General features: G+C 40.2%; 1 protein-coding gene across 2 annotated transcripts; it reads left to right on the top strand.

The window, feature by feature from the left end:
* Positions 1-2,513: 2,513 nt before the first annotated feature.
* On the top strand, positions 2,514-33,740 carry QPCT (glutaminyl-peptide cyclotransferase). Of its 2 annotated transcripts, XM_082356092.1 has the most exons (8): positions 2,514-2,730; positions 10,635-10,781; positions 17,183-17,461; positions 18,326-18,367; positions 22,484-22,660; positions 24,639-24,738; positions 28,032-28,148; positions 29,645-33,740. In XM_082356092.1, exons 1-8 carry the CDS (start codon positions 2,611-2,613, stop codon positions 29,788-29,790), a joined length of 1,128 nt encoding a protein of 375 aa, XP_082212218.1. In that variant the 5' UTR covers positions 2,514-2,610; the 3' UTR covers positions 29,791-33,740. The 2 variants fall into 2 exon arrangements, with proteins under 2 accessions (XP_082212218.1, XP_082212219.1); XM_082356093.1 differs by lacking the exon at positions 18,326-18,367 and having other exon boundaries at positions 2,515-2,730.
* Positions 33,741-62,885: the final 29,145 nt, after the last annotated feature.

The raw sequence follows: 62,885 nt of genomic DNA, 5'->3' as shown, positions 1-62,885 counted from the left end.
ATAGTGTCTCTTTAAAGGTAAGACTAGGTATATGAAAATCCTGCCACCAAAACTGCATGGGTAAGACCTTTATTAGCAGTTGAGTCCTTAATGTGCTTCAAATCACAGTATAGAATCTATACCATAATAAAGATGATAACCATTCCACCTGTGACTAATGCTATCACTGCATACACAAATTATTTTTTTCCATGATGAAAAAATGGGGCCTGCGGTTGTTTAGTTAAATGTAATAGTCATGGGTTATCTTCCATATGAAGAGTTTGAAGACAGAAAAAGTTGTAGTAGGGAAAAAAATAGCAGATAGAAGGCATTTCTGAAAGTCTCCAGAATGAAGGAGGAGAGAAAAGAAGAATGAATGAAGAAAAGGGGAAGGGTATATTTAGGGTATAAAGCATAAGAAAAGATAAAAATAAAGAAGGAAGGGACACATAAATAGAGAATTGTATTGGATTTGCAGATTTACGGAAAGTTGTCAGAAAAGCCCGCCTGTGTAAAAAACAATTTACTAAAATCAGTTTCACGTACTATGCAAAATGTTTTAGATGTATGGGATACATTACACGGATATATGAGTGGTGGATACAGAGATGTACTGTTCATATTCCCTTCAGCGAAGGACTCTGCTCCAGCTGTTGGAGTGTCGCTGGCAGACAGCCTCTAGCTGTCAGCTCCTTTGGCTGCAGAGAACTGCTTATAGGAAGTCACCCCACTGAGGTGAGGGTACAAAGCTTCAGCCATTTGGGGTCACTGTGGGACAAGTCTGACAGGCGCTTTCAGCTCCAGCGCGCTCCATGGGGCTGGGTGAAGGTGTGGAGGAGGAGGCCGCTTCCCGGCTGACTCTTCCCTCTGCCCAGTCTGGTTCCTCCTTCTCCCTCCCACAGGGGTTTGTCCCGAGGGCACTCCCTCATACACATCCTGAATGCTAAGCTCTGTTTCAGAGTCTACTTCCTATAGATCTCAAACTGCAACAGCATCTTACTGACTTAAATATAATCAAAATTGGAGAAGACTGGGGAACTGTAGGCAATGGAAACTAATTATCAAAATTACGTGTTAACCTTTTAACTCAATCATTTCTGTATTTCTCGTTTTGAATTGCTTATACTTAGCATACTATCTTTAACATTTTGTTTCATGTAGGTTTGCTATTTCCACCTTCCCTTTCTTATAGAAATCACACTGTGGAAAGATAAAAAGCTAATAGGATAAGAAAAACAATTATGCTGTTTCTTACCCAGCCACTCAGGAAACCCACAATTTCAAGGTTGGCCTAAGCAACAAAAGACGAAAAATATATTGGAAGATGTGATAATGGTTTTGTTCTGAATACATACCAATGGAAAATTCTGAGGTGGTCCGATGATCAGAACTGACCATGGATGTACTAAAGAAGCTATTTAATTTTGTTTGAGCCGGAAGATTTGAATTGTTACTCAAAATTCTCAGACATGAATAGGATTAGCAATTTTGAACATCAGGGAAGTGTGTATTTCCATCCTGTCTTCCTCCATAGCTCCAGAGGAGGGCAGACAGTATTCTCAGGTCAGCCCTCTCCCTTTTAAAATTTACTCTTATAGCCAAGCCTAAGGTGAGCCTTCGGGCTGACTGCATTACCTTCAGACTTTTGCTGTCTGGCAAATAGGTCTGTTTCAGGGTCCTTGTTTTTTTTCGGGGATCTATATGTTACTAGATGACTCATGGCAAGCCACACCCTGATCCTTAGTGTGGAAGAAAAAGAGGATGGTGAAGTAATTGTCCAGACAACTTAGACAAGAAAGGTACAGACCAAACTGAGATAGCGTTTTGTTTCTAGGATTATCTTGATAACAGTGATCTTTGATGTTACAAAGTAAATACAGTTGTATTTAGCTTTTCCTTTGGAGGGCATGGATTCCACTGTGAACATTTTAGATTTCATTTATATCAGATAGTTACTTCAACCATACTTCTCAGCTTGGGAGTATAATAGTCTGTCTCCTATAAGGCAAGGTAACTATCTGTGAGAAAAAAAAGAGAAAAGATATGATGGACTGTTATAAAGGAAATATTTTGAGGGTTCCAGTTCAGGCTCTGTTTCCTCATCTGTTAAATGGGATTAATACCTACCTCACATGGTTAGGAAGGGTTAATATGGGAACATAGGAAAAGCACCTAGGACAGGGGCTGGTACAGAAGTATCCGGTAAATATCGATCCCTAGCCACCCCTTCTTAATGAGCTGTAGGAAAAGAATTCTTAACCTCACAGGGTTTGATGAACCCTCCCTCCCCTTTCTATTCCCAGTCATGGCAGTGGAGATCATAAAAATGCTTCTTCTATGTCTCTTCCCTCCTTCCTTTCTTCCTCTCCTAGACAAGGAAGTGGCCGTCTCTGTTCCCATGGATTCGGAAGCTTGTGCCTCTCCGGACAGCCCAGACCCCGGGTTGCTAAGGTGGTGGGTGGTGGTGGAGAGCTGCGGCTTCGGCCTGCGCAGCGCAGTGGGGCGGCGACGGGGAGGCGATGGGGAGGCGGGCGCAGTCGACCCAAGGGTGGAGAAGGGGGAAGGCGAAGGACGCGCGTTCCCGGGCTCGTGACCGCCGGCGGCTCGGGAACCCAGAGCCCAGGAGAGATGGCAGGCGGCGGGGACCTGCGCGTCGTGGACACCCTCCGCCTGCTGCTGCTGGTGGCCGCCCTGCCCCTGGTGTCCCGGGGGGTCAGTCGGGGAGCGGCAGACTGGACCCAGGAGAAGGTGAGGGGCTGCTGCTGGGCGATTGTACCTGGGAGGCTCTTGCGGGTGCGGGGACTCAAGAGTCCCGCGACCCCCACCTAGGTAGGATGGGAGGCGGGGCAGAGCCGAGGTCCCCGGCCCCTGCGCCCCGAGGAGTCGGGGCTCTGCGTCCTCGCTGGCCACGGGGCTGCTTTGGAGATGCCACGGGAGCTGGGTGATGTCACCGGCCTCCGCTCGGCTGCGGTCGGATGCGGTACTGATAGGCACAGGAAGTGTGATTCGCCTGCGGTGGCGGAGCCGGGAGGTGAGGGCGCATCGCCGCGCCGCCGCCCGCTCGGGACACGCGAGGCCAGCGGTCTCTGCGCTCCCGGCCGCCGGGGTGCTGGGCGCGTCTGGCGGTGTACCCACCGCTCCCTCGCCGCGGCATCCAAGGAAGCCCTCCCGACGCTGACGTTTCCATGCGGTCTCAGCACGGTCCTGTGTCACTGTCGGTCTGCTGTAGATTTTTACGCGGATCAGCTCCGAACGAAGGAGCTTAACCGGAGACATGCTTTAATTTACATATATGTATATATTTCTCAAAAGACAGTAAAATGCAATTGCCAGAGAAATGTATAGAGTTGGAGATTTCACATAAGGAACTTAGGATAAAAGTGATTGGCATGTTCCCTTTGTGTGAAGTATATAGGTTCACAATTATTTCCCTTTCTTGTGTAACAGTTTTGAAACCCTGAAATTGCTAGGGACTTAAGCAAAGGTTAATGGTATTGGAGTAAATGGTATACTTTTAAAGATACTAAGAAAAGCAGCAACGTAAAGGGATATAAACTTTGACAGTGTTGTTGAACAGATCTTTTAAATGCTTACAGTCTGCCAGTATTGATTCACAGCTTGGAAATACAGGACATAAGGTGAATGCATAGGCCCTCTCATGGTCCACATGCCCCTCCTGCCCAGCCACAGGCGATGTGTATGAATAGCCCACTTCAGCTCTCTGGGTGATACTTACAGCTTCACCATTCGAGGGCCACAACATGCCCCACTCACACATGGACACCACTAGCCACAGGGAACCTGGGGAGGATGAGGGTAGTCAACCCAAGAATAACTTCATTATAAGAAAAGCTTCCTTTGCTGTGCAAAAGCTTTTTAGTTTAATTGGGTCCCATTTGTTTATTTTTGTTTTTATTTCCATCACTGTGGAGAACAGTATGGAGGTTCCTTAAAAAACTAAAAATAGAACTACCATATGACCCAGCAATCCCACTACTGGGCACATACCCTGAGAAAAACCGTAATTCAAAAAGGGACATGTACCACAATGTTCATTGCAGCATTGTTTACAATAGCCAGGACATGAAAGCAACCTAAGTGTCCATCGACAGATGAATGGATAAAGAAGATGTGGCACATATATACAATGGAATATTACTCAGCCATAAAAAGGAACGAAACTGAGTTATTTGTAGTGAGGTGGATGAACCTAGAGTCTGTCATACAGAGTGAAGTAAGTCAGAAAGAGAAAAACAAATACCGTATGCTAACGCATATATATGGATTAAAAAAAAAAAAGATACTGTTGAACCTAGTGGCAGGACAGGAATAAAGACACAGATGTAGAGAATGGACTTGAGGACATGGGGTTGGGGGGGCGGAGGGGGGGAAGCTGGGACGAAGTGAGAGTAGCATCGACATATATACACTACCTAATGTAAAACAGTTAGCTAGTGGGAAGCAGCCGCATAGCACAGGGAGATGAGCTCCGTGCTTTGCGATGACCTAGAGGGGTGGGATAGGGAGGGTGGGAGGGAGGCTCAAGAGGGAGGAGATATGGGGACATATGTACGCATATGGCTGATTCACTTTGTTGTAGAACAGAAACTAACACAGTATTGTGAAGCAATTATACTACAATAAAAATCTATTTAAAAAAAATCAGCAAAATCTTAGCAAAAGAGAAAAGAAAGAAAAGCTTCCCATGGGGATTCAGCACAGACTTAAATCTTCTCCTTCCTGACCAGAAATTGGGAAGGGGCATTAACTACTGGAATGTGGAGCCACCAAATGTGTCTATGATACATGGAAATGAACGGGACTAAATGAGGTGGGGACTGTTTGAAGGAGCTGCTCTGAAGGGATCATTTACAGGCAGGATGTATTTGTGGGTGCGAGAAGGTGCTGGATTCTTACAATGTTTTAAATGAATGAGAGTCTAACTTTTGAGAAATGTCTTTTAAAGAACGAATCCCTTTTATATTTAAGAAACTTCTGATCGCTTTTCTATTGGGAAATTGTTTCCTTTAAAGTGGTACAAGCTAATGAAGCAAATGACAAAATCAACCATGACAGTTCCTGATTTCTGGTTCCCCCTGCCCTCCCTTACTCTCCAGGCTTTCATAAAGTCTTCCGGATGTCACGTACAGTTTGCAGCCTGGGGAATGAATTAATCCACACTAAAATATACATGCCTTCCTGCTCTGAATGGCATTTAGCTATTTTATTCATGTGGGGTGTGCCCTTGGCACACTGGTCTGCCGAAAGGTGAGGTGTGGTAAAGGAGGCATTGATTTTGAAATCCATTTTCTTTGCTTTGAAATAAAGGTGTGTCTCTAACAGTGGGATCTAATATGTAAAAACAGTTCAACCCTAATTTTTGGTTGTGTTTAGAAGACTGTGATTTGCTTATTTGAAACTTGTAAACATTGTTTTCCATAGAAGTAATATTATAAGTTGTTAGATTCACAGGTGGGCCCACAGGTGTATATTTAGGGGCATTGGCATCTGGGTACCAGGATTCTATATATAAGCATCTGACTTGAATCTCACTGTGCCCCTGTGAGGAGGGTACATTCATCCCCAATTTACAGATGAGGAAACTTGACCACCATTACAGCAGCGAACTGAAGAGCCTTCATCTTTCCTTAGTTTAACTATCCCTTTATTATTGGATAGTTAGGTTGTTTCCAAACTTTATCGTAAAGTTGGGACCCAACATATTTTAATTGGTAGAATTTTCCTTTATTATTCGAGTCATATTGAGGGTGGAGGGACAGATTTTTTGAACAGAGGAACCTTGAACAGGAAAGTTGGCCTCACCTAAAAGTCCTCCTCCAGGGTAGTTCTGGAGGACAATTACTGCTCTCACAGCATTTCACATTCTTCTGCTTCTGGAGCCACATATATTCTAAAAAATCTTAGGGTTCCCCTCCTCCATGGTTCTAAAAGTTCTTAGCCATCTACCCCTCTACCCATCATGATTCTTATGAATCATGAAGCAGCAATGGAGACTCCAAGGAAGGGACAGGGGGTCAGTGGTAGCCTGGGTATTGGTGGTAGAGGGAGAAAGAAAATGTGCCATTTTTGAGCTTCTACCATCTGGCAGGTAAGTACTATGACATCCATTATACAGATAAGGAAACTTTTCCTAGTCACAGCTAGTAAGTGAGGGAGCTGCGATTTGGCCCTAAATTGTTGTTTTCAAAGCCTGCACTACTTTGCTTTTAGATAGAGGGCTGGTAGCCTTTAAAGAAGACAGAGCTTTATCTTATTCACTTCCCAGCTGTTCCACAACTGCATTTGTAATATCAGTGGCATCTGACACAGAAAGAGTTCAGTAAATGCTGGCTGGGTTGAATTTGCAGTAGACACAGGTGTTAATCTGAGTGCTGTCTGGGAGACGCTCATATGGGATGGAAACTAGAATTGAATTGGCTATGCTTCTGTAATGTTCTCCCTTTAATTCAATGGTTTGGGACCTCAAATTCCTCTGCAAGCTGGGCCAGCTCTACAAATTATGTAATTAAACTCCTCTTTGGCCTGGCACCATGTGATTAGTCCAGAGGAGATGCTGTAGGATATCTGGGTCACACTTTTTTAGCTGAAAGATTCTTGTCACCCAGAGCAGACTTATTGTCCTTTCTGCCTGGATGAAAGACAAGGCAGGGGCTGTAATAGAGACTCATTCCTCTGAGAATGCCTGTACCAATAGAAAATTGTCTACATGCCTTTTAACTGAAATAAACCTAGAATAATTTGGGGTTGGCATTTAACATTGGGCTCAACATAGTTTTGCCTCATTTGTTTACTCTCCTCATGCCCAGCCCACACTTTCTTTCCAGGTTTCCCCTCTTCCTCCTTCCTCTCAGCTCCACATAGATTTTTAGACTTATTGGATTCTGAGAGTCAGCCGCCATAAAAATAGAATGGATGCCATTTAGTTTGGAAAAAGCGAATGCTTTTCCATTCAGGGCTTTAATAAATATCAATAGAAAGGCTTAAGTAATTAACTGAGTGTGACTGTTTCCCCTTCTCTATCCATCACTGATTGGGAAGCTTATAATCTCTGTGATTTCACAGGGGCATCTTTATTCCCAGGGAGGCAGGGTGAAGGAGGGCACTTTACTGAAGTATGTTCATTAAGTGGGTGAGCCCAGGAGATTGAGGATCAACACAGGTAAGTATCTGTATCCAGGAGCACTGATGGGCCTGTCTGCTGAGCTTACCCTTTATTCATCCATTAAGCATTTTTTGGTGCTATTTGTCAACTATGTTTCATCCACGATATCTGTTACAGGTAGAGATGCTGGAGGGTTATTTATTTTGTTCCCATTTTTTCTTAAATCTCTTATGAACTCTTTCAAGCCTCCATAAATCACCTATTTATATATCTATCTTCTTCCTCCCCGTCCTTATTTCCCAACATCTCGGGGCTCACGGGAATTTCCTTGGCCTCCTGTTTGGCTCACCAATTGTTGGACTGTACCCCGCAGGCCTGCAAGCCTTGTAGTTGCCTAGTTTCAAGGCCAGAGAAAGAGCCCGGTGACAGTGACAGAGACATTGATGATTTATTGGACAGGGGAATCTTACACGTCCAAAACAAAGGGTCCTGGAGTGACACTCCACCCCACTGGGCAGGTGGCCAGTGAGGGGGAGGTCATGGCAGCAATCTTTAATATAAATTACCCATTTACACATCAGCTGGATTTCCTTTCACTTTGGACATGGAGTGAAGGACCACAGTGACCAGGTAGGTTCTGGGATGGAGTAATAGATAGTAAATAGAACAGGAGCCCCTGGCCAAACAGCCTTTGACACAACAGTTCTCGATTGTCACAAGGACTACTGGGCCAACTCAACTCTAAATCATCACAAGCATCGACTCTCAGAAATTCAAAAAGAACAAAGCCCACCAACATTGACCCACAGCACTTCCTGGCCCTTTGCAGCAGGCAGCTACTTGTCTTTCCTGACTTTATAATTTCTGTTCATTCAACTGATTTGGTATATATGATGGCAAACATGCCCATTTTACTTTATTATTATGTAAACATAATCTTAGTGAAGTTGAACTATTTTAGAAAAATAGTTCATCTGTCGATTCCGCATTTGATGAATTCATCCAGTGTTTATTGAGCGTGCCACGTGAGCTGGGTACTGTGTAGTTCTGGGGAGAGAGTGGAAAATAAGAGAGCTAGTTCCTGTCCTCCTGGAGATGACCTCTTGCATGAAATCAGACATTAAACAAGTAAACACACAAGGCCTCTGAGCTACAACCTGATATGAGCAGGAGTTAGCCAGGTGAAGAGGAAGGGGAAAGCCTTCAAGGTAGAAGGCACCACAATGCAAAGGCCCCAGAAGGCCTGAGCCTCATAATGCTTTGGGTCCTGGTAGGATGCCAGGTGACTGAAGCATGGTGAGCGGGGGCGAGTGGCCCTGCATGGGGCTTGTGAGGCAGCAGGAGAGACCGGAGGCTCTTGTTGGCCCGTGTTAAGTAATAATTAACCATGTAAGTTTCCGACTTCTTGCCTCTATTCTCTTTTCACTTCTCACATTTCTATTGTTGTCTTTTAGCTCCTTCTTTCTTCTCAAAGTGCTGTTTGAGAGTTAACAGGAGGACTTAGATCTGAGGTACCAAGGAGTTTAAAGGCTGCAGCAACAAATTTACTAAGGAAATATATTTAAAAATGTATTACCAGTAAATAAACACAAACCTTAAGATGTTCCAGATACAGCATCGATACACTGTGTTTTACAGTGGAAGTTCACAGACAGCGTAGGAAGGCAGAGCAGAACTAGCACGGGATGGGGAATCTACAGGACCAGGATCCTTTCTCTTGAACTTACCTGTAACTCTCCTACAACCTTGGGAAAATCAGCTGGTTTCTCTGACTCAGTTTCCACTGACGGAAAGCAAAGAGATTGGATGATAATCATCTCTCAGCGGCCTTTCCAGCTTGGAATTCTATCCCTCTTAATCTTTGATAGACGGTAATAGAACTAATAAAACTTTCCGAATAGTTACTGAGGCAGTTTACATGTATTAGCTCACTTAATTATAATTACCCTAAGAAGTAGGTGTTATTACCTCCCTTTTACAGATGAGAATGTTAAGCCTTAATGAGGTTAAGTAACCTGGCCAGCTAGTAAGTGGTGGGGAGTTGAGTTGAGAGGCTGAGTTGAAGGGGGGCTGCCTGGACCCACAGCCCACGCTCTTTGCATGATAATACCTGAGAGTGACGCTGAAGCATAGCAAAGTGTAGATGGGTATAAGTAATTAGGCAACAAGCACTCTCTAATTCCACAGTTTCCCATGGAGTGAAAATAGCCATGTGATAACTTAGACATAGTCAATTTACACTGGTCTCGGAAAAAGCTGTAAAGTAGACAGGGCTCCCCTGAGCTTTGTTTTGCGTTCCAAAGAATTTATGTTACCTTCATCATTCCCCTTAGGGAAGAAATCCTCTGATCAATGAATCACATTGATCCCTATGGGGAGGAGTAACACATTCTGTCATTGAGTGCCTGATACACATGTAATGAATGAATGATTCATCATTACTCGTATCACATGTAAAGTAATATCCAAAATACAAATTTGAATGTTATGTTTGTTCAGCTGCTTAAATTAAGGTTCACTTAATTAAGATATAAGTGTACCAAAGAGTGTGAGCATTAATAGAAGATTAAAATAATTTTAACTGAAGGCAAAGAGTGTACTATTTAGTGGGTTATAGAATCATCAAGCTCTGGCTGAAAAGAATTGCAGCAATCATCTAGGTTAGTGCTATTCAATAGCAATATATAATGTGAAGTACATATGTAATTTAAAATTTTCTAGTAGCTCTATTAAAAAAGTAAAAGGCAATAGGTGAAACCAATTTTAATACTATATTTTATTTAACTCAATATATCAAAAATTTTCTTTTCAACGTGTAATCACTATAACAATTATTAGCGAGATATTTTACATTTTTTTCATGCTAGGTCTTTGAAATTCAATATGTGTATTACACATATTGACTGTCTACATTTCAAGAGCTTAATGGGCACATGTGGCTTGTGGCTACCACATTGGACAGTGCAGATTTAGCTCAAATTCCTTTATTGGTATTTTGAGGGGAATGAGAATTTAAGGGACCTGCCCAAGGTCATACAACCTATAAATGGCAGCCAGAAACTTTGAATCTAGTTTCACTCACTCCAAGAATATACTTATTCTGTAACACCTCACTGGCTTTTATAAAGCAATTATGCTAACAAATTATATTGTTTTTTTTGGCTGTAGTTTTTGAAATATTAAGTTTTCTTAAGACTAGGATATCAATTGTTATTTGTAAACCTTAGTTTTGCAAAGCAATTGTACAAAAATTATTAAAATTACACAGGCTATAAGTGTTAAATATTAATTCTCAGGTTCAAAGCATTATATTAATTCTGTTTTAAAAACAAGCTGCCAAAACAGTTTAAGTTCTAGATCTAAGGGGCCAATTTTAAAGTTGAGTAGTTTAATTTACTTTGTATAACGTAAGAGCTATCCCTTTATTTTGAGGTTCAAAGCTAATATTTTACAATTGCAAGTGTCTCAGGATAAGTCTTAAACATATTATGAAATGATAGCCAGTTAAATAATTTTATTTGATCCTCAGAATTATCACCAACCAGCCCTTTTGAATTTATCATCTCTTCGACAAGCTGCAGAAGGCACCAGTATTTCTGAAATGTGGCAAAATGACTTACGACCGTTGCTGATTGAGCGATATCCCGGATCCCCTGGAAGCTATGCTGCTCGCCAGGTGAGAAAACAGCACACAAACCTGAAGGTTGTCGAACACTTTGCTTTCACATGAGAGATAACATTATGCCTGAAATGCTGAGTTGTCTGATATTCAGATTTGTCATCTCATCTTATTCACTAAAATAAGCACCTAGAAAACCAAACAACTGAGAGCAAATATCTGTTCTGAATTAAAACATGCATGTTAACCTAAATCAATTTATGTGTGAAATCTCTGTCTGGAGTGCAGCATTAGACAGGGTACTAAGTACTCAACTCTTGATCATTTCTATAACACAACCCCAGGTACCCAACCGAGTTTTCTTGGACCCTAAACACCCAATATCAACAGCCTTGGACATTTCTTTCTTAACCGCTCTGGGTCAAGAGTGAGTTATTGTCCTAACAAGCCTTTATTCCCCTTTGGGAAATTGTATTCTCCCAGGAGGGAGAGTCAAGATCAGTGATAAGCTACTCTGTCCAGTACAATGCTTCTCAGGCTTCTGACTCTGACCCATGGTAAACAAATATATATATTTTACATTTTATACACACAAACATAGAGTTAACTGATACAAAAGTTTCATGAAAAATACTCCTATTACCTGCAATCTACCCTGGTATTAATTCTATTTTACTATTTATTATTATTATTTTTTAAAAGCTGGTCATGACCCACTAATCTGTTTTCAAGGCACACTGATTTGCACACTGCGGTTTGAAAGACACTGCTATAGAGGGTAGATTAAGCCATAAGGTGGGCTAGACCTGAATGTCTCTCTGTCTCCTTAGTGTCAGTCCTCTTAAGCAATCTGAAACCCCAGCTCTGAATGACTATCTTTTCAAAGTAGCCCCATTTTAAGGGGCAGCTTGGGAAGGAATGGGGTGAGGCTGGCCTCTCGTATCCTCCTCTGAGAGTAGCCCACCTGCCCTAACACTTGAGGCAAACACCTTGGCACTCTGCTGCTGTGACAGAGTGACACCTGCAAGGCCTGGCAGCACAGCTGGTGGGCTCTCCCTTTCTATCCTGTATACGGCTTCTGCTTTTCAAGTTGAGCCCAGATGCCATTGTCTGTTGCCCCGTTAGCCTCTTGTCTTCTCTCCAAACAGCTCTTGCTTCCCCTAAGGACTTAGGTGGCAGAGACCCAAAGAGCACCTTAGTTCCTTGTAAGCTCTAGGCAGAGTGAGGAGTAATGCTGATGATGGCTGATGTTCACCTGGCACTTTTTTCAGGTCAGGCACTTTACAGAGGTCTTTGCATGCATCATCTCATTCCGTCCACACAATAATTGTGGGTACAATTATTCTCCCAGTGCTACAGATTAAAAAAGACCTGAGGGGGCTTCCGTGGTGGCGCAGTGGTTAGGAATCCGCCTGCCAATGCAGGGGACACGGGTTCGAGCCCTGGTCTGGGAAGATCCCACATGCCACAGAGCAACTAAGCCCGTGCTCCACAACTACTGAGCCTGAGCTCTAGAGCCCACGAGCCACAACTACTGAAGCCCGTGCACCTAGAGCCCGTGCTCCACAACAAGAGAAGCCACGACAATAAGCCTGCGCACCACAACGTAGAGTAGCCCCTGCTTGCCGCAACCAGAGAAAAGCCCGCGTGCAGCAACGAAGACCCAATGCAGCCAAAAATAAATAAAATTAAAAAAAAAAAAAAAAAAAAAAAAGACCTGAGGCTTAAGTATGCAAATTAACTCGCTCAAGGTTGTACACGTAGCAGTGATGAGGCCAGAACCTGGACTGGTGTCTGCTTGACCTCTCCATCCAATCCCTGGAGAGTGGTAGCAGGGAGGGACCAGCTCTGTGGTGTGTGCTTACAAATGTGTCCACCTCTGTATCTTCTCAGGCCCGGGTCGGAGAGTGAGGCGCATACCACTCATTTCAGTGACCTCCCCTGGGCCTCGTCTCCCAAGCATTTTCTAAAAGAAGTTCAGGGCACTTACTGGGTCTTCCCAAAATCCTCAGTTCCTCATTAGAAAAAATCTAGGTCTGTAGCGCTCACTTATCTCCACTTTTTTCATTTCCCCATACCATTTGCTCAGAAGGCCAAGTATATACCGAGAAACGTATGTGCATACTTCAGACCTGAGGTTCCTTGCCTGTGACCTCTAGAAAGCCATAAAGACAACAAATATTGCTATTTGATCTTTAACTTCAACAGAATAGATTGCACAAATAATACACATAGGTTCTGTCGTGGTTTTAAAAATTCATATTCATTTAAAAGTGTTACGGAATCCATAATAACATCTTCCATGTCATGTGGGGTGGAGGCAAGTGAGAAATTTATTGACGGTGCCTTGGAATGTGCTGGGAATAGCTGCTGGACTGCCTGCGCATGGGCTGGCTGACAAAGTAGTAGTCCTAACAGGATGGTCGTGTTAGGAATCTCACTTAAGAGATTTGATTTTATAATTTTGGGGAAAGAAAATTACCATGAGTTTTAGAAAAGCTGTCCCCTAAGCTGTGGAAGATAAATGGTTCCCTCTTTTGAGGATGAGGTAGATGACACTGAGTTATTATGAGGGAACTACACTTAATGGCTTTAATTTGACTAGGATTAGTACCTTTTACCCTGAACTACATTTTGACAAGAATGGTGGAAAATTATTTTTTTCTCCTAAGGCATTTTTGAGCACTAGATCAGACGTTTTATAATTTATAGAGTTTCAGGGTTATCACTAAAGAAGACTCTAAAATCTAAAAAAAGTGTGGACTTGATATAAAATTGGTTAGTGATTTAACTTTTATCAGTTATCAATAAAGATGTGCATTGCTATGAATTCCCTTTCAGAAGATAATATGGGAACAATATCCCATGGTCTGCATTTTTATTGTCTCTGATCAATGGGCCTAAAGCTGCCTGTTGGGTTTTTTGGAATATTTTTATTTGAGAAGATACTTTATTTGTAAATTTAATACTTTGAAAGTATTAAATTTTGGAGGATTTCAGTGATTTCTAGCTAAGAGAGGAATAAAAAATAAATTTAAAAAATCAGGGTGATAAAGTCTCACTAAGGAGCAAGCCAGAAACTTTGTCTGAAAGAGGCAAGCTAGAAACTTGGTGGTTAAAATCCCCTATGTATGTCCAGTGCATCTGAGTAGCTAAAGCTAGGCTTCTTCATTGAAAGGTATGTGTATCCCTGAATGGAGGGCTCTGGGTGGAGGGACTTCAGCTTGGAGCCTGAGAGACTAATATATGGTCCACCCAAGAGGGAAGAGGAACCTGAAGTCCCCAGTGGCAGGGTTCAGCATCCAGACAATGGTCTGTTTGCAGACTTAATGCAAATATCACAGGATCTGCTTCCTCCAAACAAATCTGGTCTACTAATGACAGTGTTTCTCAGAACTTGGAAATGAGAATGTAAGTTTAATTAATTTGACCCAGGATCATTCATCAGTGTTAACCTAAAATCCCCTGGGGCCTTCCTCCCCAGGAAGTAGAATGCCATGTTTACTTTATCTTTCTCTCTCTTCCTCTCTGTCTCTCCACTCCCACTCTTGGCCTCTCTCTGTCTCTCTCTCCTTGTCTCCCCCTCTATTTTCATATCCTTTTCTTTGTCTCTCTTTTCAATCTCCATCTCTCTCTGTCTCAATCTATCCATCTCTCTTTGTCTCTCTTCTCCCTTCCCTATTTAAAAAGATAGATGTATAGAAATCCAAAATACAGTCTGTATTCTAAATTGCATTTTAGCATGCCTGGTAGGCAGAGGCTTTTGCTACCTGTAGTTAGAGAAGCACAGCTGCTTTAGATGCCCTCTCATAGCCAAGCACTCCCTGTTTAGGGGCACTCTAGTGAGAAGAGCAGTAGCTTTTGGAACCTACTCTAGAGAATTATAGTGGGAACTTGCAGACTAAGTCTGCAAGCCAAAAGCTCAACAGTAAGGGATATTGGTGACCTAATTAGATTATGCAGCCAATTTGATTGTTTATAAAGAAATTAGTTGCTAAGATAAATAAAAATATTTATACTGAATAAAAAATGTTAGTTCAGGCAGAACTCTTTTAGGGGCATTTGCTGATGCTTTTGTGGATTTTAGTGTCAACACAGATATCAGAAATTATGGCCCAAACCTGTTCACTGGATGAGGAATGAGTTTGTGTGTGAGACTTCAGCTGAGCAAAGCTAACAGATATATTTTTTAAAATCCCAATTCATTTTGTAAGCATGCAGGCAGCTATTGGTATTGAACACATTTTATGGAGCAGTTCATCATCTGGATACCAGATGTTCTGGAGGATGTGCTTTTTATTTTTTTTTAAGATTGACCCCTTTTATGGAAAAATTTCTTTTCGCCAAAGTCTGAGGATAACTTATTTTCAATTCTCTGGAAAACTTGTCTTAGATGCAGTGATTTCTCTAGTCAAACTATTAATGTTCCATATCATATAATTTTATATAATCTCATTGAGAATAACTTATTTGTTATAATCAACTCATACTTACTGATAGCCTACTGTGTACAAAGCTCAGCACTAAGAATTGTGGAGAATAACAAAATAAATGAGATATGAGTGATAATTTCAAAAAGGTTATAAAGTTTTAAAAATTATTTTTATATGAAAAGACAGCCTGTAAATGTGTAATAGAAAAGGTAAGGTACTGTGTATACATGCTCTTTAGGCCAAAGTCCACCTCCTGACAGAGAGCAAGGAGTGAATATCTGGGAAACTGTTTGTTTATTTGGCTTTTGCAGGACTGACTGTAGAATCACTGTCCTCCCTCTGGCTTAGTTTTCCTCTTCCTGGAAGCTTCCTGCCACAGTTGTTCCAAGGCCCTTGCCTACGTGTCATGTCACATTAGTTAGGGCAGGTCACACAAGACTTGGCTAGGCTAGAAAGTCGTGTGTGGAGGGGAATCTCCCATTCTTTTCCAGTCATTATAAGTTATGTGTTTATCACCTCAAGGTCCATCCCTACTGGATGTTCATTGTGGAACAAACTGCCGGATGTGTTGATGGTTAGTTTGTTGTGTGACTTAAAAACAATTTTTTAAGGCAACTTACAAAAATCTGTATAATATTTCAAAACGAAATGAATGGAACATAGTGAGGAAAATAAAGCAAAGGGAAAATAAAGATAGGAAAGGGCAAATGGAACAGCAATGAACTCACCTGTAGCTTTTCACACCACAAACTCTAGATTCTTTTTATTTTTTAAATAAATTTATCTATTTTATTTATTTTTGGCTGCACTGGGTCTTTTTTGCTGTGTGCGGGCATTCTCTAGTTGTGGCGAGAGGGGGCTACTCTTCACTGCGGTGCGTGGGCTTCTCATTGCAGTGGCTTCTCTTGTTGCGGAGCACGGGCTCTAGGCGCGCGGGCTTCAGGAGTTGTGGCTCACGGGCTCTAGAGCGCAGGCTCAGTAGTTGTGGCACACAGGCTCAGCTGATCTGCAGCATGTGGGATCTTCCCGGACCAGGGCTTGAACCCGTGTCCCCTGCATTGGCAGGCGGATGCTTAGCCACTGTGCCACCAGGGAAGCACTAGATTCTTTAAGAAGACAACTCCAGTCCCTGAAGTGGTGTTTCTTTTCCATCTGCTGCTTTTCCCTGTCGGTCACCATGTTGCTCACAAAGCCTAAGATGACCAGGAGAGATGGGAAAATAGATTCTTTCTTATTTTCACCAGCGTTTGCAGTGGGTCTGGACCTGCCTTGAATGCAAAGGGAAAACTGCTTGATATGTCATTACGGTTCAGAGTTGCTTATTGATTCTTAGAGCGGGCAGAACCTCACATATCCCCCAACCGTCCCCTTGTAACGGGACTCTCTGTGAATTATCCTTAACAGGTGAGCATTAGTAGTTTTTTGCTAGTGTTTGTTTGTTACATTATGAAATATTTGCTGACTGGGGAGCACATACTAAGTGCTTCGGACAAAAAGAGCTGCCATGTGCAGTTCTCACCCTCAAAGAGCTTAGAGTAGAAGTTATGACCTGTACGACCCACCTAGTATATCTAATTTCTCAAACCTGTCTTGTTATCCTCCTAGAAATATTAAAAGTGGGCTTTAATATACGCTGAACTGGAGCTTTCTCTCCTGATGTGCAGAGATGTCCATGATACACTGCTGAGTGAGAGGAGCAAGGAGCAGAGCAAATATAGAGTAGGATTCTATCCCTATAAGAATATACATCCCTCAGCCAAATATACGTGTTTGAGTGCTAGTACATGTTTGTATAAACAAGAAGAAAGGTGTGGAAAGATATACATCAGACTCTTAACATTGGTAATATTAACAGTTGGTTGAGTTGGATTGGCAGGGGGAGGTTAAGGGAGACGGAGAGGATTAGCTTTTCCTTTAAACATCCTTGCTATTCATATAATAAGCATGGATTGCATTTTTAACTTGAAAGGCATTACATAAAATTTAATCGTCTAGAGCTGAAATTTTGTTTTTTGTTTTGATCAGCACATCATGCAGAGAATTCAGAGACTTCAAGCTGACTGGGTCTTGGAAGTGGATACCTTCTTGAGTCAGACACCCTATGGGTACCGGTCTTTCTCAAATATTATCAGCACCCTCAATCCCACTGCTAAACGACACTTGGTCCTCGCCTGTCACTATGACTCCAAGTATTTTCCTCATTGGGACAACAGAGTGTTTGTGGGAGCCACTGATTCAGCTGTGCCATGTGCGATGATACTGGAACTTGCCCGGGCCGTAGACAAGCAACTCCTTTCGTTGAAGGTATCTGTTTCCCTCTTGTAGATTCCTGAGATAAAACATGTTAGCAGTAATTCAGAGTGAATTCTAGAATCCTTGGGTGAGTGAGAAAGCCATTTAGAAGTGTAGACTTTCTGTACATTTTGTACTAATTTGCTGCAAAGTGAAATGAAGTTGAAATAATATTAATTGGAAGATTATATTATTTAAAATGTCCACCATGGGCAATAAGTACATGACAGTGTATTCATTGATTGGCACTTGATTTCTTAGTTATGAATACACATCAAATTTTAAAAAAACTTTTTTTTTTTTTTTTTTTTGCAAAAGTTGAAGAAGGTGGAAGGTTGGTATAGGCATGTGTAGGAGAATTATGTTTATTTCTTCTTGTTTATATAGTCATGGAACATCACAGCCTTCTATACTGAGATGTGGCGGCCTTGAGTCAGGGAGGGAGTTTCTCCTAGTGGTTCTGAAGTAGACAGTGGGTAATTCAGACACATCAAGATGAAAAGCATGAAGCAGAAATGCATTATTGTTATTATCTGTGAATCTTGGTTCAATTTTATGCAGCATAGCAAAGCTTTTGTTACATTCTCAGCTCAGAATACTTCTGGGACTCTCAGATGTTATTTCAGTCTCTGTGTTCTTAAGTGTATATTGAAAAAAAATGCTAAGCTAGATGAAGACATTTTGTTCAGATATCACTCATAACCAAGTAAACACAACAAAGCAGAAACAAAAAACTTTGTTCGCAGGCAACAAATACCTTTTTTTCCCCTCAAAGCTTTATGAAGGGGCCAGCTTTTGATACAAGGGGGGTAAAGAAGTAGAAGATTTATCTTGTAATGGAAGTAATAGAGATATTTGGTTCTATTTTTGCTTTAGATGCTGAACTTGAAGAAAGCAAGAATTGTTTATAACCTCTCAGTATCCTTTTCACTGTTTTTTCATTTTGTTTTGTTTTCTGAACCTTCTATAATGTCTTTGTCCCATGCTCTGTCCTGCTTTTAACTAGCATCCTTTCCCAGCAATTGGGTGAGAGAGTTCAGAAGCTGATGTAAAAGGTTAATTTTTCGTATTTGCATTTCTAGTGTAAGGACATGAAGTGAGGCGAAGTATGACTTAAAGATACAATCTGTGTGGTGGGCGTGTTTTCTCTTGGTGAGCTCCTTTACCTTTCTCCATGTAATTCACACCTGCTTTTGGTGACCAGAAATAGAAAGGACTGAATGAGTTGTTGAGTGGGGATCTCCATTAACAAAATACACATACATTCTTTTAATTATCTTTTCTAATAGAGGTAAGCAGTGATGTGGACAATTAAAAATAAAGACTGGTTTTGAATGCAAACTTTGAGAGTATCAGTTTTATTCTTCCAGTTGTACTTTAACTAGATTTGTATTAAGGAGATATTTTATGTCCTTCAGCTGTCATGGGTTGCGTAAGGGGTGGAAGAATGTGACCTGGGAGAAGACCGGATAGGAGACTGGATGATGGTTCCAATTCTTTGCAGTCTTCCTCCTCTAGCAATAGATTGTAATTATACATTCACCTCTTTTGTCTTGTAACTTTGCTGTGCCCTCCCACTTTAGCAGGTGGTACTTCCTCATTCCTTGTCTCTGGAGTCGGTTATTTGACTTGCCTTGGCCAATGGGATGCTAGTAGATGACATAAGCAGAGGCTGGAAATGTGCTTGTGCAATTGGACTTGCTCTGTCATGTCTTTGCCATCGTCATGGGGAGAGCGTGCCTTGGCTGGCCTGCCAGTCGCAGGAGGAGGCTAAGAGGCTTGTGAAGCAGAGCCAAGCTAGATGACTGCAGGGTGAAGCAGAGCTTCTCCAGCCTGGACCAGTTGTCCCCGGTTGACCTGCAGACCCCGCAGGACTCATGATTGTTGTTTTAAGCCTCTGAGTTTGGGGTGGTTTTTACACCTTAGTGTTGTGGCATTAGCTGATACAGCCTTGGTTGGGGAAAGACTGCAGGTAACATACTGACCCTGTTAACACTGGTTACTAGGCGTTTGTCTATTGCCAGGAAGAATGACGAGAAGAAAATCTAGCCATGCAGATTTTCTAGCTCCGAGATACTAGGCTGAGTTACTAGAAGTTGAAGGCCACAGTTATTTTTCTGCCAATCCTAAAAAGAAGTAAAAAGAGCACGTTGCCTCACAGGACTCAGAGTAATTCTCCAAAACGGTCTCTGCCTATCTAAATGAAATGGTGCTACGAGAAGAGAATGAAAGGAAGTCATTGCACTGAACACTGGAGTCGCCAAGCGGTTGACATTTCTGAGGCACCTGAACCTTCAAGCTTGCAGAATATGAAGACTGCCTCCTTTTGCTTCTGCCCTGGGCATGAACAGAATGTCTCTGGTCCCAAGCAGTCTTATTCTGCCCTGGTGTTCTGTTTGATTTGGAGTTAGAACTTTGGAACCAGTCAAGGCCCTTTAAACAACTGGAAATTTAGACTGTCTCCACTAATGTATGCACTATACACCTGTTGCCAGTGAGACAATCTGTTTCATTACTGAGTTCTTATTAAACCCTGAGTGCATATATAGTATACAGATAGACACATGCTGTGCTTAGTACTGTCAGGAGTTATGAGAGACTCAAAATACAATAAACTGTTCTTTTCTTGGGGCCTAATTACGGAGTAATATGACGACAATTGAAATGATTACCATACAAAGATAACTTACTTTTCACTTGATAAAGACATTTTCCTCCTTCTGATGAAATCACCCTAAAACAATCAAGAAAAATTCCATCTTTGAAGAATCCAGTGAACATCTGGAAACCACCATATGAAGACAGAAGGTGAATGGAGAAAAGGCAGATGACATATCAGAGTAGAGAGACGTCACATTCCCCAGAGGGGAAAAAGGAAGCCAGTGGTCCCCTGAAAAATCCTGACTGGCTCAGGGATGGGAGGGGACAGTAAGGAAGGCAGAAGTGAGGCAGAGGGCAGAGGAGGAGATTGTTTTAAGTCTGTATAAGGAGCACTTAGGTATATAAGATTTCTACCCCACAGCTGGCAGGTAGGTGAGTATTCCACCTGTACCCTGGTAGGAGATGACAGGATATTTTTCTGGAGAAATTGAACCAGGGAGGTTCTGGATGTTGGGACACCAGATATAAAGGAGGGCAGTAATGAGGTGCCTCATGGAAATCAATGAGATTAGGGGAAAGACTACACACTGAGCAGTGAGATTCCCTAGCCTTCCCTCACTTCCAGCACGAGAAAGACAGCAGCTAGCTCACACCCATCAGACAAGAACCTGGAGGACCCTTCTCTGGAGAATGTGAACCACCTCATAGAAAAGACCCAGTGACAGTGACATTTGGGGATCCTCAGTGAAAACACTCACTGGGCATCAAATTGCCCTGCAGTGGAGACAACCAATCTGTGTCTCTAATCAGTGTTTCAGTATCTTATTGTTTAATGCAAATGAACACAAAGGATGATCAGATATTTGAGGACCATCTCCAGCATGAAAGAAAGAAAGCAAAACAAATAATACAAGTTGAAAAATGAACTCAGAGGAAATAGTGTACAGGAGCAGAAAATAACTTAAAGAACACTATTTTAATATCCTTAGAGAGATAAGAGGAGAAGTGTTATCCATAACAGATTAAGGAAACGTCAGATTCAGTTCCGTCCAACGGGAGCACATTCCCCAGTACTGCACAGGGGCAGAGAGAGCAAATGGTGGTGTATTTTTCTTCATCTATGTTCAGCTGCCTGAGTGCAGGCACAAAGCAGGCAGAGAGTTGGACTTAACGTTATGTTTTTGCCATGAGAGTTTGACCAAGGCAGAGAGAGGCACAGGAGTTGAGTGTGTACGCAGGGAGCAATTAGAATGATTGATTCTGGAATTTAAGCTGAATATACAGTGAAGTGAGGACATCATAAGGGTAAAGGAAAGACTGGGAAAAGGTGAACATTTCAAAAGATTATGGATTCCAATGCGCTTGAAGGACTCTGGGGATAGGGTACCAGAAGGACTAATCTGAAGGGTGAGAGTTGTTGTCAGACAGTGGAAAGTATAAAATCAATCCGAATCCTACTCACCCTTCTAAGTTCCACTCAAATACTGTCTCTTTCATGAAGTCTTCCTTGACACTCCAAGGATTCCACTTCTCAATCTATCCAATTTCCAGAGGAGTTCTGTGTTACATTTGTGACCCTTGGTACATTTTGCCATACCCGTGTATTTGTTTCATCTTTCCCTAACCCAACTAAAGTGTAGGTTCCTCTGAGGGAGAGACTGTAATTACCATTCTTTGTGTCTCTGTTGCGTTCCAAGGGCAGATTCTTGAACCTAGATGCAGTACAACATTGCAGACTTACATAAGGGGAGAAGCAAGAAAGATTTGTGTTGTTTCAGGTTGGATTCGCTGGGAGGCGCACTCTGACGTGGGGGTTAGCGTTTCAATCATGTAGTAGGGAGTGGCCTTGGCTCAACACCTGTGGCAGGGAGGGGAAAGCAATGGGAGTAGGCAGAGGGAGAAGGCGGGCTGCCATGCAGGTTCAACAACAGCCTCAGTCAACCCCTGGGGAGCTCTGGAGGTAGCATGGCCCTTTAGAGAGCCCCCAGCACCTGCTTAGGCCAGTCATTGCATGTAGGACCCCCCATGGCTGAGCCAATCCTTAAAGGGACTAACAACTGAAGGCCTTCTGCGGACACCTCTACTGGCAACAGGGGCAACACACCCTTCTGAAAGGGACCTGGGCGTTGTGTCACAGTGGCCACCACTGCAGTTCCATAGTTCCAGAGTTCTCTAAGGAGTAAGAAAAAAGTGTAAGACTTCTATTTTCAGAGGGAGTGAAGAAGGTGAGATTTCTGTGGCTGAAGACTGTGGGACCCGTGATGATTTTCAGAGAGGAAATGGTGCAAAATAAATTTTGGCATATTTTCACTTGCTTTGGCTTCTTCCTTTTCTTCACAGCACATCTGTCTTTTTGTCCAGTTAATAGGAAAGCATGCTATTTTTCAGTTCTCATATTTTTGCTCTTTTTCTACTGTTTTTTTTTAAAATCAGAATATTTCAGACTCGAAGCCAGATCTCTCACTCCAGCTAATTTTCTTTGATGGAGAAGAGGCTTTTCTTCACTGGTCTCCTCAAGATTCTCTGTATGGGTCTCGGCACTTAGCTTCCAAGATGGCATCAACTGCACATCCACCCAGAGCGAGGGACACCAACCAATTGCACGGCATGGTGAGTCCAGGTAATTTTCACGGTGCTGCAGCTACAGACTCTGCTTCAAAGGAAGCCTGTGGCAGGGAGGGGAAGCCAACTAAAGACCCAAAAATGCCACAGCATTCTTGGAACAGAGCGTTTATAATAGAACATTTTTTTGGCAGGCGTTGGGATTTTGAGGAATCCCAGAGCTAAAAAAGAATGATTCTAGGTTAGAAGTTATGTTTGACTGAGCTCAATTAAGATGATGTAAAAATTCAGAATAAGGAAACATCAGATTCATTTCAGTCCCACGGGAGCACATTCCCCCAGTAGGTATAGAGGTGGAGAGAGCAAATCCCATCTTTGAGGCCTCTGTCAAGACAGAGGAGGCTGGGGTCTTGGGAAATGGAGTAAGAGTGGAACATAGTATGGGGATGAGAGGGAAGAATTTCCTCGGTGGCTTCAAAGCATTATAGTGACTCCAAGTGTGTATAGGACATTTTGATGTGTCAGTTTTTACATGGTGTTTTTGACATGGTGGTGGAGACATTTCAGTGCTGCCTTAAAACCCTGCTCCTATACCAAGTAATGGGTGCAACTTATGGCCCCCTCCTCATCCCCCATTCTGACCCCACAGCCCATACCTAGTCCCTTACTCCACCTTTGAATTTCCTTCCTATTCTGGCTCTCTTCCCATATTTGACTTTCACTCAGTACTTGAGTCCTCACTAACCGCAGCATGGAACCCCTGAGACTTCATAATTCCCTGTGGCTCCATCCATCCCTGGCCCTCACCCTATCTGTGAACTGATAGCCTGTTTCTAACCCCCTCCGTTCATCCCTGTCCTTTGCCCTATCACTGACCTTCACCCTATGAGTCCAAATGGCCACATTCAATGTCCTCTGTGAATCCAGCACATCTCATGTTGGCTTCCTCTCTGTCCCATTGCCCACTGGCAGCTCATAAGGGGTTAGGAGAACACAACTGGTACCTCATTTAATCACTTTTGCTCAAGTGGCTAAAAAGGGTTCAGAGGAGAAGAGACCTGATTGATCGGCAAGAGGAACAAAGTTATTTGTTTACCAGTCCAAATATATGAATCCACAGTGATAGTTAGACCATTTTTTCCCTCAGAAACAAACTCTTAGGAGTTTATCCAACCTTGTGAATATACTCCTATTTCAAACAAGCCTATTTTTTCCCAGTGAATATATTTAATCATCATTCATGTGTTAGTAGATACTATGTCTTTAGAGTCATAGACTCTGAAAATATTTATCTATTACATGTCAGGATCAGTGCTAGATATTTACCCATACCTTACCTCACTTATATAAATCAGGAGTTCTTAATGTGAGGTTAGTCTTCAGGGAGTCCTCAAGCCTGCTGATGTTTTATGGCTCAAATAAGTTAAGAAACACTGGCTTATTATAGAGGCTTATAGCCAGAAAGGACCTTTAGAGATCAGCATGCTTGAGCTTCTTGTTTGATAGAAAAGGAAATGGAGATCCAGGGACTAAGCTCATAGAGCTTCTAGTCAAGGAAATTTTCTTATATGCTGCTTTAAGGAATAAATAGTTACTATCCAAATGCTCTCCTTTGGCAGTTGTGTTATTGTAGACTGGGGATAAAATGGGTAATTAGAATGGAATAGAAGATGAGACAGGCTTGCATGCCCACCTGAAAATAAAGCAAATGTATTCTTTTTTTTTTTTCCCTATGAAATATTTATCCAAATGTCCTCCTTCTAATTTATCCTTAGTGATATCCTTCTGGGGTTACAGACAAAAAGAATCTACAATTTGCCATTTGTCCACATTGCATAAGCAAGATTTAAAAATTTCCCCCAAAGGATTCACTTACAATGTTATTAAAACTTTTGTTCATTTATACAGCTCCCCATTTTATTCTCAGTTATTAAAGTGCAGTTAGTTTTGACTGATTTTTTTTTCCATTGATGAGTATGAAATGTGTTTTGGCGACAGTAATTATACAATATTTTTTCTCCCTTAGGACTTATTGATCTTACTGGATTTAATTGGAGCTCCAAACCCAACATTTCCCAACTTTTTCCCAAACACTGCCAGATGGTTTCATAGACTTCAAGCAATTGGTAGGTACCACTGTTATTAAAGAGTCAAACCTGGTTTCTTCCCACTGACAAATACTGAGTTTTAAAATTCAGAATTTATGATGTGTGTGATTTGAGTATACGATATACTTTACTGGCTTTTTTTCTTGCTTTATTGATTAGTTTATTATTCCTATTCATCTCTTTTAGAAGGCCCACTTTATTTTCCTGCATGAAACTGCATTTTGAAATGGAAACCTAAAATACTACATTTCATATTTGCATATCCTTAGAAATGGCTTGGAAATATTTTCTCAGAGTCCTGTTTGAAGCATATGGAATGCATTTTTAGGGAAAACTCAGCAAAGCATGTTGGATAATGATGAATGTTATGTCCTCATAATGATACCAAAAGATACTCTTTAATGTTTCTTTCTTTTCCATCTCTGTCTTTGCCATCTTCTATTTTCTGCTTTATGCAGATGTGATTTTCTTTTAAATCTAGTACAATCTCTGCTTATTTTCCAAAGGAGTAAGAGATGGCGATGCAAGAGCAAGCCAAAATCCTTCAAGAGTCATTTAAGAGAAGGTTCAGTGTCACATAAATGAGAGTGGAAGAGACCAGATAAGGTTAGGCCAGACCGGCCAAGGAAACAAAGATATCTATGGCTCAGGAGAGAGGCTTGGGGCTTGCAGAAGGAAAAGGAGAATAACTTCTTTCTCTCGTACCTCCACTCCATACACCCCTCCCTCTCCACACACATACACACAAACACCCCAAAACAGAACACAACAAAACACAGAAAATTGGCATCAGGGAGAGGTGAACATGCGATAGAATTTTATTATAGTATCCAGGCCAGGAGCCCTGCTTTGAGGCAAGAACATCAGGCTAAGAATTCCTTTCTAGCCACACAAACTTCTTGGAGCAGGATAGAGTTGTACTTTCTTCTCAGCAGTGGGGAAAATGCTGCCATCTCAACTCATGCTTTGCCACGAGTTCAGAACGTGCTTATATCCAGATCTAGAATATTATGAAAGAAACTTTTACCTGAACCTCAGATGCTTATCTTTGGCAAGTTTAAATTTCTAGTTTGAAAGAATTGCTATTATGGTATTATTAATGTAAGCTTCTTGGGGGCACTTCCTTACAGCATGTTTTCCTTACTTTGAGTAGCATCGAGAAATTGGGTTTGGCCTTCTGTCAAGGATTTGATTCCCTTCTCTTATTTCCTCCACTGGAATGAATTTATATCAGCAACTCACATCTTAATACAATTTTAACCCATTGTATAACCCACCGAGTGATACTTACACTTCAAACCATATCTCTAATTGTATAAGGAAAAGTTGTATCCTAAGGTAAAGGAATTATAATTATCAATAAACAGATGGGAATATTGTTTTGGTCATAGTAAGGGCTTTCTTGATGTTCCTAAAATCACATTACATCTGAATGCTTACCACTCGGTCTAATTTTACCCTTTAAATTTAGTAATTAAAATAACCAGTCCTGGAAAGTTTCATTCAGTTGTCTTAAACTCTTCTTGTGATCTCTTATCATCTTGTAACATAGGCTCATGTTATATGTAATCCTGTAATACATGGGTTCTATGTTGCAAGATGACAGGACTGATGGAATGTAGGCCAATGGTTCTCAAATTTTAGTGTGCATTAGAATCACCCGGAGGGCTTGTTACGCCACAGATCACTGGACCCCACCCCCAGAATTTCTAATTCAGTTGGTTTGAGGTGGGACCAGATAATTTGCATTTCTAACAAGTTCCCAGGTGGTGCTGATGCAGCTGATTAGCGACCACTTTGAGAACCACTGATGCAAGTCATAACAGGTATCCCTTTCCCAAAGAGTGGTCACTCAGTATAGTACTTCATACCTATTCTCTCTAAGGATTCCCCTTTCAAGCTCTGCATCTCCTCATAAGGCATTCTTCATGCAGGATTGAGTATCTGTAAGTATCTACACCTGTGTTTTTTCTCTCCATTTTCCTCTAGCTTTCTCATTCTCCATTTCTCCATTGTTCTGTTGAGTTTCTGATTCTAAAGAGGTTCTCACCTGTAAAGCTAGAATCATGTGTGACTCTTAGAAGGACTCCAAAATGTCCACACCCAAGTTCAGCTCAGAGGTTTTTTTTTTTCTTTTTTTACCAAGAACAGGTTTATTAAGATCCATGGTCAGTTACAAGTTTGGTTTGGTTTTTGGTCACTGGCCCCAAATGTCACTATTCTGAGTTTACATCAAAATACAAAGCCCAACATTTACAGTTTGAACACTTAAAAAAACAGACGCCAAAGACAAAGGCTTTTAAAAATCTCGGTTGAAATGTTCTCGCTGCTGCGTCATCTGTAGAATGAAAGGCATGTGAGGTGCTGTGAGGGTTTCTGACAGTGAACTCGTATTCATCACGTACTTTGAATATTTAAATGTTACCAAAATATTACTGTGTCTTTGAGTGCTTGATTTGATTGAAGATACAAATGATGCTTTTGACCATCTTTGGTTGTAAACGAGAAGCCGGCAGCCTGCCCTCAGGGAACAAGGTGGTGACGGCCCTGACGACCTGCTGTGTGGCCTGGGGGTGTCTTTGCTCCCGTAGGGTCTCTCCTCCTCAAAAGCAGGCGTGTGGCCCAGACTTGGAACTGCTGGGAGAACAGAGTGGCCCTTGCTTTGCCAAACATGGCAGCAAAATCAGCTTTAAAATCACGAACCAGAGGAGAAGCATTGTCTAATTTTGTTAGGGCTCTCTCTTAGGGCCTGATTCTTCTTTGGAGCCAGAGGCTGGGTTCCTGTCCTGGGGTCTCACCGCCCACCTCCAGGGCAGTGAGGGCAGAGGCCGCGGGCCCTCCGGGGAGGCCTGACTCCTGCAGCTCAGAGGTTTTTGTCATGGGTATACTACTGCATAATGTTTTTTTTTTTTTTTAATTATTTATTTATTTATTTATTTTTGGCTGTGTTCAGTCTTCGTTTCTGTGCGAGGGCTTCCTCTAGTTGAGGTGAGCGGGGGCCACTCTTCATTGCGGTGCGCGGGCCTCTCACTATCGCGGCCTCTCTCGTTGCGGAGCACAGGCTCCAGACGCGCAGGCTCAGTAGTTGTGGCTCACGGGCCCAGTTGCTCCGCGGCATGTGGGATCTTCCCAGACCAGGGCTCGAACCCGTGTCCCCTGCATTGGCAGGCAGATTCTCAACCACTGCGCCACCAGGGAAACCCCCTGCATAACGTTTTAAAACCAAATGTCAAGATTTCAAACTCCTTATGCATCTGACTGTTGATCAGATAAAAATATATGTTCATCTGCTGTCTAATTATCATCTGCAGAACATGAACTCCACGAATTAGGTTTGCTCAAGGATCACTCTTGGGAGAGGCAGTATTTCCAGAATTATGGTTATGGAGGTGTGATTCAGGATGACCATATTCCATTTTTAAGAAAAGGTAATGTATGAGTGTATATATGTATGCATGCCTGCACATGTGTGTTTTTTACCTATTATATTTATTGTATTGTATGTGCATTTGCAACAGTCTAGAAGTGTGAAGAACCATTAAATTTAATAACTGATTAAATCATTCACCAATCATCTCATGGCTTCTATTTTTTTTTATGAAAGGCATTCCAAATCCCTGAGGACACTTTTATATTTTTTCCTACACATAGAATATTTATCAAATCTCATATACCTCTGACATCCTGCCTTCCCTTTCATAGAGCTAGATTGTATTCTTACAGTTTGTGTAACTCTGGTGTTTTCCTGCTAATAAAGAAGCAATATTCTTTTTCTTTTTTCTTTTTCAAAATTTATTTATTTTTGGCTGCGTTGGGTCTTCGTTGATGCGCACGGGCTTTCTCTAGTTGTGGCGAGCAGGGCCCACTCTTGGTTGCGGTGCGTGGGCTTCTCATTGCGGTGGCTTCTCATTATGGAGCACAGGCTCTAGAGCGCAGGCTCAGTAGTTGAAGGGCACGGGCTTAGTTGCAGCGCACAGGCTTAGTTGCTTTGCGGCACGTGGGATGTTCCCGAACCAGGGCTCGAACCCATGCCCCCTGCATTGGCAGGCGGATTCTTTACCACTGCACCACTAGAGAAGTTCCACCTCCCTATTCTTTACGTAGGAGCAAGAGTTATCTTTAAAAAATGTCAATCAAATTATGTTACTTCCCTACTCTAAAGCTCTGGTAGCTTGCCATCAAGTAGAAAAAGACCCAAAGTCTTTATCATGACCTACAAGGGTCTCCATTTTATAACTCTTTTCTCCCTCGCCATCACCTCCTACCTCTCTATTTATTGCTCTGATCCAGCCACATTGCTTGAGGAACACATTGCCGTTCCTCAAGCAGGCCAAGCACACTCCTACCTCAGGACCTTTGCACTTGCTAACACTGCTGCCTGGAATGCTCATCCCCAGATCTTCACACAACTTGCTTTCTCCTTTGATACATCTATTTAAATGTTAGCTTCTCAAAGAGGCCTTCCCTGATTTTAAATACCTCTTTATTGGCCCTACTCTCTGCCTCTCATTCTCTATTCCCTTACCTTGTTTTACTATTCTTTATAAGCCTTCTCACTTTCTAAAATTATTTTTTGTATTTGTTTATTTGTTTCTTTCTCTAGTAGAATGTAAGCTCCATATGAGCAGGGCTTTTCCTTTTCACTGATGAACGCTCAATTCCTAGAATAGGGGCTGGTACATAGTAAGTGCTTTATAATTATTTACTGAATTACATAACATTTGTTTAATGAATGAGTGACTTTGGAGTATAAGGGTAAGGTACAGGGAAGTACACAGAAGATGATGAACTATCAGCTGTGTTTATATAGTATAGTATAGTACAGTATATAGTATAGTCCTACTCAGATTTCCTTGAAGAATGATAGTTTCTAGTTTACTCATGGGAAATATGCACTTAATTACAAGTTGTTTCTTCTTGTTAGGTGTTCCAGTTTTGCATCTGATACCATCTCCTTTCCCTGAAGTCTGGCACACCATGGATGACAATGAAGAAAATTTGGATAGAACAACCATTGATAATCTAAACAAAATCCTAAAAGTCTTTGTGTTAGAATATCTTCATTTGTAATATTCTGGTTTAGTTTATGCTAATTGCATCTAGTATTATATTCAAAAGTCAAGGCACCCTTTAAAATAATCTGACTCCAGATGCTGTGTGGAAACTTCTGTGTGGAAACTTCTATCCTATAGATTGATTCTGTAAGTATCTTTGAATATCCTAGATTTATGTCATGTCCAAATCGCTTATTCATTTTCATCTAGTGATAAAGAAAGGGAAATATAAGAAAAACTGAAGGTAAATATCTTTTAAAAACTTCTTTAGATAAGAAACTATGAAGCTAAATCAGATGTGTAGAGTCAGTATCACGTTTTTCTAAATAGTACTTAAATATGATGGTCATGTGCAAAGTGCAGCCTTAGTTTTATGATTTTCTTATACTTGGGAATCTTGCATATAATACAAAACAGAGATGCAGTTTGAAGACTCAATCTCTTTGAGAAATCTTTGTACGGTTTATTTCATGGAAGTTAAATCAGAATTAAATGCCATGTTGTGAATGTCTTTTTAAATATATGAATGAAAAATTGTATAACTTAAAGTATAGCTCAATTTTTATAGAGTTTTACAAATTTAACATTTTTATTGTAAAATAATAGTCAGTACCAAAAATCTAGAAAATGGAGAAAAGAAAAAAACCCTATAATTTCATTATATTAGCAGAGTCACCATTTACTCTAGTTTTCCCTCACATATTTTCAATGCAGTTTTTATGTCATTATAATCAAACTCTACCTACAAGTTTTGGGCCTTTTTTTCTGTTAAATGATATAATTACCAGACATTTATTTGCTGTTTTGATCTTGGGTTGAGATGAAGACAGAGACTGTTGAGTGTGTCCTCCAGAGTCAATATGAAGGTAACACAGTGGGAGGACAGAAATTAGGATCATTTTTGTGTAGGTAAATTATATGGTATTCAAGTTTGTTTAATTACTTATAGCCTATTTCTTTCAGGAGATTCATGGAAGCAAAATTGTTTGGGTTGGAAACACATAGGAATTCATGGATTTTTCTTTGGCTATAGGAAACAGTTATCTAAAAATACAAACTTGATCAGTTAAACAATTAGGAAATTGATCCTGCCATATAGATGAAGTTAGCTGGGGGCTGTTGTTTTTCATGTGCTATCTGTTCTGAGCAGACATTTAATAAACCTCACTGAATTAATGTGCTGAGGCTGGGTAGGGAGTGAGATAGACAAGCTGAGTGGGAAAGCAATGGCAACCTTAAGTTCAATAACAAAGAAAGTCATTGGAAAAGGAATTTACTTATGAAAACAAACTTTCCAGGTTAAAAAAAGGGATCAATATAATTTTATCTATATGAATTGATACAATTTTATAAAAGAATAGCCAGAGTTATAGACAATTATATCTAACAATATCTGTCTATAATCTCATGTTGGTAAATTTTATAGAACTGGATTTTTATAGGTTTCTTTTTATTTCACAAATCTACTTCTAAAATTATATAAAGGGAAGTCGTGCCCTTGTAAGTAATATTAACAGCTAACACTTATTGAGTACTAACTCAGTGTCAGTGTCATAAGTGCTTTATATGTTTTTACCAACTTAATCCTCACAACAATCCTAAGGGGTAAGGGGTATTATTAACCCCATTTTATGATGCTCAGAATGGTTAAGTCTCTTCTTCAAGATCATGAAGCTAGTAAGTGGCAGTGCTGGGTTTAGAACCCAACCAGTCTGGTTCTAAAGCTCATCCTCTGAAGCACTTTAGAGTACTGCCTCTTTACATGAAAAGACCTTTGCAGAAAGTTCTTAATGCCAAGTGCAAAGCAACAATTGTGTCTTGAAATTTTTATAGGTCATTCACTCGGTCTGGGAGAGCATTCTTAAATCACTGCTGCCAGGGTTCACCTGACAATGTTAGGCTTCTGAGGCACGTCATTTGTAATAGAATTATTTCTCTGCCATATCAAAGGCTATTTTTACATAAACATGCATATAACAGAAATCAACATGAATGGTTCCAGGGCTAAAGAATCTAAGCCACAAAGCAGGATTAAAAGAGGCTCAGTTTTCTGGATTAATTTTCAGATGAGTGAAAACATTTGAAAGGAGTTCAGGGAAAACATTTTTTTTAAACACCAGAAAAGAAATGATTTAACTGATGATATTAAAACAGAATGAAAAGAAGTTTTAATAAGGAACCTAAAAATTAGTTGACAGTACTACATATATAATTATAAGCCTAAATAATAAATTCTTTTTGAGGCAGAATGAAATAAATAGATCTGCTATAATCTGTTGGGTTGACATTAGTTGAATTATCTTTAGAGGAGGAAGTTGGAGGATATGTTGAAATGAGATAAAAGGAAAAATAAAAACATAAGCAGATTAACTCAATGAAAATTTTCTTCCTTCTAAGTGGCACATTCTAAAATTCTACTCACTAAGTGTTTGTACTAATATGGGAAAAGCAATCATGATACTGGAAAGGGAGACATTTTAAGGCATTAATCTTGATATTAATCCCTGAAATATGTTCTGTATAAAAATGCCAGTCAGAAATATTAATTTAAAAATTATAGCTACAAAGGCAGGGTTCCATAAACATTATGCTGTATTTGGAATTTTTCTATATGCATTTTGGAGCATTTTACTGCCCCTAAGAGAACAATTTGTATGTTTTGTCTATTACTGTCAACCCTGCAACACACAGGGCTATTTTTCTTCTTCAAAGAAATGAGTTCAAAGGAAAATATTCATAAAAGAGTGTTCATAACCTTGGCATCTAAAAAAATCATGAGTCTGTTATTGTAGCTTGAGGGTTGTGGCTGGGAAAGACAGATCCTTCAAACTGGAGAAATTTTTTAGATGGTGAAGCAGTTGTCATAAGAACAAAGCAGCCCATGTTTTCAGCTTCAACTCCAAATCCTTAAATTGTTTTTTCCATGCAGCTTCTTTCTTCCATCAAAGAGGTGCATTCATTATGATGCTGTAGCAAAATCATGTGAAAACTGAGCATTTGCTCAACTTGGCTCAGCTGGAGGTGATTACTTCTTATAAAGGAGGGAAGGACAAGCCGCAAGACACTTCTATTTCTCTGATGGACAGCCCCACGTGAGGCTTGGTCATGATATATTCTGCTGAAAATGAAATCCCAGTTTCTTTGTAAGCCTTAAATCTGAGGAATGAAGGTGTGGGGATAAAGGATATAAAGAGAAGATGAAGGAGACTATTTATGGCAGCCATAGTAATTTAAAGCAAAGCTAACATAGGAAATTTGGGGAAATTACTTAAATTTGCTGTTTATGAAAGTATGGGGCTTGCTTTCATAGCCTGTCTTTTCACCAACTTTCGGCTTCAAAGATGAATGTACGAAAGATTGAGGTTTCACTCTGAGTTTCAGAGCCACTTTCTACACAGTCTGAAACTCTAAAAGTCATTTTGAAGTGGTTTAATGGCCTCCCCTTACTTCTCCCTTCAGTTCTCCCTTCTCTGTCGTCTATGCTACATCTTTCTCAGCCTTCAAATAGCTAACCTACTGCTCTGTTGCGAGGAGCAAGTCCCATTGTGGAAAGTCACCGCCATGTTTCACGGAAGGACTGAGGCGGAGAGGAGACGTCATTAGCTAGTTGAGCCAGTAGGGTGGTATGGGACACCCCTCAAATCCTCTTAAACATGAAAATGGGCCCCAGGATCCTGGCACTACATCCAGCAGCAATAATTTACGGCAGTTTTGAAGACGGCTGAGATGAAAGGACTGTGTCATGGCTGTAGCCCTCAGCCTGAATTTGGCTGGTGTGCTCACACGACGTGAAGTCATCTTACTGTGATCATATTTCAAAGGCAACACATGGAACGTAGCCCACTCTTCCAACACATCCAAATTTGCCAGAGAGAATTTAGACCATTTGTTTGAGAATTAATGTTAAGAGCACAGAATTGTCAAGAAGAGAAAAAAAAAAAAAGACTTAAAGCAAAAAACAGACAAGCAAGCAAACAAACAAACAAAAAACCCAGCCAACCAACCAACCAAACAAATTAAAACCCTACAAAGATCACAAAGGTAACATTAAAAATAGATTTTAAAGCTGATAAATTATAAATAGCACTGAAAACTTTGTACTATTACATTTACAGATTACTACAGGGTACAAGAGGTCCTTGGCAGTCAAGGATTTAACATTTGTGGTTTTGGTGAACAAAGAATGACATGCAGTAAATTATTTGAGCTAAGAGATTAGCATGGAGAAGTGGATGAGCCTAGCTGCCTTCCAGCCATCAATTTCATTGTTATTCTCTAGTCATCCTTGCAGTAACACTTGGGAAGTAGTAAAACTCATTTGTTTGTAAAAAATGAATGCACACCACCCCCATCTCCTAAGCCAATTGCTCTTACTGGAGATGTAATTAAAGAGGTCTAGAAAAATAATGGTGCTGTACAGATAAGAGCAACAAGTGTTCACCATGGTGAGCAAATGAGTTAGGTGACTTATGCACAATGCTGCCTTTCTCTTGTCTTACAAAGGATGTGGCATTATAATGTTCCCCTAGAATGAAGATGTACTTGATCCTCCATCAAAGTTCTTAAAATATAGGGTGAAAATCTTGGAAGAGGAGCACAGGTGTTATAAGAGTATCTTATGGTTCTGTTATCAAACCAGCTCCATTTGCCTGATGCACAGCAAGCCAAATGCTGAGATGCTGCGGTTTACAGCTGAGAAAGTGTTTATTCACAAAGCAGCCAATCGGGAGACTGATGAATAAGTCTCAGATCTGCCTCCCAGAAGGCAAGGGTGTTGGGATATTTATTGGATAAGCAGTGTCTTAGGCACGGGGAAAGGTGATTGGAGGTCGGGGAAAGGTGATTGGAGGTCGGGGAAAGGTGATTGGAGATCAGGAAAAGGTGAGGTAATCGGTGTTTTGTGCAGGTGCATCTGGGTTACATGCTTTTGCATGTTCAAAATAGAGGCACTTAGCTTGATGGGAGGGTGGAGTTTTCCAGCCCGCTGATGTCTGACAGGACACCTGGGCAGGCCCTGCTTTAGGGTCGGTGGTCCCAACCAGTTCCAACTGCCTTGCACTGGATAAGAGTTGACTCCAAGTTCCTGTAAAACAACTGAGCTGTGTGAAGCTGGGAAGGTATGTAATTAAAGAGAAAAGAAAGAAAGAAAGAAAGGAAAATAACTAAAGCGAGCTTAATCAATGAAGGCACTTTATAAGCCAAGGGGTTTTAACAAACTGTTCCTTTATCTGTTGTTCTGTAAGGCAAGCTCAAGAATTTCTATAGTTATCAGCTTCTGTTAACACTATGCAGCATGCTTTCACCTCAGGCTTTGAACATCTGGATTTAGAAGATTCCTAAATCCAGCTGCTCATGCTTCATTTCTTTGCAGTTGGACCCTAGTGTTGGAAATGAGAGTTTGTCGTAGGAAAACAAAGTTGCTTTCCCTAAAATCAGATTTTCTTCAAGATCATTGTGTTTCTTCCCCAGACCTATACTGCAGGTTGGTAGAGCTTAGAAAGTTACATTCAAGGGAAGAGCATCTTTGGATACCTAAATTTGTTAACACTTCCTCTGGGCAAAAGACAGAGAAATGACATTATCTGAGGAACCAAGAAAAATTGAGAGTACCGAGAAATTGACCAGGAAAGGTAAACTTCTCTGCTGTAGGAGGCTGGCAGTCATGGATGAGACCTTGTGCAGACACTGCCTGAGGCCCTAACGACTGTGAAACTGATGAAGATCAGGGGCGGCAGAAGGAAGGGTTTGTTAACTCACAGTGAATGTTTCGGTCCAGCAGTTCTCAAAATCAAAAGGCTCAAGGCACTTTGATCAAATAGATGTTCCTTATATCCCTCCTCAAAGGCCCGTAAATGTTATCAGACCCATGTACTAGGGCTAGCCAGGTCATATGTCTCCATCAAAGTCATTATCAGACCAGGGCATGAGTGGAGTCTGAACTGAGATTGTTGTTCAGGGGTTGGGAATAACAGAGTAGAATTCAAATCTTTTAGAGCTGAAAAGGCCATAGAAATCATCTACTCTCTGGTTTTTTGCCCTCAGCTTTAGATTTTTCCCTGCAGGTGGTGCTGCAGAAAGAGCTCCTCTCCACATACTTGCCCCGTCTCAGTGGTAGAATGGGCTCCAACAGATTTTAAAGTTTGTGTATGAAATAGTAGAACACTTTCTTCAGAGGAGATCTCACATGGAACCCCAAAGCTAAAAGAGCAGGTGTGACTGAAGCAGGGAGAGAGTCCTGGAGCCTTGTCGGCTAAGCCTTGTTCAATAACCACCTGCCTCCCCCAACATCTCTACTTAACCCCACAGGGACTCCATGAAACCTAGGTTTCTGCAGAACATAGCTTGGAATTCTGACTTCATTCTCAGTCTTCTTTGACTCAGTTCTCAGAAATAATGACTTGGCTGATCACTTACTATTTGGGATTCTGGACCCAATTCCAATGTGCAGGGGTGAAAGGGGAGCTTCCCACACAACCAAGCAATGCTCTGCACACCAGCTGAGTATCTTACAATTCAACTCAATTCTGACACGATATTCCTGGAGGTAGCATCAAATCAAGGGTTCATTCTCACAAACTGGCCCCTTTTCTCCCCACTTCAGATGCCAGTCTAAAGCCCATATCATCACCTGTGTTTCTGACCCCCTGGCAGTAGATTGGAAGTTCCAATGACACCCTCTAACTCAGAATGCCAATCACAAGTCCGGGTTGTTACCTGGACTTCTGACCAGCTGGCTCTATATCAAAGGATCCCACTACCCCCTCCTTGGGTTCTATTGATTTGCTGGAGCAGCTCACAGAACTCAGAAACATTTCACTTAGTAGATTACAAGTATATTCTAAAAAGATATAGCTCAGGACAGCCAGATGGGAGAGGTGCATAGAGCAAGGCATGTAGGAAGGAGTGCGGGGCTTCCATACCCTCTCTGAGCATGCTGCTCTCTCCAGATCCCCATGTGTTCATCACCAACCAGAAAGCTCTCGAATGCTGTCCTTTAGGGGTTTCATTACATAGGCATGATTGATTAAAACATTGGCCACTGGCGATTGATTCAACTCAGTAAATGGAAAATTTTGACCCATTTACTGACTCCTCTTTCTCTCAGTTCAGCACGTTAGCAAATCCTGTTGACTCTCTTTCTACCATGTCCCAAATCTGTCCATTTTTGAGTACTGCTCCCACTCTGGGTCAGGCCACCATCATCCCTCTCTCACCTGGCCTCCCTGCTCCATCCTTGTTTCCTTTTTCACTTCTCCGCCCAGGAGCCAGAGCCATCCTTTCAAATTACAGTCATGTCACGTTACTGCTCTACTCAAAACTCTCCAATGGCTTCTCCTTTCACTTGAAAGAGAATCCAGTGCCTTCTTGTGGGGCTGTCCAGGCCCCACATGACCTGACCTCTTTTACCTTTTTGATCTCACCTCCTACCACTTTCTTCCTCACTCATTTCGCCCTGGTCACACTGACTTCCTGGCTTTTCCTAAACAAGCTGGGCGTATTCCTGAATCACCTGGGGAGCAGATGTAGCAATAAATGAAGTCTCACCAGCTAGGAGCCTGAAGCTGGGTTGTGAGCGGTCTGCACCTGGTCTTTTTTCCCAGGGCCAACTGAAGAGGTTCTGGGCTCAATGCTGGGCTCTGGCCATTAGTTTCCAGCAGGTTCTGAGAGTGCTGCCCTTAGAGATGAGGCTGACTTAGAAACAGAACAGCAACAAGTTTCAATGTGTCCAGAGAACTCTCAGTGGGTCCAGAGAATTCTCAATGGGTCCAGAAAAATCCCTAGGTCTGTCTCTTGCCTCCCTTCCCTTCTCTCCTTCAAAAGATGGATATTTTAAGAAAGCCCAGGGAAGAGATATGAGAAATATGGGGTATAAATAAAGTGGAATGAAGAATCACAGTATTGTGTATTTTTCAGCATTGGGTCATATTTTTTGGATGATACTTGGGTGGGGAGCCAAAGGTCAGAAGAGGATAGAGGGGAAAAGAGAGGAAGGGACAGTTGAGGTTCCTTTAGGCTTTAAGTGAGAAACCTGTCCTCAGATCCTCAGAATAACCATACTCCATCTCCGTTAGGCTTCTGTGTACTAGCAAGGCCTCCGGGACTAGGTTGTTCCTTTGTGGTAGTAAAGAAGGCCCAAGAAAATTTGCATAGGCAACACTAAAGCATCAACTAAAAAGTTTCTGACTTATCCCTGTGACTCCCTCCTACATCTGTCAACAGGGAAAACTCCAGGGATGAGGTTGTTTCCTACCTCCCTGCTCTAGACAATGTTCCTCCCTGGGAGGTGGGGTGGAAGTGGAGGGGGCTTTCTCCATCCGCATGATCCCATGCCCTCTCCCTTCTTCCCATTCCTCTCTACCAAACTCTGTTTCCATTTTGAGCTGAGAGTGATGGATAGCAGTGTTTATTGAAAACATTTTTAAATCAAGAGATTAAACTCTGATAAGAGTAGAATTTCATACATGAGTCAGTGTATAAATCAGATTGTAGAGTTGATGCTTTAAAGATATTTCCATGTTCTCAGAACTCCAGACGTGAATTCCTAGACATTGTTTCCTCTTTAGGGCAACTTCAGCATGTTACCCACAAAGATAAAAGGCAGGATCCTTGCAGAGGCAATAGGCTACAAGGCTCAAGTTGTAGGATGCTCTGGGCCCCTGAGCCTATCTGTCTCCTTCCCCGAATTCAGTGCCTCACCTTCTATATGAGGTTGAGCTCTCACAAGCTGCGTGACACCCTGACAGTTTGCCCCAGGCAGGCTGGCTTGAGTTTCTCTCATGCTGTGTTTTGACAGCATTGGTTAGGGCACAATCCGTGGGGTCTGTTTGGATTGGCGGTTCTGCCTCTGGACACGGGTCGTATCAAAGCAGCAGACAGGCTGCCTGTCTGAGCCATTTTTCTGACATCAGGGCTACTGCTCTGGCTGCTTTCAGACCTACACAGTAATCATGCGGAGAGGGCTTGAAATGGTTGGGCATCAAGTGCAAAAGAAAAAGCACTCAGAGGTGTGGAATTTATTTGCATTGGTTCAGGGAACTAAAGAAAAAAGTTATTGGGGAAAAATATTCCTGGCCTGTGTGCCCATTGAAACTGGAATTTGTCTTACTGTGCTTTCTTGGTTCTCCTCCAACCCAGCTGGATCTTTCCCAGGTTCTTTTGCTGGTTCCTCTTCATCTCCAGCCTGGTTAATATTGAAGGGCCCAGGGTTCAGTTGCTGGTCCCCTTTTCTTCTCTAGCTCTCTTCATCCATTCTTGACCTCATCCAGCTCCAAGTCTTTATCTACTTATTGATGACTTCCAGGGCTCTCACTTGCCTTCCAGTCTCATGTATCCAGCTGCCTATTGAACAGCTCCTTTTGGAGGGCATACTCAACATGCCTTCAATGAGCTCCTGGTCTTCTCCCCACATACCTGCTCCACCTATGGCCTTCTTCCAGTAGCCTCATTCTTCCTGTGGCTGAGGCAAAACCATTGGTGTCACTCTTGATTTCTCACCTTCTTTCACATACCACATCCAATTAGTCAGGAAATAGCCAGATCAAATCTACTTTCAAAGTCATCCAGAATCCAATCACCTTTTACCACCTCCATTTTTGCCGCACTGGTCCAAGTCATCATTACCCCTTGTCTCGATGACTGTAAGATGCTCTCATCAAGTCGTCCTGCCTCTACCCTAGCCCCTACAATCTATTCTCAATGTAGCAGCAAGAGTGATCCTTTAAGGAAGTAGGTCAGATCGTGTCACTTTTCTGCTCAAAACTCTACAACAGTTTCTTATTTCACTCAAAAGTTAATGTCAGCATCCTTACGGTGGCCTGCTTGACCCCCTGTGATCTGTCCCCTAACATCACTCTGACCTCATCTCTGACCAGTCTTCCCCTTTGCTCACTTTGCTTCAATAACACTGGTCTCCTTGATGTTTCTGGAACATGTCAGACTGGATTCTATCTCAGGACTTGTACACAGGCTGTTCCCTCTGCCTGGAGTACTTTTCCCCCAGATACCTTCATGGCTAATTTCTTTATGTTCTTCCAAGCTTTGCTAAAATGTAACTTTTCAGTGAAGTCTTCTTTGACCCCTCTATTTAAAATTTTAATCTTGTTCTGTTCTATATTTTCTTTGATCACCCTCTAACATACTGTACAATTTATATAATATGTTTGCTTTTCATTGTCTGCTTTCCTCTTTTAAAATGTAAGCTCCTCAAAGGCAGGGATCTTTGTTCATTTGAACAGTACCTGGCATATGGTGGGTTTGTTAAATGAATGAATGAATGAAATGCAGTGGAAACAAGAAGAGCCTTACAAGGCAGCCAAATGAAAAGTGAGCAGTAGAGGCCACAGAACACAGGAGTTTAAGTTGTGGCCGGGTATGGTTGAGGACCAGAAAGATTCAAGGTTGTAACTGGAGACAATGCTATGGGCTAGAATGGTCAATTCAGGAACCCTCTGGGGTCTGCTGCATGGTCATTGATAATAAGCCAATTGACTAAAAGCAAAATCAGTCACCCTACTAGTTAGTCCCCATGTAGAGACATGACTTGTAAATTAGTCTTTCTCCTCACCTTGGTTATTGGAAAGCTGCATCATACTTCATGATGCAAAATAATCTAATACGGTTCTTGATTAGGATATGGAAATGGATACTTGTTATATATTCTCACTTTCACACAGACATACAAGATGGAAGGGAAAGTGAAGGTTTCAGAGGGAAATGCTGCATTCATAGAATTGGAGCTGGAGTAAACTAAATGGAAATTTTTTTGTGGTGAATTTGATTCCCACATGTACTTGGTGTGTAAGTTGACTTCTAAGTTGTTCGTGATCTCTGCATATACTACAGTCACTTCTGTCACAGCCTATGGGCTAGGGCATAGCACCAGAGAAGTGACAGTGATGTATCGATGAAGAGCAAATCATCTGATTGTTTCAGGACAACTTAGAGGGATGCCCAAACCCAGCTTCATCTTTCTGCCTCTAGTCTCAGACCCTTTGATTTCTGGTATTCTGCCCCTTGCTAGCTTCTCCTTCAACTCAGTGCTGCTTTACCCTGTGGATATGGTCACTGTAATTATCAGTAGCATCCCCTTCCACTCTCAAGGGATCTACTTAAGATGATAATTTGGGGGAACATCCTACGTCCAGAGGTCAGATTGCCTGGTAACCTTGGAGCCTCCACTGGTGGCGTCTCTGCCCCTTGCCCCTCCGGCCCCTCCCATTGGCTTTGGGTGTGGTGAAAACTTGATTGTGTGGAAGTTCACTTTCTCCAGAAATTCAAAATTTCACTCAGTTCAGAATATGTAATTTGGCCGTTGAATAACAGGGTGGATCCAAAAGTTTCCAGTTACCAGCAATAGAGAAGCAGGGCTAACTGAGAACAGAAGCCTCAGCCCACTCCTTGGGCTTGGGTGACCAGGAACCACATTGGCTCGCAGATTGTGCAGAGGATCTTGGTGTTCTGTGAAGTTTGTGGCGTTTTTGTTGGCCGTATGGGCAAGTCATGCCCCCTCTCTGGGCCTTGGTGTCCTCATCTGTAAACTATAGGGATTTAACCTAATGATCTGTTGGGTCCCTTCGAATGCTAAGATTCTATGCAGTAGTACAGCATAGTGTTTAAGAGCCCGGCCTTTGGAGATGGAATTGAATCCAAATCCTGGCTCTGCAATGTAAAAGGCATTCGATTTTGAGCAGGTTATAAACTCAGTTTTCTTGTGGGTAAAATGGGTTTCACACTTACTGAAGCTTTTTATGATGACTGAATGAAACAGGTGATAAAACAACTTGTGGGGTGTCTGACACATGATCACTCAGTGGGGGATGTTGGCTACTACGATCTTGGTTGTGATTTGCATGGGATTGCTTTCAAAACACATGATCTCATGCAAAGCTCACAGCTGTGGGACATTAGCAAGGTGGCTATTGTCATCTGTATTTTATCAATGAGAGGAGTGAAGTGCTGAGAAGTCAGGTGATTTCACAGAGCTGGTGTGTGACAGCACCAGGGCCTTGCCAGGTATGGTGGGGAAGCAAGAAGTTCATCGGTCAGGCATTCATCGAGGAGGCGGAGCTGTACTCACCTACCCAGCAGGACAGATCTTCAATCACAGTCATTTATGTAAGAAAATTCCCCAGAGATTATATCAAAGGAGAGCCAGCTGTAAAAAGCCTGAAGATGAGGTCAGGGAGAACAAAACATTTTCTACTTTTCAGACAATGAAATAGCTCCGTTCTCTCCTTCTGTTGTTCCACTGTCCTGGCACATTGCAGTATCGGATGTTGCTAATGTCATCATGGGGATCAGACTGTTTCTCATCAGCCTCTCTGATCATAGTTCCTGAGTTCTGAGACTCAACTCTTCACCTCTGATCTTCACCACTTTTCCATCTGTGTCTCTTCTGGGGCCCCTCTTCTCTCTTAAAATGGCATTGAGAGTCTTTTTCTTTTTAAAAAAATACTTTTAAAAGAGAGTAGATCTTTAATGTTCTCACAACATACACACACACACACAAATTGCAATTATGTGAGGTGATGGAAGTGTTAACTAACCTTATTGTGGTAATCATTTTGCAATATATGTGTATAAAATCATCAAGTTATACACCTTAAACCTACACAATGTTTTAGGTCAATTATATCTCTATAAAGCTGGAAAAATTAAAAAATAATTTTTATTCCTTTGCTTTCTATTCACTAAGGTAATACATGCTTATTACAGAAATGTTGAAAAATACATAAATATATAAAGAAGAAAATACTAACCTCAGAAACGACTGCTATTAACATTTTTACATTTCAAGCTAGATTTCTCCTATGAGCATATATCAATACATCAATTTTACTTAATCAATATTCTATATATGTTTGTTTTATAATCTTACTTTTGCATTTAAAATCTTTATGTGGGCATTTCCTCATGTCATTAAAATGGTTTGAAAACAGCTTAAAATGGATGATTAATGGCCCATTATATGCATATACCAAAATGTATTTAACCCATTTCCCAAATGTTGGACTCTTTCCAACATTTCTTTTTATAAATAATACCTGATGAAAACTTTTGAATGTAAACCTTTGTCCACATCTCTGTTTATTTCATTGACAACGCTTCCTATGTAAGAGGGCAGCAGGATGAATAGCAAGGATTAATCCTTGTTGGAAGAAGCTGAGCAACAGAAATGGCTTTTGCAGGGGCCTGGCTCTGCCAGTAGGTGTCACCTTTGCCTCATGGTTTCTGCTCTTACCTATTTTTCTCAGGATTGTTTTTGAAGGCCAGGAATAGAATACATTTGTGAGTCAATGGAGTTCAACTCCAAGTATTAAAGTCTCCCACAAGAGACACAAATCAACAGTGCCTTCAGGGCTGCAGGCCTGGTTATTTTGTTTTCTCTGTTGGGTTCATTTCATCCAACCCAGCAGCATGTTTGCTTCTGACCTGATTCTAAGAAAAAGCTTGCAATCTGGATTGTTGGCAAAATGCCACCCTTTTAGACTCTCTAGGGAAAAGAACACACAAAAGTGTGGAAAAAAAGCTACTGCCTATTGACTGCTTTCTAAAAGCATGGGGTTAATTAAAAATTCACAACAATTTAAAAAGATAATGATTATCAACACCCTATTTTAGATATGGAAACTGAGGCTCAGAGATGCTACCTTGGCCAAGGGGCCATGACTATTTAATGGCCTAAGGCAGCATTCAAACCCAGGTACATTTATTTCTGAAGCCTGTAATTTTAACAATTTTCCTATTCCAGTTAAAAAATATAGATTCTAAGCCCTGTCCCCAGCTTATTGGACCAGACTATCTGGGCCCAGGGGCTTAGACTTTGCATTTAAATGACCTCCTTGGGAGATTTGTATGGGCAGTAAAGGGAAATGTCCATTTCATTTGTTCAGTGACCAACTGAACCAACTAGAAGCCATGACTAGAGAGGCTGGGTTGACCTTGGGTGGTCTGAGTCTTGAGTCATTTGTGCAGTCCCCATTTTATGTCAGCAGCAAAGGTCTTGAAATACTCTAGGGTGGCTTGGCTCAGAGCATATGATATGTTTTGAAATTGAGAACTTTATTGCTTGGGCAACCACTCTTCTTTCTTTTGCTAAAAAGATTCTTTGAAACTCTTTTCATTCCTTAGCAGATCAGCAGCGTGGCTTATGGACTGGGCCTGTGCATCTAAGTCAGACAGGTTAAGATTTGCATTCTAGCTCTGCTACTGATTATCTGTCTGATCCTGGCCAAGTGACTTAAGCTTGAAGTCTGAAAAATGAGTGTATTTACACCAACTTCATAGAGTTGAAGTGAATATTAAATGTTGCTAACAGTAGAGGTGAGATAACTAGCACTGTCTCATAATAGGTGACCAGAAAATAACAGGGGAAAAAATATAACCATTTGATTAAATAACAGGGAGAGGAAAAAAAAAGTTATTTTAAACACAGATAGCTGACTTTTTTTTCTAGCTATTTAAAAACAGCTTTATTGAGGTATATTTACATCCTACCAGAGAATTCACCCATTGTTAAGTGTACAATTTGATAATTTTTAGTAAATTTATTGAGTTGTGCAACCATTGCCATAACCCAGATTTTGACTGCTTCCATCACCCCAAAGCATTCCCTCACACCTGTTTGCTGTTTCCATCAGTTACCCCTGGCCTCAGGCAACTACTCATCTGCTTTCTGTCTCCATAGGTTTTCCATTTCTGGACATTTCATATAAATGGGATCATATCACATGTAGTGCTTACTGTCTGGCTTCTTAGCATAATGTTTTTGAGGTTCATCCATGTTGTAGTGTGTGTCAGTAGTTCTTTACTTTTTACTGGTGGATAAAATTCCATTATATGGATATTCTACATTTTGCTTATACATTCGTGACTCCAGTATTTTCTCCAAAATCTCACCAATATTTGTTATTGTCTTTTTTTTTTTTTTGGATTATAGCTATTCTAGTGGGTTTATACAGGTATTATATTCTGGTTTTAATTTTCATTCCTCTAATGACTAACAATATTGATTATCTTTTCATGTGCTTTTTAGCAATTTGTATATTTTCTTTAACAAAATGTCCACTGAAATCTTTTCCCCATTTAAAAATTGAGCTGTTTGTCTTATTATTGAGTTCTACGAATTCTCTATATATCCTAGACACAAATCCTTTACCAGATATTTGCAAATATTTCCCCTCCTAATTTGTGGCTTTATTAATAAAGTTTTTTGAAGGAGCAAATGTTTATAACTTTTAAATGCTGAGAAACTTTATTCATATAAATAAATAGAAGAGTGGATCAAGTATTGTTATATGCAAGTCACTCAATTTCTTGGAACCCTTCCCAATGTATAGGCTATTATTTTTCCTCCTCTTTCACTGATGGTTTGGCTATGGAAGATCAGCAAACTTGGGCTCTTGCCTATAACTAAGAATGTAAAGGCCTTACACAGAAAATGTTGAAGTGTATAAAAATCTTCAATATATACTATTTTCAGATTGCATATCAACATAAGACTTAGAATTCAAGTTCCCTGTCTTTATCTAGATGCTATGCAAAAGCTACCCCCTTCTTATGCATAAATGTGTGGAAATGGTCCACTTTCATTTCCAGGACTTTGTTCCTTTTATCTACTTCAACCAATAATATTAAAATATTTTAGATATTATTAAAAATATTTTGAATTTTTTAGCAACTGACAGCTTGATTAGGTTCTCTTTTATCTTTTTAAATAACAGTTTTATTGAGATATGGTGCACATACTACAAATTCATCCTTTTAAAGTGTACAATTCAGTGGTTTTTATAGGGTTGTGTAACCATCACCACTATACAAATTAAGAACATTTTCATCAGCACAAAAGGAAATCCCATACCCATCAGGATCATTTCCCATTCCCTCCTTCTCTAGTCCTTGACAAACACAAATCTATTTTTTGACTTTACAGACTTGCCTATTCTGGACATTTCCTATAAATGGAATCATACAATATGTGGCTTTTCATGACTAGCTCCTTTCACTTACTATAATGTTTTCAATGTTCATTCATGTTGTAGCATATATCAGTACTTTATTCCTTTTTATGACTAAATAATATTCCATTGTATGAATATTCAATTTTTTGTTTATCCATTCATCAACTGATGGACATTTCAGTTGTTTCTACTTTTTGTCTATTATTAATAATGCTGTTATGAAAATTTGGGAATAAGACTTTGTGTGGACATAAGTTTTGAGTTCTGCTGGGTACCTATTTTTAATTTTTTGAGGAACTGCCATACTGTTTTCCATAGTGGCTGCACCAACTTATATTCCTACCAACAACAAAAGGGTTCCCTTTTCTCTGCATACTTGCCAGCATTAATTTTCTCTTGCCTTTTAGATAATAGCCATTTTATCTTCCAGGCTACCTAATCGTTTTTTTTTTTTTACTTTATCATAATTTCAGAATTGTTTATTTCATTAACCATATTTAACATAATTTATATTTTATATTTGATAATTACAATACCTATGTTAATTGTAGGTATGAATCAGTGGTTTGTTTTTCTATCAACTCTCATTTTCATTGGCTTGTTTTCTTGGTTTTTTTATTTTTTGGTGATTTGTATATATGAACTTGTATTCCTGAGAACTTTCATCTGTGAAAATTCTTTGAGGACTAGCTTATGTTGCATTCCTTCAGAGAGGATTGGTACTTGGTTCTTTTATGTCACTTGTGGCCCTACCAATATGGGACAACTTTAAACTAAATTTTTAACTTGGGAGTTTTTTGGTCACACGCATATTATAAATACAAGTCCTAGACCTAACTTGGAATCAGTTTATGGATATGAATTCTCAGAGAATATGCCTTTTCCCTCTAGTTCCATTACTAAGAGTCAAGGTTCGTTATGGTCTATCTCTGTGAGTTATTGCTGTTTTTCTCTGAGGATATCATCCTATGGGTGTCCAGCCTTTATTAGGAGTCCTTCATCTGGCATCTTACTTCCTCAGGACATAAGCCTTGTTGCATATGGTTCATTGAAACTTACGTTCTAGGTTACCAGAAATCAGTAGGGCCTTGGGGGCAGCTGTTTGCTTCAATGTTTAGTTATCTTGCTGAATTTGTGCATTTTTTTTTTTTTTTAAACAGCCCTGACCATGAAGGATTTCCATTACTTTCTTGCCAATTCAGCTGCTAGGCATCTAAAGAAGTGCTTTGTGAAGATATACAGATTGCTAACAAACACATGAAAGGATGCTCAACATCACTAATCATTAGAGAAATGCAAATCAAAACTACAATGAGGTATCACCTGACACCAGTTAGAATGGGCATCACCAGAAAATCTACAAACAATAAATGCTAGAGAGGGTGTGGAGAAAAGGGAACCCTCTTGCACTGTTGGTGGGAATGTAAATTGATACAGCCACTATGGAGAACAGTATGGAGGTTCCTTTAAAAGCTAAAAATAGAACTACCATACGACCCAGCAATCCCACTACTGGGCATATACCCTGAGAAAACCATAATTCAGAAAGAGTCATGTACCACAATGTTCATTACTGCACTATTTACAATAGCCAGGACATGGAAGCAACCTAAGTGTTCATTGACAGATGAATGGATAAAGAAGATGTGGCACATATATACAATGGAATATTACTCAGGCATAAAAAGAAATGAAATTGAGTTATTTGTAGTGAGGTGGATGGACCTAGAGTCTGTCATACAGAGTGAAGTAAGTCAGAAAGAGAAAAACAAATACCGTATACTAACACATATATATGGAACCTAGAAAAAAAAAATGGTTCTGATGAACCTAGGAGCAGGGCAGGAATAAAGACGCAGATGTAGAGAATGGACTTAAGGACACGGGGAAGGGTAAGGGTAAGTGAGAGAGTGGCATTGACATATATACACTACCAAATGTAAAATAGATAGCTAGTGGGAAGCAGCCGCATAGCACAGGGAGATAAGCTCGGTACTTTGTGACCACCCAGAGGGGTGGGATAGGGAGGGTGGGAGGGAAACGCAAGAGGTAGGGGTTATGGGGATATAAGTATACGTATAGCTGATTCACATTGTTATACAGGAGAAACTAGCACAGCATTGTAAAGCAACTATACTCCAGTAAAGATGTTAAAAAAAAAAAGTGTTTTGTATATTTTTTTCAGCATTAGTAAGTGTCTTTTATTAGGAGAAATTTTCATTATACTTAGTCAGCTATATTGCCAGAAAGAGAAGTTTTAAAGGGTTTCTTTAAATTTTTTTTAAATTAATTTTTATTGGAGTATAGTTGATTTAAAATGTGCTAGTTTCTGCTGTACAGCAAAGTGAATCAGTTATACATATATATATATCCACTCTTTTAGATTCTATTCTCATCTAGGTCATTACAGAGAATTGAGTAAAGTTCCCTGTGCTATACAGAAGGTACTTTTGATTAATTAATGAATTAATTTTTTATACAGCACGTTCTTATTAGTTATCTATTTTATACATATTAGTGTATATATGTCAATCCCAATCTCCCAATTCACCCACCACCATCACTTCCCCCCTTCCGCCGTCACTTTCCTCCTTGGTGTCCATACATTTGCTCTCTACATCTGTGTCTCTATTTCTGCTTTGCAAACCAGTTCATCTGTGCCATTTTTCTAGATTCCACATATATGTGTTAATATATGATATTCGTTTTTCTCTTTCTGACTTACTTCACTCTGTATGACAGTCTCTAGGTCCATCCATGTCTCTACAAATGACCCACTTTTATTCCTTTTTATGGCTGAATAATATTCCATTGTATATATGTGCCACATCTTCTTTATCCATTCATCTGTCGATGGACACTTAGGTTGCTTCCATGTCCTGGCTATTGTAAATAGAGCTGCAGTGAACATTGTGGTACATGACTCTTTTGAATTACGGTTTTCTCAGGGTATATGCCCAGTAGTGGGATTGCTGGGTCATACGGTAGTTCTATTTTTAGTTTTTTAAGGAACCTCCATACTGTTCTCCATAGTGGCTGTATCAATTTACATTCCCACCAACAGTGCAAGAGGGTTCCCTTTTCTCCACACCCTCTCTAGCATTTATTGTTTGTAGATTTTCTGGTGATGCCCATTCTAACTGGTGTCAGGTGATACCTCATTGTAGTTTTGATTTGCATTTCTCTAATAATTAGTGATGTTGAGCAGCTTTTCATGTGGTTCTTGGCCAAATGTATGTCTTCTTTGGAGAAATGTCTATTTAGGTCTTCTGCCCATTTTTAGATTGGGTGGTTTGATTTTTTAATATTGAGCTGCATGAGCTGTTTATATATTTTGGAGATTAATCCTTTGTCCATTGATTCATTTGCAAATATTTTCTCCCATTCTGAGGGTTGTCTTTTCATCTTGTTTATAGTTTCCTTTGCTGTGCAAAAGCTTTTAAGTTTCATTAGGTCCCATTTGTTTATTTTTGCTTTTATTTCCATTCCTCTAGAAGGTGCATCAAAAAAGATCTTGCTGTGATTTATGTCAAAGAATGTTCTTCCTATGTTTTCCTCTAAGAGTTTTAGAGTGTCCGGTCTTACATTTAGGTCTTTAATCCATTTTGAGTTTATTTTTATGTATGGTGTTAGGGAGTGTTCTAATTTCATTCTTTTACATGTAGCTGTCCAGTTTTCCCAACACCACTTATTGAAGAGACTGTCTTTTCTCCATTGTATATCCTTGCCTCCTGTGTCATAGATTAGTTGACTGTAGGTGTGTGGGTTTATGTCTGGGCTTTCTATCCTGTTCCATTGATCTATCTTTCTGTTTTTGTGCCAGTACCATATTATCTTGATTGCTGTAGCTTTGTAGTATAGTCTGAAGTCAGGGAGTCTGATTCCTCCAGCTCCGTTTTTTTCCCTCAAGACTGTTTTGGTTATTAGGGTCTTTTGTGTCTCCATACAAATTTTAAGATTTTTTGTTCTAGTTCTGTAAAAAATGCGATTGGTAATTTGATAGGGATTGCATTGACTCTGTAGATTGCTTTGGGTAGTAGAGTCATTTTCACAATGTTGACTCTTCCAATCCAAGAACATGGTGTATCTCTCCAACTGTTTGTGTCATCTTTGATTTCTTTCATCAGTGTCTTATAGTTTTCTGAGTACAGGTCTTTCACCTCCTTAGGTAGGTTTATTCCTAGGTACTTTATTCTTTTTGTTGCAATGGTGAATGGGATTGTTTCCTTAATTTCTCCTTCTGATCTTTCATTGTTAGTGTATAGGAATGCAAGAGATTTCTGTGTATTAATTTTGTATCCTGCAACTTTATCAAATTCATTGATTAGCTCTAGTAATTTTCTGGTGGCATCTTAAGGATTATGTATGTATAGTATCATGTCATCAGCAAACAGTGACAGTTTTACTTCTTCTTTTCCAGTCTGTATTCCTTTTATTCTTTTTCTTCTCTGATTGCCGTGGCTAGGACTTCCAAAACGATGTTCAATAATAGTGGCAAGAGTGGACATCCTTGTCTTGTTCCTGATCTTAGAGGAAATGCTTTCAGTTTTTCACCATTGAGAATGATGTTTGCTGTGGGTTTGTCGTATATGGCCTTTATTATGTTGACGTAGGTTCCCTCTATGCCCACTTTCTGGAGAGTTTTTATCATAAATGGGTGTTGAATTTTGTCAAAACTTTTTCTGCATCTGTTGAGATGATCATATGGTTTTTATTCTTCAATTTGTTAATATGGTGTATCACATTGATTGATTTGTGTATATTGAAGAATCCTTGCATCCCTGGGATAAATCCCACTTGATCATGGTGTATGATCCTTTTAATGTGTTGGATTCTGTTTGCTAGTATTTTGTTGAGGATTTTTACATCTATATTCATCAGTGATATTGATCTGTAATTTTCTTTTTTTGTAGTATCTTTGTGTGGTTTTGGTATCAGGGTGATGGTGGCCTCATAGAGTGAGTTTGGGTGTGTTACTTGTGCTGCAATTTTTTGTTAAGAGTTTGAGAAGGATGGGTGTTAGCTCTTCTCTAAATGTTTGATAGAATTCACCTGTGAAGCCATCTGGTCCTGGACTTTTGTTTCTTGGAAGATTTTTAATTACAGTTTCAATTTCATTATTTGTGATTGGCCTGTTCATGTTTTGTATTTCTTCCTGGTTCAGTCTAGGAAGGTTGTGTTTTTCTAAGAATTTGTCCATTTCTTCCAGGTTGTCCATTTTATTGGCGTAGAGTTGCTTGTAGTAGTCTCTTTTGATGCTTGGTATTTCTGCAGTGTCTGTTGTAACTTCTCCTTTTTCATTTCTAATTTTATTGATTTGAGTCCCCTTCTTCTTTTTCTTGATGAGTTTGGCTAAAGGTTTATCAATTTTGTTTATCTTCTCAAACAACCAGCTTTTAGTTTTATTGATCTCTGCTATTGTTTTCTTTGTTTTTGTTTCATTTATTTCTGCTCTGATCTTTATGACCTCTTTCCTTATATTAACTTTGGGTTTTGTTTGTTCTTCTTTCTCTAGTTCCTTTAGGTGTAAGGTTAGATTTTTTATTTGAGGTTTTCCTTGTTTCTTGAGGTAGGATTGTATTGCTGTAATCCTTAGAACTGCTTTTGCTGCATCCCATAGGTTTTAGATCGTCGTGTTTTCATTGTCACTTGTCTCTAAGTATTTTTTGATTTCTTCTTTGATTTTTCAGTGATTTCTTGGTTATTTAGTAACGTATTGTTTAGCCTCCTTGTGTTTGTGTTTTTAATGTTGTTTTCCCTGTAATTTATTTCTAATATCATAGCGTTGTGGTCAGAAAAGATGCTTGATATGATTTCAATTGTCTTAAATTTACCAAGGCTTGATTTGTGACTCAAGATGTGATCTATCCTGGAGAATGTTCCGTGTGCACTTGAGAAGTGTAATCTGCTGTTTTTGGATGGAATGTCCTATAAATATCAATTAAATCTATCTGGTCTATTGTGTCATTTAAAGCTTGTGTTTCCTTATTAATTTTCTGTCTGGATGATCTGTCCATTAGTGTAAGTGAGGTGTTAAAGTCCCCCACTATTATTGTGTTATTGTCAATTTCCTCTTTTACAGCTGTTAACATTTGCCTATGTACTGAGGTGCTCCTATGTTGGGTGCATAAATATTTACAATTGTTATATCTTCTTCTTGGATTGATGCCTTGATCATTATGTAGTGTCCTTCCTCCTCTCTTGTAATACTCTTTATTTTAAAGTTTATTTTATCCGATATGAGTATTGCTACTCCAGCTTTCTTTTAATTTCCATTTGCATGGAATATCTTTTTCCCTCCCCTCACTTTCAGTCTGTATGTGTCCCTAGGTCTGAAGTGGGTCTCTTGTAGACAGCATATATATGGATCTTGTTTTTGTATCCATTCAGCAAGCCTGTGTCTTTTGGTTGGAGCATTTAATCCATTCACATTTAAGGTGATTTTTGATATGTATGTTCCTATTACCATTCTCTTAATTGTTTTGGGTTAGTTTTTGTAGGTCCTTTTCTTCTCTTGTGTTTCCCACTTAGAGAACTTCCTTTCACATTTGTTGTAGAGCTGGTTTAGTGGTGCTGAATTCTCTTAGCTTTTGCTTGTCTGTAAAGCTTTTGATTTCTCCATCGAATCTGAATGAGATCCTTGCCAGGTAGAATAATCTTGGTTGTACCTTCTTCCCTTTCATCACTTTAAATATACCATGCCACTCCCTTCTGGCTTGTAGAGTTTCTGCTGAGAAATCAGCTTTTAACCTTATGGGAGTTCCCTTGTATGTTATTTGTCATTTTTCCCCTTGTTGCTTTTAATAATTTTTCTTTGTCTTTAATTTTTGTCAATTTGATTACTATGTGTCTCAGTGTGTTTCTCCTTGGGTTTATCCTGCCTGGGACTCTCTGTGCTTCCTGGACATGGGTGGCTATTTCCTGTCCCATGTTAGGGAAGTTTTTGAATATAACCTCTTCAAATATTTTCTTGGGTCCTTTCTCTCTCTCTTATCCTTCTGGGACCCCTATAATGTGAATGTTGGTGCATTTAATGTTGTCCCAGAGGTCTCTTAGGCAGTCTTCATTTCTTTTCATTCTTTTTTCTTTATTCTGTTCTGCAGCAGTGAATTCTACCATTCTGTCTTCCAGGTCACTTATCCGTTCTTCTGCCTCAGTTATTCTGCTATTGATTCCTTCTAGTGTAGTTTTCATTTCAGTTATTGTATTGTTCATCTCTGTTTGTTTGTTCTTTAATTGTTCTAGGTGTTTGTTCTTTAATTCTTCTAAGTCTTTGTTAAACATTTCTTGCATCTTCTCGATATTTGTCTCCATTCTTATTCCGAGGTCCTGGATCATCTTCACTATCATTATTCTGAATTCTTTTTCTGGAAGGTTGCCTATCTCCACTTCATTCAATTGTTTTTCTGGGGTTTTATCTTGTTCCTTCGTCTGGTATGTAGCCCTCTGCCTTTTCATTTTGTCTGTCTTTCTGTGAATGTGGTTTTCGTTCCACAGGCTGCAGGATTGTACTTCTCCTTGCTTCTGCTGTCTGCCCTCTGGTGGATGAGGCTATCTAAGAGGCTTGTGCAAGCTTCCTGATGGGAGGGACTGGTGGTGGGTAGAGCTGTTTGTTGCTCTGGCAGGAAGAGCTCAGTAAAACTTTAATGTGCTTGTCTGCTGATGGGTGGGGCAAAGTTCCCTCTCTGTTGGTTGTTTGGCCTGAGGTGACCCACCACTGGAGCCCACAGGCTATTTGGTGGGGCTAATGGTGGACTCGGGGAGGGCTCATGCCAAGGAGTACTTCCCAGAAGTTCTGCTGCCAGTGTCCTTGCCCCCGTGGTGAGCCACAGTCACCCCTCCCTCTTCAGGAGACCCTCCAACACTAGCAGGTAGGTCTGGTTCAGTCTCCTATGGAGTCACTGTTCCTTCCCCCTGTGTCCTGATGTGCACACTACTTTTTGTGTGCACTCTAAGAGTGGAGTCAAAGGACAAAGTCCTGCATTCAAATCCTGTTAGCCTTCAAAGTCAGATTCTCTGGGAATTCCTCCTCCTGTTGCCGGACCCCCAGGTTGGGAAGCCTGACGTGGGGCTCAGAATGTTCACTCCAGTGGGTGGACTTCTGTGGTATAATTGTTCTCCAGTTTGAGTCATCCACCCAGCGGTTATGGGTTTTAATTTTATTGTGACTTCACCCCTCCTACCGTCTCATTGCGGCTTCTCTTTTTTCTTTGGATGTGGGGTATCATCTTTTTTGGTGAGTTCCAGTGTCTTCCTGTCGATGATTGTTCAGCAGTTAGTTGTGATTCCGGTGCTCTTGCAAGAGGGAGTGAGCACACATCCTTCTACTCTGCCATCTTGAACAAATCTCCCTGGGTTTCTTTGAATTTTTAACATACAAAGTAATGTGAATTTGATGTTAAACTTGAATTTCTTTGGAATTTTCCTTTTTTAAGCCTTAAATTTGTAAAGAGATTTCGTTTGAGGATTTAAATTTCTTTCTAGGAACATGATGGTAAGCAGGCTGAAATTTATACATAAGGTGTTTTTTTATTTTTTATTTATTTATTTTTTGCAAAACAGCTGATAAGATATTTTGGACACTGTGGATGGACTAGCTTAAAGTGGAAAATAGAATAAGGTATGAATGTTCTCCCTTGGATGAAAAGTGGCATGGGAAGAGGGGGAAGTGGGGTGGTGGTGGTGGTATGAATTGGGTGATTGGGATTGACATATATACACTAATATGTATGAAATAAATAACTAACAAGAACTTGCTGTATAAAATAAATAAATAAATTAAATTAAATTAAAAAGAAAAAAAAGAAAGGAAAGAAAAATGCATTGGGATCAGTTTACTTGGTGAACTCCTAGGGCCTATTTTAGAGCCTTCTGGGGGTAAAACTGTCATTGTTCAACAGAGCCTTTATTAATAATAGAGGTGTTAATATGCTCTCCATGTGCTTTACTCCTTTGTCTCTCTCTATAAATATAGAACTCTGGCAGAGGAGAGAGTGTGATTTATTGGGTCCTCTCAAACTCCAATAATTTTTTTCATAAGTATATTACCCAGCAGTATAATAACATTGGATAAGAATAAATCCTTTTTAATTATTCGGTTAGTCTCAGGACATTTAAAATGACTTCCCTCCCACCCCACCCCCCATTTCCCAGCCCAAAGTTTAAATCATGAAACTGAGAGAAAATCTTTAGCACTCCAAGCTCATTCCTCATTCAATGGCTCACTCCTTCCAGAAACTGTCTAGTAGCATCCTTGCAATAAAATAAAATAAGATCAAAAATATAATCAGTTTGGAGGGTGTTATCAGCAACAACGAGGTCAGTCTTGAACTCAAACAGAGGAGTTCAAGGATGTCTCTTTTGATAGCAGAGGAGATTCTGGATGATCCTCAGATGCTCTGTCTATCATGTGTTCCCCTATCTAAGGCTAATAAGGAAAAAAGCAAGAATGGGGTAACCAATTGCTTAATGATTTTTTTGCTCTATCTGATTTGCTGAGTAGGAAAGATTTAATGCAGTAACTAGCATTGTTGAAAAGGCAATTTGATGTCTTTTCTATGACAAGTAGAATGAGGAGGTCTTTCTTCCTGATAGGTAGTATAGGAGTGTTGAAGCCCATTGGAATTGGTCGGCCCTAGCCTAAAATCCTGTCTCTGGGACCTAATGGCTGTACAACCCTGGAGTTACTTATTGGAGATAGTTATTCCTGTTTATAGATGAGGACACCGACCTTGAGAAGTTGGGTGGGATAATGTCTGTAAGGTACTTATCAAGCACTCAATAAATCGGAGCTGCAATGAAGATTTATTAGTCTAGAATGTTACCTCTCATCAAGTAAGTGCATTACCAATGGGCTCACTGGTATCTGGAAAAGACCAAAGAGATATTTACATAGGATTTTGTATGGCATATTACAAATCATATACACTCACTGTTTTAAGATATTAAAATTAAGAGATGACTTTCAACAGTCTTGACTCACCCCCTTCCTCTCAATTTGGTCTAACACCAGAACCTTAACAATTATATTATATTTCCTCCCAGTATATGGCTATATTACTATAATTTCTATTTGTGCAGATCCATATCATTCTGAAATTTAAGTTTGCTCTTCTTCAATATATCATTGGCTGCATATACGATCTTTTGGTGAATTCTCTGTTCTGACTGTCTTATACTTTGCTAACCTGCTAACTTTTGCTATGATGGTGGGAAGGGTTTTGTATGAGTGAGAGAAGAGTAATACGGTCTGAAAAGGATTCCCCTTAACCCAGTTCTATGATACCTCTCAAATACCTCCAAGCATCCTTATACTACTGCTGAAGTAACTCAGGATTTTACTGTTTACCTATATCTTATGCACTATTATGTCCAAAGTGAAGCTCTCAAGATGGTCTATGTGAAAACAAAAGAACTACTATTTACATTTAGTTTTTAATTTCTTCCTTTAAAAATTCTAAATTTAGTGTATTTTGAAGTACAGTATCCATATATATATTTTATAAACAATATACAGATACTGTGAGTACATAACATGCTTTTTTTTTTTTTTAAACTGATGGGAGAGTAATTAAAACAATTTTAGAGACCACTGGTATAGATTATACTTTCAGAGTTAATCATTATCAACTCTAGTATATTAATAAAGGCAAAACTCATCTTTAGTAATAAGATCCAAAGTTTACATATCATTTATATCTGGTAACAGCTGAACTTCTATTACTCAAATTTTTGTTTTGTTTTTTGTAAAATCATGTCCAGAACATGTCTAAATTGTTTGGTAGGAATAAATAAGCTGAATAAAACATAAGTAGAAATGAGATAGGACTAAATCTCTTCAGAGATATTAGCTAAATTTCGAAGGAGAAATACAACTTTCGGTTTGTTAAGACTTATTCCCTAAAATGAAGTATCCCAGGGTGGTATGAAATGTGTTTCTAACAGGTTCACATAGAACTTTCAAATGTCACATCCTAATTTAAAAATAGACTTTCATTTAAAAGACTATTTTGGTCTTCATTATGCAAAAGAGGGGTTCTCTCTTTTAAGCTTTTAAGTGGGGAAGGGAGGACCCAAGGGAGCCTGGAGGTGTTTCCCAGTGGAGAGAAAAGGTAACTCTGTAGGTTTAGGGGGAAGAAGCCAGCCATAAAAGGAAGAAAAGGAACTGAGTTTCAACCCTTCTTGTGAAATTTTAAAAGGCTCTGCAGTGTGAGAGAATTCACAATGGTTGCTATGTTAGTTTCCTAGGCCTGCTATAACAAAGGACCACAAGCTGAGTGGCTTAAAACAATGGAAATCTAGTCTCTCAAAGTTCTGGAGGCTGGAAGTCTGAAATCAGGTGTTGGTAGAGCCATACTGCATCAGAACTCTCCATGGAGGGATCCTTCATTGCCTCTTGAAAATTCTGGTAGCCCCAGGTGTTCCTTGACTTATGGAAGCATCACTCCAATCTCTGTCTCCTATCTTCCCTCTGTAACTCTGTTCAAATTTCACTCTTCTTATAAAGATATCAGTCATATTGGATCAGGGGTCCACTCTACTCCAATATGACCTCACCTTAACTAATTACACCTGCAATGACCCTGTTTCCAAATAAAGTCATCCTGAGGTATTGGGTATCAGGACTTCAATACATCTTTTGGGGGGTGGGGGACAAAATCCAACCCATAATAGCTATTGAGTGTCCTGTAGTTTCTTGGGAGGAGAGAGGGAGGGATTGTGCAGTGATTCTGGATGTCTAGGCTGTGGGTGGGAGGTGAACTATAAAACATGAGAATGGAGTGGGAATAACGATCCTTAGACATTCTAAGTCAGGACATGAACTTGGAGACCTGAAAAATACTATGGGGAATTAAGGAAGAGAGAATTTGCCCACATTCATTACCAGCCATCAAGTAAATATTAAGTTGGATGTTTTTGTTCATTGACCTTGTGGAGCCCTGGAAGGTTTGTTTGCAAGTGGGTGAGTGGCTGAGTGGGGGCTGCCATTCACCGGTGCCCCCCGCATAGCCACACTCCCTCTCCACGTCTGCTGCCCAGTCTGTTTGGTGCATGTTCCATTCGGATTGATGCCATTTCGGTTGTTATACCTTTTAAATACCACCTCTAGGAAGAGCTATTTAAATAAATTATCACTCTAAGTAGCAAGGAGGAGGAGTCAGCACAGAAAAATTTTTTAAGAAATTGGTGGTAAAAGGAAGGTTATAGTAGTTTGATGGGAGAACAGGTTAATTCCTTTTATTTTTAAATTTTATTAATATTTTTTATTTTAATTTTTACATAATGCAATTTGAATGTACTTATTGTCCAATGGGAGGGCTGGAGGCCCTGCTGTGGGCAGGAGAGTTCAGGATCAGGCACATACGGGCTGGGTTAACACTGGAAGGGGGTTGTTTCTATTTGGGAAATTATTTTACTCCAGGCCTGACCTTTCCTAGAGTGTCCTTCAGGCTCTGAGTCAGGGTAGCTGGGATGAGTGCCCTAATTCATGGATGCTTTCTTAGCTTGGAATCCACCTGGTCAACTGGCAGGCAAGGATATGGCTGTTTTCTCCTCATGGGGACCATGGCACTTGGGCATGCTCACACATACTACCGCCAGAGGCAAGCAACTTGGGAGAAGCCAGGGCCATTCTTGATTTCCTTCCTGTTTTTCTATCCTTCAGTGGCAAACCGACCTAGTTTCCAATGGGAATAAAAGACCCATTGGCTTGATTTAATAATATTTTTACCAGTATAATTTCATCTAAGATCTTTATGCTTCTAAGTTAATGAATTTATTTTAAAATTAGACCTCCTTCCTTCTACCAACTCTGGGTTTAGTTTGTTCTTCTTTTTCTAGTTCTTTGAGGGGTAAAGTTAAGATGTCTGAGGTTTTTTTTGTTTGTTTTTTGTTTTAATGTAGACATTTACTGTGATAAACTTCCTTCTTAGAACTGCTTTTGCTGCATCCCCTAAGTTTTGGTAGGTTGTATTTCTGTTTTCATTTGAATCAAGATGTTTTTTGATTTCCATGTTGATTTCTTCTTTATCCCATTGGTTGTTCAGGAGTGTGCTGTTTAATCTCAACATATTTGTGAATTTTTCAGTTTTCTTCTTAGGATTGATTTCTAGTTTCATACCATTGCTTGTTTTTGGACTTTTCTCTGAGGGAATTGCTCCATGTGTAGCTGTAAATTTGGTTGTGTTCATGGGAGGAGGGAATTTCAGGAACTTCCTGTGTTGTCATCTTGGTTCCTATTAAATTCTGAATCTATCTTATTATTTTTATTATAAAATTAATACATTGCAATTAGAGAAATTTTTGAAGCTTGAAAAATAAAAAATAATTACTCTAAGTATTACCATCCATAAAAAACTACAGTTAATGGTTTGGTATATTTCTTGCCAGACTTCTTTCTTTGCATTTTTAATATAGTTGTGATTATATTGCATACACAGAATTTTTTCCTGCCTTATAAACTTTGTTATAGCATAAACATTTTCCATGTTACAGCAAGTTCTTTATAAACATTCTACTGGGTGCATAATATTCCATTATGTGAGTGTGTGATAGCTTATATAACTGCTTACCTATTTTGCCATCAAATAAAATTGTGGACACTGCCAAGGACATCCTTGTGCAGTGTAGATGGGATAATTGGAGAACTTGATGGCAATACATACATCTGTGTTGAGAGACATTGTCGCTTAGGGGATACACCAACTGTGGGGTAGAGCCCATGTGTGAAGACTAGTTCCTTAGCTCTTTCAGAGGTAAAGTCTCCCAGGGCTCTGATCCTGCCTGGGAAGGGACCTGGGGATGGATTAGGGTGGGAGACAGGAAAGTGGAACTAGAGACTGTTTACTAGTCAACAACATTTTCTTACAGTTTTAATTGGGGTTACACAAAACACACTGTGTCTTGTGGCTCTTGTACTCAGAAGGCTGGAGGTGAGATTTCAGTGGCCCTCAATTTCCTTGATGCCTCTTTATAGGAAGCTATACTTACTATCTGTCCCTTTAACAGTGAAGTGTCTTGGATTGGTGAAAGAAATTGAAGAAGACACAAATAAATGGAAAGATATCCCATGTTCATAGGATTAGAAGAGTTAATATTCTTAAACTGTCCATACTATCCCAAACCATCCATAGATTCAATGCAATCCTTATCAAAATTCCAATGGCATTATTTATAGAAATAGGAAAAACAATACTGAAATTCATATGGAACCACAGAAGACCCCAAATAGCCAAAGCAATCCTGGGAAAGAAGAACAAAGCTAGAGACATCACAATTCCTGATTTCAAACTATACTACAAAGCTACAGTAATCAGAACAGTATGGTACTGGCATAGAAACAGACATGTAGACCAATGGAACACAATTGAGAGTCCAGAAATAAACCCATACATATATGGTTAACTAAGATTGACTAAGGAGTATTCACTCAGCAGGGAATGAATAGTCTCTTCAATAAATGATGTTGGGAAAACTGGATATTCTCATGCAAAAGAATGAAACTGTACCCCTATGATACACCATACACAAATTTCAACTGAAAATGAATTAAAGACTTGAACATAAGACCGAGACCATAAAACTACTAGAAAAAAAACATAGAGAATATGCTCCTTGACATTGCAATATTATTCACAATAGCCAAGACTTGGAAACAACCTAAGTGTCCAACAATGGATGATAGAAAAAGATGTGAGATACACACACACACACACACACACAAGAATATTATTCAGCCATAAAAAAAGGAAATCCTGCCATTGGTGACAACATGGATGGACCTTGAGGGCATTATGCTAAGTGAAATAATTTAGAAAGAGAAAGACAAATAACTATACGATCTCACTTATGTGTGGAACCTAAAAATATTGGACTCATAGAAACAGAGAGTGGAATGGTGGTTGTCAGGGGCTGAGGAGTAGGGGAAAAGGGGAGATGCTGCTCAAAATGTACAAACTTTTGATTATAAGATGAATAAGTTCCAGGAATCTAATGTATAGCATGGTGCTCTAGTTAACAACACTGTATTGTATACCTGAAAGTTACTATGGGAGTAGAGCTTTCATATTCTCACCATAACAATAACAACAAAATGGTAATTATGTGAGGTGAAGTACGTATTACTGTGGTAAACATTTTGCAATCTATACATGTATCAAGTTGTCACATTGTACACCTTAAACTGACACAGTATGTCACTTATATCTCAATAAAGCTGGAGAAAATCCCCTAACTAACCAACCAAACAAACAAAAAAACCCAGTGAAGTGTCTTGATGTGTTGCTCAGACTACCCTAGGCATCTGAATGACTCCTCTGGTTTCTCCTTTACTCTGTGTGAAGGATGGGTTTTCTGAGTTATTCTGGGAGATCACCACTAGGAGATGCACAAGACTCAAGGAAGTTAGAGAGAGCAGAGCTAGATGATTTTTTTGTTCCAGGTTTATCTGAGTTTTGCAGGTTCCTTTTGTTCTAAATCCATTGAAAACTGAGGGCAAAATATCCATTTCTCAGATCCCATTATCTTCCCAAAGTGAAAAAAGAGTGGTTTTGCCCTTCGTTTGACCTAGTGAAATAGATGGAAGGAAATGGCAAAACAGACTCCCTATGATAAGGATAATAATAAGTGTAGCACTTGATTTCTTTCAGGGAGACATGAACACTGTTTTGCCATTTACTGTTTCACCAGAGGATGGTGATGATGGCAATGCAAATGGTTAACATTGTGTTTTTACTTTGCTTCACGATAAAAAATTTATGTACTTTATTAAATTTAGTTCCCATGTACATTGTCTCAGTTCATTGACACAACAGTGTTATTATCCCCATTTTGCAGATGAGGAAACAGAAGCATAGAGAAGTCAAGGAACTTATCCCCAGTTACCTACCTAGTAAGCAGCTGAGCTGCAATTTAAACTCAAGGTCTCTGACCCCAGAGCTCTGACCCCTTAACTATCAAAGGGTTGAACTATAAGCTATGCTTCCTGGTTATTATCCCAACTTGACAAATGAGGATCCATCAGACAGAGGTCAGACCAGTTAAGGAACTTGTTCTGGGTCCCAGCTGGCTCAGGGAGATGCTTGGACTTGGTGTTCATTCTTCTGGTCCAGAGTTTTCCCGTTCTTTGTCTTGTAGGATCAGCATCTGAAAAGGGCCATGAGGGAAGAGGAAGAGGTGGGGCTTTTTGGTGGGGACACATTGAGGGGATCTTAACACAGAGGAAAAGCAGAAGGCTGCTAGGTGGCAGACCCTCCTATCACCAGGTCCTTGTGGGCTACGGCCACTTTGACCCTGGCTTGGGTCATGGACTGATTGGAGATTGCCTTCATTTTGGGTTCTGGGTAGAGCAAGCTGGGGTAGACGGGGCAGCTTGAACAAAAAAGTGTAACCCTGTTTGAGTCATCCTGGCTTTGGAACTGCCTGGTCAATAGTGGATGGCAGCAATCCCTTCCTGGAAGGGGCAGGTGCTTTGGGTTCCTTTCTACCACCCTTGCTTTGTTTTGTCCATGGCAGTGCTGGACACACAGCACTGAATGATCTTATAATCTTATTCCTGTGTTTGTATGAATTTGTTTTACTCTGTCTAGTCTTCTATCCCTTAGCTGCTTGTCTTCAAGAGAGAGGCTCACAGCTGTCCCTCAGGCAACCTTTACGCTTATTCCCACCCCACTCCATCCTCGTCATCATCAGTAGCTGCCTTTGCATGGAGACTTCACCTTCACACTGATCCAGGAATTCAAAGCTTGGTAGAGCCGTGGAGGCCTCCTCCTATGGTGGGTTATGTTACTGTCTCAGGAGTCTCTTCTGCAACATACAGGGCTGACCTGCAGGGAGAGGTGGCACGTTTACCTTCCCAGGAGAGGATGAGGGGCAGGCCAGTTAGTTGAAATGCTCAGGAATTGTGGATGAACAGGTGCTCTCTGATGGAGAGGAGTGGGTTCTGGGCCAATGAAGGGGAGCCTCCAGTATTTCTATCTATAAATTATGAATGAGAAAACCAGACTTTAAATCTTCCTTTTTTTTTTTTTTTCCCCCTAGTAGGCTTGTAGGCACACAGGTATGTATTTCAGTTACAGTCAACAGTTTTGCTGACCTTTGTAACCTAAAAAATACATTGGACTGTGAGTTGGTAGTAAAGCTAGAATTAGAATAG

Source organism: Balaenoptera borealis, assembly GCF_965194805.1.
Source record: "Balaenoptera borealis genome assembly, chromosome: 15".
Lineage (NCBI taxonomy): Eukaryota > Metazoa > Chordata > Mammalia > Artiodactyla > Balaenopteridae > Balaenoptera > Balaenoptera borealis.
This window is presented reverse-complemented; position numbering and strand designations above follow the sequence as displayed.

Bases quoted from the DNA above. Each gene is read 5' to 3' on its own strand.
- QPCT (XM_082356092.1), top strand. From the start codon at position 2,611: ATGGCAGGCGGCGGGGACCTGCGCGTCGTGGACACCCTCCGCCTGCTG. The intron at 22,661-24,638 runs GTGAGTCCAGGT...TTTCTCCCTTAG, and splicing joins CCAACCAATTGCACGGCATG to GACTTATTGATCTTACTGGA. The intron at 24,739-28,031 runs GTAGGTACCACT...TATCATCTGCAG, and splicing joins TCATAGACTTCAAGCAATTG to AACATGAACTCCACGAATTA.